A 57,367-nucleotide genomic window follows, 5' to 3' on the forward strand; every position below is an offset into this window, starting at 1 on the left:
GAAATGGAATTTAGACAAGATTAAGAGTAGAGAACGGTAGAACGAATCGTCTTCTTTCTCTTATAATTTATTGAAACGGCAAAGCTTCTGCGCTTCGGGTGGGGGGGGGGACAACTGAAGTCAGACTAGGATTAAGAGTCGAGAACGGTACACCGAATCGTCTTCTTTCTCTAATAATTTAATGAAGTGTCAGAGCTTCCGCGCTTCGCGCGGTAGGGGAAAAACTGAATACAGACAAGAACATGATACAACGAATCGTTTTCTTTCTCCTAGAATTTAATAAAACGTGAAAGCTTCCGCGCTTTGCGCGGGATGGGCAAAAATGAATTCAGACAAGGATTAAGCATAATAATTTATTAAAACGTCAAATCTTCCGCGCTTCGCGCGGGAGAGACGAAGAACTGGATCAAGAAGAGGATTAAGAGCCAGGACCAGTACAATGAATCGTCTTCTTTCTCTAATAATTTAATGAAGTATCAAAGTTTTCGCGCTTCGCGCGGGAAGGGGAGGGGGGACTGAAAAATAACTTAGTTCCTGGCCCCGGTTTATAGGATTAAATTTGTAGACATTTGGACATTGGCATTAATATGTTTGTCGGTAATTGGTTGCTCGTTTTGTCGGTAATCGGTGGCCTCTACACCCTCCCCACTCCCCCACTAAAAAAAGATCTAGCGACGCCCCTGATAACGACACAGTTTATACACTCGAGATTTTTGCAAGTACTACCGATGAAGCACCGGACCACCGTCTTTGTGCATTGTGCGGCATCAAAGCATATACAACGTCTCAAGACGTGACAGATCACTTTTCTCTAACTTCTAACCAATCAGAAGGCCTCGTTTTTTTCCCAGGAAGTGCCGGTGGACATTAATGCGCCAAATATGGTTCTCAAATTGCAAAAGATTCCTACTCTTGGAAGGGGTATGAGAAAGCAATTTTACGTCATATTACTCCAGGAAGTGCCTGAAAGTGCGTCTAATTTGGTTCTAAAATTGCAAATTCTTCTTACTCTGGGAGGGGGCCAGAACCCCCTCCCATACCCACCCCGCTTGGTCGCTCCGCTTCCTCGCCTATAAAGCCTCGTTCTGTCACTTCATCGTTTTACATATATTTAACCCCATGCCATTTTGTGCCCCCCACCGGTAAGAAATTCCTAGATCCGCCACTGATCCATTCAGCGGGGCCTGCATGTGAGAGCGGGGTGATGCGGATTTTTTTTTTGTCAGCCCCCCACCCCCCCCCCAAAAAAAAAAAAACGTTTTTGCTCATTACGCCACTGCTCCCATACAAATATGGTACCCACAAATTAATACCAGTTTCAATTTCATTTATTGGCAAACACCTTCGCACTTTGAACGTTCGAAATAAATTAACATTTACAATTTCTGTAGCTCTATGTAATTCTTACCGCAATGTATTCACGTCATCAGGCGCGTACGCAGACGGGAGGGGGGGGTGGGGAGGTTACCCCCTCTATTTTCGTTTAATGTGTGGTTATAGGAGGATAAGCCCCCCCTCCCCTCATTTTCTTCAAAAAAATTAAAATTTAAAATTTAAAAAAATGTGTGTGATGAAGGGTTAAAACAAAACAGACCTAACATACTTACACTGTTGCTCATAACGGTGGAATATTTTTTTTTATCCCAATTTATGGAATTATTTAAAAAATTATTTAAAAATACTAGATCTAGATAATAGTATACAGTCTCAGATTTTATTGAATAATAATTTGCCAATATGTGTTTTGCGTGACTGCTAAAGCATGTATATTATGCTAATATGTTTATTAACTAGGGGACCTATGCCCTTAAGTCATAAATGACAGTAATGAGGATTAATGCCTCACAAAAGGGCACTAATATAGCACATCGACACGGTGTTGATCCTGGGGCCTCACAGTTACGAGGCCATTGCTTTGTCACTGAACCATGACTGTATGCAGCGGGGGCTATGGTAGGGGGCAGTTTCCATAAATTTAAAAAAACCAGAAAATGCAATAAATTTTCAATAATTTATTGCATTGTATCCCGGTCCCCAACATAAAAAAATCTTCTGTGTGCCCATGCCTTGAGCCATAATGCATGGCCGTCCAGAGGATTTTTTTATGTTGGGGACCGAGGTAGAATGCAATAAATTATTGAAAATTTATTGCATTTTCTGGGTTTTTTTTTAATTTATGGAAACTGCCCCCTACCATAGCCCCCGCTGCGTACAGTCATGGTTCAGTGACAAAGCAATGGCCTCGTAACTGTGAGGCCCCAGGATCAACACCGTGTCGATGTGCTATATCAGAGCCCTTTTGTGAGGCATTAATCCTCATTACTGTCCTTTATGACTTAAGGGCATAGGTCCCCTAGTTAATAAACATAGTAGCATAATATACATGCTTTAGCAGTCACGCAAAACACATATTGGCAAATTATTATTCAATAAAATCTGAGACTGTATACTATTATCTAGATCTAGTATTTTTAAATTATTTTTAAAATAATTCCATAAATTGGGATAAAAAAAAAATATTCCACCGTTATGAGCAACAGTGTATATACAAACAAAATTCAGTCTTTCTTCATTAGATTGTGCCTAATACTCATCAGGGTTTTTTGTGTGTCTTCTTTATAAGATGTAATGTCGGTCTAGCGGACTGTTTCTTTTTTTCCGGAAATGAGGAAATAAATCAATTCAATATCAAAGTAAAAAAGATGTATTGAAACTGAAATTGGATTGTACAGTAAAACAATGCAAATGAGCCACCCGAGCACACACAATGCACGACAGCTCGACGCAGTAATATCCGGGAGTATCATACAGTCGTGTCTCGCTTCAACAGCGATCTGGTTTCAGTTTGTCTTTCATTCAGTCGTTGGACTTCCTTAGATGAGAAAGGGGATTATTGAATGCTCTTGAACCCCGTCTCATTCTCCGTGATTATAAAGTGAGTAATATTTGAATTTCTATAATAATACGTTCATTTAAAGCGATTTCATTTTTTTTTTTTCGTTTCTTACCTTACCTTATTATATTACTTTAAAAAAAAAACTTTGGCAGATGTTTTTCTGAAATATATGCCTACCTCTGTAAATGAAACGACGAATTGAGGAAGAAAAACTGATTTTATACTGATTCTGATAACGCACAAGAAAAGTGTTCTTGACATTTCTTTTTATGTTGGCCCCATTTTGTCATGATTTATTCATTTTTCTTTGACCATCATTTTTTTTAAAATAAGTTTTTGATTGAAATGATGTCATCGTATTCAAATTCGGGAAGGGGGGGGGGGGGGGGGTACACACATTAAGACAGACGGGGGTGTGCCGCTCTAATGGGTTACTTTTTCACAAACAATCCCGAATTGTGAAAAATGGGCCAACATGACCCTTAAAATGGAAAGGGGTTTCGAGGCTTGAGCGCCAACCCCCGCCAAACGAAATCTGATTACCCCCCCCCCCCCCCCGGTTCAAAAGATTTTCGGTTGGTGATTCGAGGCTTTCGAGGCTTGAGCGGCACACCGGGCCCCATCCAAACCACATTGTTTATGCTAGCCCATATCCAATGGTGTATCAACTGGGACGAGGGGCAAATGCCCCAGTAGTACTTTAAAAAAAAGATAGGAGGCAAAAACGCAAAAGGAAGAAAGAGATAGGGAAGAAAAGTAAGACAAGTTATGATCATTAATAAGGGTTGTATGCGCCCTCAATACGCTGGGTAAATTGCATATGAAATTGGTTTTTTAAGGGTATATAAGATTATACATTTCCTAAAGCTCGGTAGCTTTTGCTCACTCGCATAGGTTGCTTCAAGATCTCGAAATTTCCCCCACCCCAAGACTCATGCTACTAAATATACTGTATAGTTTATAGAAAGTGTTTTAAAGAGTTCAAAACAGTGAACAAGAAAATGTAATTATCGTTGCTTTGCTCCCTAGTTGTTCTCCCGCGCAGATAATAGATCAATTTATCTGCAAACCATGGCGGACCAGACGGAAATTACAAACGTTACCTCTGATCAAACTGAAAATGGCCAAGGACCACCTTCCGAAGAAGACCCGGATACTGTTGAAGATATGCAGGTACCTAGGCCTTTCATAATATTTTTGTGCACTTGATATGCTCAAACAGTAGCTATATTTCGTTACAAATTACTATTCATAGTCTCGTTATGATCGATCTCATTCGTTCAAATTTACTCAACGAACCTTTTGTCGAATTCGTCTTTCTCATTATAGCATAAAGAATCTCAGTTTCTCCTGAATTATCTGTTTGAGGTATATTCTATTTATTTAATATTTGGCGATAGATTCTTTATTTTCTTCTTTATTTTATCTATTTTATCAAAACATGATGATTATTACTTTTACAAAAAGTTATTAAAGTACCTTATCAATTTTTTACATTTAGGATGGTTAGAGTACAAAATTTACATTCACCTTAATGTTTTATTTTTGAAACTCGTGATTTTTGTATTCCACAATTTTGCTTTTCTGACATAATAGGAAAAGTAAATTTCGATGGCAATTCTCTTAACGTACCACGAATATCCCTGGATTGAATCTTGTTATCTCACACGACTAACAAAATATGACTACATGTTGCCGAACATATGCAATTCATTTAATGTTATATTTCGTCGACATATTCTGTATCTTGAACATAACTTATATGTTTGCAGTGGCATATCGCGATTTCAGCCGGAAATCTGGGGCACTTTTAGCATAAGGGGAGGGAGGGGTACCGTTCAAACTAGGTGGAAGAAATGTGAGAGAACATTGCCATCGATTCGTGGGGATAGGGTGTGGAAGGGGTTGTACAATTGTCTATGTTCGTTCATTTTTTTTTAAATTTCTTCTCTATGATTTCTCTCTCTTTCTCTCTTCCCAAACCCCCTCTCTGCCTTTGTTTCTGTCTCGATCTGTAGCTTACTCTTTGTTTCTCTGATCTGTCTGTTTTTTTTTCTCTCTCTCCCTCTCTCTCTCTCTCTCTCTCTCTCTCCCTCTTACCATTTGATAGGAGGGGTACACGTGCCCACAATGCCTCCCAAATAGCTTAGGTTATTGTCACTGTATATAGAGTGGTGAAGTGTGACGTCATCATTTTTTTTTATTTTTTTAATTTTTTTAATTTTTTAGAGTTTCTCCATTTTTTTCCTTCATTTTCCGAAAGAGCATAAAAAATAAAGTCCAATGTCGAAAGCCAGTTAATCATTTTAATTATTGGCTGAGATATGACCATCTGAATAAAACGATATAGGAAGAAACTCAGTGTTATATTGCTCTGCATGGTTCATAACTTAACGAGCCAGAGCAATAGAACACTGAGCTCCTATAGGAAATTTATTTATTCAGATGGTCATATCTCAGCCAATACTTAAGATATTTTATTGGCTTTCAACATCTATTTTCCGAAAGAGCATAACAAATAATACGGTTGCCCGGCAAAACGTCGCGTAGCCGGTTTTACCGGTTGCCCGGTGAAAGGTCGCGTAGCGTGGGCGCTGGTAAAGATAGGGGGAACCGAGAAAAATGCTTTTGAACTTTTAACACCTACTTCAAGTGCTAAAAACAACAATGTTTCTCTGTTCCATGTAGCCAAAACTATTTTTAGAGAAAGATATTTACCTGATTTATTATGTTCTCAAGTTATTTTGCAAATATGTCTTTCTTTTGATTTTTTTTTATACCAATGGCTGACCTAAAAAAAGGTGACCTTACCCCCCCCCCCCCCAACGGAACAAAATGTCAAATTTCGAGACCAAAAAAAAAAAAAAAAGTGTCCTCTTACCCCCCCCCCCCCCTGAAAATAGATTTTGTTATGATGTCACAGCTTCGGTACTCTATATGGCTTCTGCCTGACTACTAGTATTGGTAAAGTTCCCTGCCAAAAGGGGTAAAATAAATACAAGTGGCTGTTTCTTGACTAAAATCTACATAAGATGATAAATGCTCAAGAAAAGAAACAATAAGAAGAAGAAGAAGAAAAAGAAGAAGAAGAAGAAGAAGAAGAAGAAGAAGAAGAAGAAGAAGAAGAAGAAGAAGAAGAAGAAGAAAAAGAAGAAGAAGAGAAAGAAGGAGAAGGATGTTGTTGTTGTTGTTGTTTAATGTTTTAATAGCGCTATCCATCGATTTCGATGATTTCTGCCAATGAGAGGAAAAAGAATCCTTTTAAGATGCACTCACTAAACAGTTTATTTGTTTTCTATTGCATTTTTAGGCGTACAGGGAGACGGAGTGCATATAATTACTATTAGCACATGCGATGAAGAATGAATGAATACGATATATAAATTCATACATTTTAATACATAGGCCTACATTCATAAATATGTATATTCATCATCGATTATCATTTTGTACATACATTTAGTTCTGAATCATTGTATTCTAAAGTATAATAATCTGTCAGTGCCATTTTGAATGAAGTTGTTAATCATGTAAAGAACACGGTGCAACGTGAAATAGGCCTATATTGAGAAATCATTGTGAACATGCGCAATCAAGCCTTTGGCTGCGAAGTATTGTCGGAATAAAACCATTATTGAATTGTATTAAAACGAATGAATCAGACCGTCGATTCAAAGAGCGAATCACGATTAGGCCTACATTCCAGAAATGTTAAAATGGATAATCAAAAAGTACATTATCAAGTTTTGGTGGAAGCTGATTTAACAAGTATAGTAAAGAAAGAGTAATAGTAATCATATATGCAGTGTCAAGAACATTTCTCCATTCTTATTTACAAGGGTGGAATCAATACTAATTGTCAAGTTCAAATCAAATTCTCAGTGGTCGGAATGGAATTGTGTATTGTTGCAATGTGAGATTAGGGGGGGGGGGCCAAAGTTAGTCTATGCCCCTTTCAAATGTTCCAAATTTTCAACCTCAACAGCTCTACTATATCCTTCTATATCTTACATTTTTCGTTTCCAATTTAACTCTCTCCATCTTACACAGAACGATGAGGAGGTGGTGACGCAACAACCGAAGAAGGACGACAAGAAATCTTCGTTTGAAAAGGAAGGTCCGAGCGCGGAGATCGAAATCGATCCGCTCAACAAAGAAAGCTGCGTGTCGGCAGCGGCAGGAGTCGGCTCCGTGTCCAAGGACTACATGGAAGGGACGGTCAACGCCGAGTACGTGGGCCCCAACGTGGCCTGCGTCATGTCTTGCGACGAATGCCCGACTATCGTCACCAACTGCACGTTCGAGCTATGCAGCGCCAACTACATGATCGGGGTCATCCTCTGCACGATTGGTCTCGCTTTCGACACGAAGCTGACGTGGACTGACGAAGGCGTGGAAGCCGAGGTGTTCGGTACTGGCCTGGACACATCGGAAGGGTTCTCCTTCTCCGCGTTGGGTTCGAAGATTGGTATCGCCAATAAGGAGAAGAGGGAGAAGAAGTGGGCTAAGAAAAAGCTGAGGTGGGAGAAGAAGGTGGGACCAGAGCAAGATAAAGATGAGAGTGGAGAAGTGAATGCCGGAGAAGTGAATGCCGGAGCAGATTAGCCTCATGATAATTTCGCACGCCTTATTATGAATTGGAAATCATTTGCCCCCATCGGTGAATTTGTTTTACAGATATTTTATGTGAGTTATTGAAGAATGTTCTCTTTCATATGAAACACATTTTAAAAGCTTAGTTCGGAAATTATATAAAGTCCTAATTTAGATTTTATATATTAATCGTTATAGTAATATTTTAACATTTTATACCTAACATATTAAAACGATTATGTTAGACCTTCACATCAAAGCCCTAAACTTTAGAACAACAACGCTTTTTAAGAAAAACAACGCTGGCTATGAATACATTTGACAAACCTGAAAAAGGCTTAAAGCTGAAAATTCGTATATTTCATATCTTCTACGGTTGTCTCATTATTTCTTTGTTTATATATATTTATATATATATAAAAGAGATAGGATTAGGAAAGTTAACAATACCCTGACTAAAAAGAAAAAAGCAAGATCAAGAACAAACAAATAATCTTCTCTTTTTCTAATTGTTTCCTAGTTGAAAACAGTGAAGACACTAACCTTCTCATTTTAATCTTATATTTCTATTCATTTTCATTAATTTTTTGAGTGGAGGGGGCGAGGGTGGGAGGATCTGGGGCCCATCTTATCAAGAGCTGCGATTGATCCAAACCAATCCCAATGCGGCCCCCAATTAATTGCAAGTTTGCAGTCTCCTATCTTTTATGTACATAGTTGCGATTGATATCAAACGTAAATAAGTTGCGATTAATAACAATAACTCTTTATAAGATACATGTATATGCGTTTTGTGGTGACGTGTGTGAGGCTTTTTTGGGGTGTTCTTGCTCGTTTTTGTTGTTTATTTATGTTTGTTTTTGGCTACATGTATTTTTGTATTTGTTGTGGCAAACTATATTTGTGAGTTTCCACATTCCGTGTGACATCATACCCATGATTAAGGACTTGGTAAGAGAAAATTTGTTTTTAATGATAATGATTTGACAATTGTAAGTGAAGTCTAGATTGTCTAGATTTTGTTTGCATACTTTCAAAATTTGCTTAATGATATTCATAAATATAAAATGACTGTAATATTAAGTTTAGAATAACCATGTTTTGATTGTGTATATTATTTTGTTGAGAAGATTCAAATCTTGTTTTCAATCACGTGCTATTTACAAGGGAAAGTCATTCGACTTCTTTTTTTTAACTTGTTCAGGTTATGTTTGCATGTATAAATTTGCTATAGAAAGTTCGAAATCACTGTGTTATTTTTAGGGGAATTCTCTTTTTTTAAATATTTTTTTTTGTAAAAATAAATTGAGATTGCTCAGGTTTTAATTGTTTGTAAAAAAAGGGAAAGAAAGAAAAAAATAATAATAATTTATTATCTACAGTACCGGTAACTTAAAATCTGATCTGCATATAGTTTGATTGGGAAGAGATTTTTTTGTTTAGAGCTGTCTGGCTATAGGTACATGAGTGGGTACATGTATACTTTTGTACTTCCGACAATATATTATAATTTTGATACTTATATCTCATAATTTGTACATGTACATATCTATTTTAGAAGTACAAGTGTACATGTATTTTCGTCTATACATAATAATATAGGATGCCTATTGTAAATATCATTTTATTGCCGTATAGAACAAGTTGTTTTTCTGTATTTTTGTTAAATTTAAAAGCCTTTTGTAATATTGCAATAATATGAGTTAATATCATATTGTATTTCCTTTTGTCATTTACTTGAAAAGTGATTAATTTCATCTCATGAGCTGCATGTAATATTGTATGATATGTTTCTAAACCGAAATAAACTATTGCAATGATTGCAAGACAATAATGACAATAGATGAATGGAAGTTCTTTACATCGCTATATTATAGTTGAACACGTGACTTTGACTGCTATATACAGATAGAAATTGGTAGGGCGTATCGTATAACATTTTCTAGAGTCTAGACCACCGTGGGGTGCTGCGGATTAATATGATCATGGGGGAAAAATTATAAGTCCCTTGCAGTCCAATAAAGGGCAATTGTGAACTCACATCAACGCTTTTTTTTTTACAGCCGTCCAGCCTTCCACATCATATGCACTCGGCCAAGAAAATTGGATGCAGTATGACCGGGAGTCAAATATGGTAATTACACTCCCCGCAATTGAAACCACGTGACAAACTGTGGACCAATCACATGTTTGTTTCTGTAAGGGCTATTTAATAAAAGATCATAGCTGCAATTCCTTTAAACATGAGTATCATCAAAGTTTTTAATCTAATACAAGATTTGTATAGTTGAATGTACTGTGCGGAGTGCGAACACACCCATATATATATATATATATATATATATATGTATGCTAAAGGCTGCCCCCTCTCCCCCAGACAAAGAATAATTGATAAAGGTTAAAGGTTCGTCAAATCGTTGAATCTGGCTTATCTCAATGGTCAAGCGGTTAATGTAATGGCGTTCTATTAAAGCGAGGGACCTTGGTTAGATTCCAGGCGAAATTGCAAATAGAAAAAAAGGGAGGACAGCGGTGGGAAATTTGAACGAGGTATGCACTCTTATCAACTCATTTTCATTTCATACTGAATTGTTCAATTTCTGGCACTTTCTCTTCTCTTTTGTCATCCTTTAAAACTGTTTGTTTTGTTTTGATATCCTGTGGTATTCTTGAGAAGCGACAGGAAATGATGAGCAATGAAACAAAAAATATGCATTTCAGTATTTTAATGCAAAGAAAAAGTAGGTTTCACATCTGTTAAGTTGATATTCTTTATTCAAACAAAGTTACAGGAAGTACTTATAGCAGCAATAAATGTTTAATACATGTACAAAAGGCTTAGGAGGATATGGATGAAGTGTAAATTTAAATTCATGTACCGGTATATGTATCTGAAATGATCAAGTAAAAGGAATTGAATGAATTAATCTACACATGTACATCTATTGAAACCTAATTGATTCATCAATGTACATTCATGTATACACTTTTCCAAATATGCAAAAAAACTAAATAAAAAATTTTAAAAGCAAAGAATAAAAGAGAAAAGTTACTATTCATTCCATATTTTACTTATTGGGATCAGCAAACTGACAGCCCACAAGACTGACATTCACAAAAGGTTCGCTAGACTGCCAGCCCACAAGACTGATCAAGCAAAAAAAAATCCATAAGAAAATATAGAGAAGAAAGTCTAAAAAGTTCCACAAAACCAAAAGCCAATAACACCATGTATTTAGAGCCTATTTGTGTAGCTTTACAAAAGAAACTCAAACAGGGCTCATATTTTGTAGAAAATATACTTGATAGTATGCAGGATTGGGGGGGGGGGGAGAAAGGGGTCATGTTCGATGTTTGACCCTGCTAACGATCATGTATTAGTAATTGAAGTCTTTGAATATGAGGTGACACAACCGGGGCAACACCCTATCCCCAAATATTTGGTTATGTAACAATTAACATAATGCTATTATATGTTATGTATATAGTGCCTCACATTGGACATGTCAATGCACTTTACATCAGGTACAATAACAATCAATGCAAATTGGGCAAAAGCATTCCAAGGCAATTTCCCTGTAATAAACTAATAATTACTACATTTCTGAGTAAGACATGATGATATATAACAAACTTATTTTATGTATTTCCTGATTGTAGTTCCCCCAAGCTATATTGTGGATAGTTTCACTTCTAACCATTTGTATACACATCAAATGCGGATGGATAGAACTTGAAATACAGATTTGAAAACCCTTCTTTCATTATTAGAAACGTTTAACAATTCAAAATAAACAAGGAAGTCATAAAATCAGGTTTCACATCCCCTTCGACCCCTTGTTACGTGTGAAGTTGGGAAATCCTGGACGAAATTCCACTTTTCTCTGAAGCTGACCAATTTTTGATTGTTAGCATAAAACTTTAACCCATTACCAAAGGTAACTGGGTGACTCATGTGGTTAAGCCTATGGGAATTAGAGAAATCAGAATTCAAGGGGTTAAGACCCGAACATAGGTAAATAGGGCAACTACTTTCATATCCAACCAACTCCAATACTGCTTTCATAAAACATCAATACAATGCCTTTATCTTCATATTGTATTGTTCTTTTAAACCATGTTCACAATAAACTGCCAGAAATGCACACTTATCTTGTGACTTATTTTTAAAGGGAAAGTCCACCCATATATCAAGTTGGTTTTAATAAAAGCAGAAAAATGAGAGAAATAACCCTCAACTTTAATACTTAATCATACTTTCATCCAAAATATTAATTCATACTTATACATGTAATAAGAAATGGAGAGGCAATACAATGCCAAAGGAAGATCTTTTGAACTTCTTGGCTGAATTCAACTTTTTCAAAGCAACCTTCCTGTTTCACTAATTTATGAAGATATTGAGAATAACACCTTCACAAAAATTGCTTGTATTCTATTGAGAGAAACCTCAATGAATTGGTTGAGATATAAACAGCTGTCAATTTGAAAAAGAAGGAATTGACAGTGTGAATTTGATTTGGAACGTGTATTAATAATTTCAAATTAACAGGCAGCAAGGTGTGCTATTTTGTAACCATCCTGTCAACACAATGAGCACAAAAGGAGGGTTTAAAGACCCTTCATACTCCAGGCAGACATAAATGCTGTTCTTCAAAACGTGGCTAGAATTAGAAATATCAAGCAGAAGAAGTTCTAGTAGTACTTGTGCCACATCGTATTTGTATCTCATGTTTGTAGAGAAACAGACAGGAAGATAGAAACAGAGAGACACAGAGAGAGAGAGATAACAAGAGAGAAAGAGAAAGAGAAAAACAGACAGAGAGAGAAAGAGAGAGAGAGAGAGTGAGATCCAGAAAGACAGAATGAAAGGGAAAAAAGAAGAAGAGAGAGACCGAACAACATCCATACTACTCAAGTATCACTTGGATGTATACAATGTACATTATACCTATCTACAATCATCATGGTCTACTATCGCAGAAGTAAAATGGCGCTGACTACCTCTTGGTTATAACAAGACATCTTTTATTCAACATATCTACTACTTCTTCTTGGCTGTTGTTAATCCAGCGCCTGCATTGAATTTGAAGAAAATGATTTCACCGTCCTCCACTGTGTACCCCCTTCCTTGCTGCCTGTACTTCCCAGCGGCCTGTTGATGGACAGGAAACGATGATTTACAAAGACGGAAAGAAAGAGAGAGAGAGAGAGAGAGAGAGAGGAGAAACAATATGAAAATTAATGGACTGGAGATCCATTTATCCGACAGACGATCAATTTATCCATTCATCCAACCATCTCAAAATCTATCCATCCACCCACGCATCCTTTTTTCCTTTAATCTCTGATCCATCGACCCTTCTATCCATCAATCCCTCCAGCCATCCACCCATTCTGTCATCCATCCATCCTACCATCCCTCCCTCCATCCATTCTTCCATCCATCCCACCATCTCTCCCTCCATCCATTCTTCCATCCATCCATCCCTCCGTCCATCCATTCTTCCATCCATCCCACCATCTCTCCCTCCATCCATTCTTCCATCCTACCATCCCTCCCTCCATCCATTCTTCCATCCATCCCATCTCTCCCTCCATCCATTCTTCCATCCATCCATCCCTCCGTCCATCCATTTTTCCATCCAACCACCCCTCTATCCATCCATCCATCCCACCCTCCATCCATTCTTCCATCCATCCATCCATTCTTCCGTCCATCCATCCATCCATTTTTCTGTCCCTCCATCCATTCTTCCATCCATCCATCCCACCATTCCTCTATCCATCTATTCTTCCATTCAACCATCCCTCTATCCACCAATCCATCCATCCATCCATCCATCCATCCATCCATCAATCCATCTATCCCAATACCAGTTACATGTACCAATCTGTCCATCAGTGCCTACCCTCCATTTACCTCCTCATCTAACTACCCATCTATCAATCCATCCATCCTACATCTATTCCAATGCCATGTACCAATCTGCCCATCTACCCATCCATGTCTACTATCCATTACCTTCTCATCCATCTGTCCATCCATCTATCCATCCATCCACCCTACATCTATTCCAATGCCATATATCAATCTGCCCAATCTCCATCCATGTCTACCCCTCCATTTACATTGTACCTCCTCATCCATCTATCTTTTCTTCCATCCATCATTATCAGCCCATCTACGGATGTCTTACCTTCACATTATGTTCACTTCCTAGTTCCTTGAAGTCATCAAACTTCATCACCTCTGCCATGATGAAACCTTTCTCAAAGTCTGTGTGAATCCTTCCGGCAGCCTGTGGCGCCTTGGAACCTTTCTGTAATCAATTATAATGCATTCATGCACAAATTAAAGATAAAGTGGAGTACTGGTCCCTCGATTACTGTGTGAGAAAAACTGACAAGGCAATGAGGCAACGAGGCAATGAGGAGAGGTTGAGTATGCAGTGCATAAGAAGTGGAGGTATTGGAATGATCAAATTGAAATTAAAGTTAATAAATCTTCCTGAAAATCACAGGAGCTGCACACAGAAATGGGTGTATGGGACTACACACACATGAAGCATGAAATTTTGGTCAGGGATTTCCTTTATATTTACCCATTTTGTTTGATATTCCACCAGAGTAAAAAAAAAATCACAAAAGCTTAGAATTGTTGGTATCTTGCTATTTATCATCTAAAATCAAAGAAGTGTAATGAAACTTGTTGAAGGCTTATTGAAACTGATCAAGGCCTTTACTATAACAAACAAATCTAAATATGCTATGTCCAGGGACCTGTTTCACAAAGCCTTTTTTTAATGACAGACGACAAAAATCAGTGACAAATCTGCTGATAACCAATCAGAAGCAAGGATTTCAGTTTCACTAGCTTATAACAAAAACTGTCATTTGTCACTGATGACAAGTTTTGTGAAATGGGGCCCTGGACATCCTTCGTGCAAGTGTCACAAGTCATCTCAGAATCATGCTGAATGTGGACTTTCAAAGTTTCGATTTGGAAAAAGGTATAAAAACAAAACTGCCAGAGCCATTTTTAATTGTGCTTTATGAGAAAAACTACAATGAAACTAGAAAGCCTATTGAACACTTCACAGCCACTGTCGTACATAGAATATCACTCAAGTAGAAATGTCAAGTATGCTTTCATATCATTTTCTAGTCTTCTTGCCATTTGTCATTTAAACATCAATGACAGGGTGGAATGGGGTGGGGGGGGGGGGGGGGATTCACAACCAGCCTGCGCTACCTCCTGAGGTAATTCGATTCTATTTCTTGAAAAACTGCTTTAAAGGGGTTCTGAATTTGATTGTTTAACATGCAGAAAGGGGGTCCTTTATTCTAGGAACATAACTCCCATTTATATGTTAGGCCATGTGTTATGCACATATGTCAACTGTATACAGTGCGTCCCATAATTTGATTAAACGAGTACGTTTTCACTGGATGCCTGCCGTAGCAACAAACAGAGTTGACAAAAGACTCAACTCAGCCTCGTTGACAATCAGCCGTAGATGAAAGATTTCATGCATGGCTGATTGTCAATGCAACGGAGTTAAGTCTGTTATCAATTCTGCTTGTTGCTACGGCAGGTAGCCAGTGAAAACGAGTTCGTTTGATAAAATCATGGAAATGCAAGCACTACTTTAAACAAACAGAACTTTGTCATTCCTTGCTCATCTTTCCTGATTGAGGTGTCATATGAAAGGGCAGAAACTCAACTTTCTAGAAATGTGATTTTCTCTTTGAATTCAGATACCGTCCGCCAAATGACTTTTTGGTTTCCTTCCCTCAAATTGATTTTAATCACTCATGCATAAAGTATGCATCATATGAGTTGCATCAAATGAAAGAGGAGGATCTAAGCTTTCCAAATCTGTGAACTTTATTAATTATAAATGTGACTAAGTTATGAGAAAACATCGATTATTCTCGGTTTCGTTTTTTCTGGGACGCACTGTATAGTTGAAAAGTAGTAAAGTCAGATTAACAATACAAAGTCATAGAGGCAACTATTTGAGACTCCACCTAATGACTGACCAATTGAGAATGACCTCAAGAGCCGCAACTGTCCCTCTCATCAAGCTACGATGCAAACTAACCTGAATGGTCCACGCCCGGACCTCGTCTTTCCCCGCCGTGAAGAAGTACTCAAGCTGAAGTGCCTTGTATCCAGTCTTGATCACCTTTTCCAGTATACTGATAAACACAAACACAATACAACACATTTGTCTGTATACACTCAATCAATAGACCATTTTCGTTTTGTAATCAAATTTAATGCACAAATCTTTAGGTGCCACGTTACAAATTATTTCTTTCACCCGTTACAAATAATTAGATTCTTAAAACATGCTCCCAATTTTGTTTTAACCCTTGGTTTTAGTTTAACAGTTGCTCTATTGCAGGTTAACAGGTATGTTGTTATTACCAAACAGGGCTTCATGAAAGACCACCACTATAGTCCGGCAGCCATCTCGATATACCTTGTTTTAGGGTCTATAGTTTTTTTTTTTTTGGATTATAGTTCCTTAGACCATCAATTTGAAGAATCCGATTGCTGACACTCTGTCAGCCTTGAGCAATTTGAGATATGTGACGTCACACAAAATGGCCGCCAAAATACCCTTTTTTACCAAAATTAATGATAACAAAATTGTTTACAGTATTTTTCTACATTAAATGTCAGTCAAATATCTTAATTTTTTCTAGGATCATCACTAAGTAAAAATTGACGATGTTGTATGATAACAAATGGCATGTAAATTTGCATAATTCAGATTGGCGCCCTCTATAGACACGTTAACTTGCAAATTTTAAATGATGACCAAATGCCAATTTCTAACATGAAATTAACATTTTTTATAAGTCAGACGCACTGAATACAATTAGAAAAAATTGTGCACCACATTTTGGTGTGATTTTTTTGTTATTTTGTACTTTAAATGTAAAGATCAGTTTTGGAAACGCCCCCCTCTCAAAAAATGAAATGGAAGCTCTTATCACCAATCATGTGAAAGAATATGTTTTGACTAATACGTGATAATACACATTTTGCCGAGAAACCGCCTACTAATTGATATATTTGGTAAATTATTATATCTATTTAGACCTGGTAGATATCGCGCACGTGTCGCGTAGTCCCATATACATCCTTCTGTGTACATTGCTTGTAACTTTACATAGACTGGGCCAAATTTCTAATCGTTTTGACGATTCCAGAACCTTGCAGTACACACCAATACTTATAAGCTAGATGATCAACCTTTTTCTGATCGATTCCACAACGTTTCTTTCACAATGCAATCGCATGACCATTACTGGTCTTTATCTTTAATACTTGAAGAAAACAAGCTAGAATTTCATGCTCTCTGTCCCATAGATATGAGGTGCCATATGGTTATAAATGCCCGTTTTCAGTGACAGCATTCCGAAATTTTATTTGTATTTTGAGGTAATACATTCTTTTATATGAACCTATCATAAAAAGGTTCCTCTCTTACAACGGAATTTATATCCACCCAAAATGACCAAACATGGTTACCTTCCAATGGCTATCATTTGCTGCTTTAGTTTGATCGTTTTAACACTCGACAGGGGCGCGAAAACCACAGAAAATTGTGAATGCTAGTTTTGCTTTGTTGCATTGGCACCGTGATGATTTACATAGGCTTCCACTCGCACAAGTGCACCGTATTAACCTTAATATGTTGTCAGGTGCGAGTTGTACATTTGTAAGTACGTGACAGGGATCAGGGATTTGGTTTCCTCTTCTTTTGCATAGCCATACTTTGTAGGATCCAATGATGTGGGTCGTGACTGCAAGGCGTGCTTCCACACACATGTTTGCAGATGAGCTCTCTTGCCAACTGAGTCCAAAGGGAGTCAAATCTTCTGCTTCATCACTTTCAGCAATGCATGTACCCTTTTCAATCCCAAAGTATGCCCCAATAGTGTCGCATCCCCTCAACGCATGTCCTGCCAACATCGATGGAATGATATCTCCTAACTTGTGTACAGTGGCAGGAATGTCAATAACAGTTCGCTCTTTGATGAATCCATGATCATTTGCGTTCTAAGTTATTCATGTAGATAATGATGGACCCTAACCCTAACAGCCAGGACCCTAACATACCTTTTTTCATTAGCAGCAATTTGAATCGCTTGCTGTACTATGATGTTGTCTGCTTCTTCATGTGTTATGGAAAGATCTTCCCTTGGCATGACATCGCTGCCTGGTATAACTTCAACAGATACATCATCTTGACCGGTAATGACCAGCTTGTGCTCTTGCCTATTTCTGAACACCTCATCATTCTGCAGAATCACGCATACCGGTATATGATGTCGATCAACTGTAGTTTATTGTCAGTAGTTTCTGGGAGGGAAGCAGTGAGGTGGGAAAACTCTTTTGGATGACTCTCGATTCGTCATGACTTCTAGAAACCCTGGTGGCACACCAACCAAAGATCATCAGATTTTAATCCAGAGTAGAGCACAACCATCAAACGGGCTGTACAAGGTTGTTCAAGTGACACGTCAACCTTTGTCAAATTCTTCAAGTTCGCCTTTGACCTGGTGAAAGCTTCCATGACAAAATATTCTTGATATTGACATATCTTCAACTTGCCTGCAGTCCTATTACTCTAGAGTAGATCAACTTGGTGTCATAGACTTTCGAATCCTCCAATGTTAATTAAACTACACCCTCCAAGTGGTTGAAAACTTCACCTACCTCGGCTCCATGTATTAAGCACCTCTCCCTTGATCTCGAGATCAACGTTCACATTGGCAAGGCAGCAACCAAGATGGCTAGACACTCAAAGCAGGCCTGGAAGAACACTTTACTATAAACCACCAACACGAAAATGAAGATCTACCAGGCCTATATGCTCAGCACTCTCCTGTATGGCAGTGAGTCGTGAACCCTGTATGCAAGTCAGGAGCGCCGTTTGAATGTTTTCCATTTCCGCTACTTGAGGCGAATCCTAGGCATCAAATGGCAGGACCACATTCCAAACAAGGATGTCCTCAAAAAGGAGGGATGATGACCATCTACGCTCTTCTATCACAACGACGGCTGAGATGGCTCGGTCATGTCAGTCGAATGGAAGAAGGCCGCATTTCAAAAGACATCTTGTACGGAAAGTTAGCGACCAGAACCAGGACTGTTAGAAGACCTGGCCTTCGCTTCATGGATGTGTGCAAGAGGGATATGGAGGCCAGTGAAATCAACCCTACAAAATGGGAAGCCTATGCTTCAGACTGCCCCAAATGGAGATGCGCTGTGAAGACATGTATACAGAGGAGTGATCAGAAGAGAGTAGAACAGTGGGAGGAGAAAATACAACAAAGACGGCAGCTAGCCACGGCTTCAACAGCACAGCCACACATGAAATTTGTCTGCAGCAACTGCAACAGGACCTGCCTCTCTAGGATTTGACTGTTTAGTCATAGCAGGAGCTGCACAGCAAGAAACTCTTGCTTGAAGCTGTTAAACAGATGTACAATTGACGGTGTTCAAAGGGAGGGAGTTCCAGAGTCTTATTGTTTCCGGGAAGAAGCTCCTCTTTTAGACAAGCATTCAGGCAAAATGAACAATTATCTTCTTGGAATGCCCTCTGTGCACGGATGTTGATGGAGTGAGGAAAGTATGTGGAAAGTCTTTCAGCGGGTTGTTGATACGAAAGAACATCACCACCTGAGCCTGTACCCTGCGTTCTTGTAATGTTGGCCACTTCAGCTGGTTCAGGATGGCTTCTACTTTGCTTGTCCTGCAGTGGTCATTGCAGTAGGAGCGGACATAACGCCGTTGACCCATTTCAAGCTTCTTGATGATTGCTAATTGTTTGAGTGTTAGGGTCCCATATAATTATGATGATGGCATACTCCATGATTGGTTGAAGGCGAGTATCGTAGCACAATTATTTAACTTTTCTAGGACATGGTTGGATATTTCTTTGAAGAAAGGCACGGGTGGAGTTGGAGTATTTGCTGATAATGTTGATATGTGGGTTCCAGCTGAGGTTTTTCTGCGACTCAACACCTCGATACTTTGCTATATTTTTGTCATCTAGGGTCTGTTCGTGAATTTGATGATGGATTTGCGTTTATTGATGACATGTAGAACCTGACATTTATGTGGTATGAATTCCATCAGCCAATCACGCTCCCAGCGTTGCAGTGAGTCAAGATCCTCTTGGAAACGTTAGGCGTCTTCCTATGTCTTGGTGTTGCTGTATAGCATACCGTCGTCAGCAAAGAGCCTGACTGTTGGTTTTGGGGAGAGGTCCGGTGGCAGATCATTGAGGAAGAGGAGAAACAGCATCTGGCCGATAACGCTGCCTTGCGGGATGCCAGATGTTACTTGGCTGGTGTTGGAGATGGGTCCTTCCAGTAACACCTGCTGGGTCCTGTAACTCAGGAAGCCAAAAAAACCAAGCATGTGTGGGTTCCCGGATTCCATAGAATTGGGGCTTGTGTAACAGCTATAGCCTTCCATGGGGAACCTTGTCAAATGCTTTGGAGAAACCAAGGAGTGTCATGTCCAATTGGTCTCTGGCATCGATGCCTTTGGCAAGGTCCAGGACAGCAAGGACAAGCTGTGAGACGCAGGATCGCTTCTTTCGAAAGCCATGTTGTGCATCAGACAAGATCTTGTGGCTTTCAAGGTGGTTCTTGTTGCTGCTAAGAACGATGTGATCCAGTACTTCACAGGTTACTGACGTCCGAGAGAGAGCTTTGTAGTTCTCTGGCTTGCTACGGTCAGCTTTCTTGAAGATGGGATCAATATATATAGCCATCTTCCATTTATCAGGTATGCACGCTCTGGTTAAGGGAGGCTTGGAAGAATAGAGGGAACACAGGTGTCAGTTTGGTGGTCAGAAGTCTGGCTGGGATTTGGTCAGGACCAGTGGCTTTATGAACATCAAGCTCAGACAGGATCTTCAGAACCCCTGGTGGCGAGATATTAATTTGATCCATGGTTGGGTAGGGGCTTCGTCCTTTGTCTCTCAGACTAGTCATATCTTCATTGCAGTTGAAGATGGGTGAAAACTGATTACTTAGAATGTTCGCCTTTGAGAGGCTATCTGAGTAAGTCATTCCATTAGATTATTTCAATGGAGCCAACCCTGAAGCATCGCATCGCTTGCCGTTTATGAAACTCCACAAACACTTTGGTTTACAGTTGGTGTCTGGGCTGACAATTTTTGTCAGGTACCCGTTGTAGACTTTCTTGGAAATTGTGTCATAGAATCCACCAGGTAACTTCTGTTAAAACTCATGCATCTGTCTGGTACCGATGCCAAATGCTTTATCATCATTCACTAACGCTGGATCAATGCTGATCTAAATAAAGCCTATGAATGGAACAATAATGTACCGTAAAATCACTTCTCACTGATTCTCTTGTAGATCTTGGTTTCTTTACATGTATCTTAATTTAGACCAAAAAATATGTAAGGTTAAAGCTGCACAATCGTAATTATTTCATGCATACGAAGCATATAATATGTGTTTAACGTGACGTAGATCTAAGACATTGGCATTTGGCAGGCACACCTATTTTTATGCAAAATTAATATATTTATAGAGGGCGCTATTTCAAAATATGCAAATTAGCTTGTCATCTATGGCCGTGCATCATCACGAAACAATTTTTAGTGATGGTCCTAAAGAGATACAGACATTTGGCAGCCCAAAATTGTAGAAAAATCCTTGTTTTATATTTATTAAACATTTTTAGAGAAAAATCATGTACCTTGGCGGCCATTTTGTATGACGTCACATATCTTAAATTGCTCAAGGCTGACTGAGTGTCAGCAATCGGATTCTTCAAATAGAAGGTTTAGGCAATCATAATCCATTGAGAAAAAAGAAATTGGCACACCTATTTTTTATGCAAAATTAATATATTTATAGAGGGCGCTATTTCAAAATATGCAAATTAGCTTGTCATCTATGGCCGTGCAACATCACGAAACAATTTTTAGTGATGGTCGTAGAGAGATACAGACATTTGGCTGCCCAAAATTGTAGAAAAGGCCCTATTATATATTTATTATACATTTTTAGTGAAAAATCATGTACTTTGGCGGCCATTTTGTATGACGTCACATATCTTAAATTGCTCAAGGCTGACAGAGTGTCAGCAATCGGATTCTTCAAACAGAAGGTTTAGGCAATCATAATCCATTGAAAAAAAAACTATAGACCCTAAAACAAGGTTAGGCCAATAATCTGGATTTGGCTGCCGGACTACTAATGGTGAAAATGTCATTGATAATATCGCAAATACATGAAAAATTAACTACATGGAACTTCGACTGCGCGCAGTCGAAAATGATGCCTCCGCCAAAGAGCAATTTCGTGAACGAAAACAGAAGCAATTTTTTCAAATTCAAGTTTAACTGTAATCCATTTATAACAGGTCTAATCACTTCATTGGCTCTGCAAGATACATGCATGATTCAAGTTTGGTGGTAATCCATCAATCGGTTCTTGAGATAATGAGATCACGAGAACGGGACGTACGGACGGACGGACAACCAGAAAACATAATGCCTCCGGCTACTTCGTAACAGAGGCATAAAAACGTTTGAGTTAACTGCATCGTATCTGAACGAGGCCTTAGCCGGTCATTCTCATTTTGGTCTTTATAGAGAGGTTTACCTGGCTGTCTTGACTTCTGCGAGATACTTCGCTTTGTCTTCGTCTCCCATATCAAAGAGCTTTGATTCCAGAGCGGCACTGATGGGTATGACGGTAGCTCCAGGATCACTCGCATCTACCCATTCCTTGATCTTCACCAACCTGTTTGTTCATCAGGATTCAAAGAATTTATACGATATTATACAAGAATGGTCAACAAGCACAAACTAGCGACAGGCTTGAGTTTCTATTATACATGACTGAAAATAATCTACAGGCTTAAACTTTGGTTGTAGAGGTTTGAAAGTCAGCAACAAGTTAATATTTCATTCTCAATTAGAATTGTAAGAACAATTAGAATAATTATATCTAGGGTGAATGTATGATTGCAATTTATTAAGTTAAGTTTTCTAGCAGAGTTGCCAATTTGTATTTGATTGATCGCACCTTCAAAAATGCAAAACTTTGTTTTAATTTTTAATCAATTTTTGCTCAAACTTTCACTGGCCTGTTTCTCTCATTTTTCTTCTTATATAAAAACCCATCTGAATATCAGGGTGGACTTCCCCTTCAAGAAATGTCATATAATACCCATAATTTTCACATGAAATATGGAAATATATGACCTTGAGTCACTCACCACTTGTTCTTCTTGCGGATGTAGTCTTTCTCTGATAGGTTGACTAGATAGATAATGGGCTTTGCAGTCAAGAGCAAATGCTTGTTCAAGATTTCAATCTGTGGAGACAAAAACAAATTATATTACCAGAAATTCATCATTCAATATAACAATTATAATGCCATATATATGTACTGTATAAAACTGTAATACATGTTCAACTTCTTCTCCTTTCATCTTCATCTTCATTTTCTTTCTTCTTTCTTCCCCCCCCCCCCTTCTCTCTCTCCTCCTTCCCTACCTCCCTCCCTCCTCCCTCCTCCTCCTCCTTTTCATTTGTTCCCTCTCTCATCTCACCCAATCTCTCTTCCTCTCTCATATTCTCCAAATGATAACCACAAAAGAACAGTTTTTCTCATAACCAGTATAAAATTTTGATCCAAACATCATGAAACCAAGGTGCAATAGGAATACTCAATTGTGATCAAATTAGAATATTTAATCAATGGAACAAACAAAATAGACCAATTCCCATGGAAACACTTACGTCATTCGTACCCCATTCTGCATGTCGTATAGGCTTCTTCTCCTCTTCTAGGTACTTCAAGACTCTATGTAAACATTCCTGTGAGGGATACAAAGCAATACTGACATCATTGATACTAACATTGACAATAATAACGTAGACTTCTTATAAAGCACTCATTTCTATCACGCCGACACACTCATGGTGCTTAAGCATTATTACCCCACTTATGTAACTGAGTCTTCAGAGTAATCAGCAACCCATTTACTTCACCTGGATGGAAAGTGGCAAACATAGATGAATGTCTTGCCTAATGAAAATGGCGTCAGACTGGGAGTCGAACCCTCAAAATCAAAATCTCTGCAATCAGAATTAATTCAATTTATTCTTGGACATACAATTGTTGATTGGACCTTGGTTTACATCAAAACTCATTGTATTTGTAGTTTTGTGAATCATCTCAGTGATTTCATCGTCTTTTTATCGCCATGGAGCAACATGATTGTGATTTTATGTAGCAAAATGTGAAGAAGATATAATAAATAAAATATATTGTGCTTATATTCAAGTATCTAGTTCAATTACTGAACCCTCTTGGACGTCAGAATGACCATTTTAGGGGCTGGGCCCCTCATGAAAATAGATACCAATACATTACCTCAAGGACTATAGTTTGCACGAGATGCTCTCAAGGCAGTATATATTTCATTGTGCCATTGACAGAAGGACGTAATGCGATACCTGAAGTACCATAGAGCAGATTTTTTTAACCAAACTTGGATCGCGTGTGCATACCTGCCAACCTGAGACAAGAGAAATTAGGAGTAAATTTTTCTGGATGGACTACGAGGTCGCGAACCACCGAAGGATTGGGGTAGTAGCCCGTAGATTGGGGGGGGGGGGGGGGGGGGGGGGGGTACACAGGACTTTAGGGTCTATTTTTTTTTTCCATGTCGCTGTGTATATCTTCTATGAGCGCGAGCGCGGATGTCGGTGTGATCTGGTTATCAGTGCTGTGTTATGCTTTAGTCTTATACATACATACATACATATTGGTATTTATTGAGCGCCTTTACATGAACATGCTCAAGGCGCTTTACATTTCAAAATACAAACATAATAGTTATATACTCTCCAAGTGCATTACACTCTAAAAAAAAAAAAAAAAAAAAAAAAAAAAAATTAAATTAAAAAAAAAATCAGAGTTTTGAGGCATGCACTCGGAATTCGGAGTTGGTATGAAAAATGCGGAGGAACTCCACCTAAATCGGGGTGGTTGGCAGGTATGCGTGTGTATAAGCATCCAAGGATAAACGGATCAGACTTTGGGTTGAAGAGGTCAAAGGTCATAGGTTCATAAAAGTGTTGAAAACATGGAAGCCTGCTATCGCGTTAAGTGACCAATAAAGAGAGAAATTTGCTTTATGGCAAGTGCGCACACTAATGACCTTCTTCCAGACATTGATTTGTATACTACCATTCATGCAGACTTACATGTTCTGCTGCTGCCTTGTTATCTGCACCCCTAAGGGGTTTCTTGTCCACATCAGTCAGGTACTCAATGTCCTTTAACCTCAGCTCGTTGAAGATGGTGTCCAGATCTCGGACTGGGTTGATATCACCGTCGACATGGGTCACCTCCTCATCCTCAAAGGCTCCTGAATAATAACAACAACAACATCAACCCCCAAAAAAGATAAGTTGAGTTCTGGTCATGCAATTGCATTGTGAAAGAAAAGGTGTGGAATGGATCAGAAAAAGTTGATCATGTAGCATGTACATGTAAGTATTGGTGTGTACTGCAAGGTTCTGGAGTCATCAAAATCATAATAAAATTGGCCCAGTCTTGGTAAAGTAACAAGCACTTTACACAGAAAAATGTATATGGGACTACACAAAAATGGTGTCGGGCCTACTTATCTTTCTATGCTCATTACTCAGCCAGTATACATTTTCTACCAAAATTGTTTGGCAAATGACATTTATTTGTAATCTTGAAAATACAGTGTAAGTTTTGTTTGATTTTGTGAGAATTCATTTTCTTTTTTTTTACCAGAACTCAAGTTTATCTTTAATGTTATAGCGCACATATCCACCATGCAAGGTGCTCAAGGCACTCCAATCTAACCAGGCTCTGACCCAAGAATCAAAAGTGTTTTGAATTGATGCAAAATTCTTATCATTGCAAAGGGGAAGCCTTACTGATCAAATATAACAACTTCCCTCTTCATATATGTTTGGAGCTCCAGATTTTCTGCCTTCAGCGGTCCTCCGTAGAGCCTCAAGATTTGTGACGTCATATGCGAGACGCAGCTAACCACAAAATTGCATTTTATGCCTTTCCATGATATCTATATGATTTTTCAGCAAATTTTTCGTGTTTTTCAAGAGAAAATCTTTCCATCCATATATAATTTGTCCATAGTTTTCAGTTCTCGTGAATTTTCTTTGGGTGACTACTTTAAGAAAACTTACTGCAGACATGGAAAATAGCATCGCAGGCCTTAATGTGCGAGAGGAAAGCATTGCCAAGACCCTGACCCTCATGAGCCCCTGCTACCAGACCTGCGATGTCGGTCACGTTCAAGAAAGCAGGAACTTTGCTGAATACAAAAGAAAAGAAAATGACAACGAAAAACAATTATTACATCTTCATCTTTATCAAAGACAAATAATTGTCAGTTCTAATGGGAGATTTGAGACAATCTGGTTGTTCGCCCTATTACAGATGTTACCAGTGGCAGAGAGTGGAATGTAGTTTTGCGACCGACAGGACTTTAAAAATGTGCCCAACCTCCATAGACTTTAGGAGACCCTCCTTAAAAATTCATTACTATAAATACCTTACCCAAACCATGACCGATCTCTCTCAGCAAGTTCCGAGTAATTTCCAAGTGGACTGAGTTTTGCTGGATGCAAGATTTGTACACACGATTCTACCAAGTTCAGAGTAACCAAGCTGTGATGCATTGCATATGGAAACTCCTGAGAGAGTATGTCTTCAAGTTAGCTTTCAGTATTTATAATAAGCTCTAAATTATGACCGTGATTTCAAACTTTTGAAAGGTTACCTGGAACTTGAATTAATCAAATTACTGACCTGTTGATAACCATAGTCAAAGTACAAAGAACAGGTTTAAAACTTTCAATTGCTTTCTTTATGTTACAATTTTTTCAAGACTGGTGGTAATAAAAAATTCAGAGGGTGTCCCGAGACATAAGGCAATTGATTTTGTAGCATCCTACCATTCTACAATACAGACTGAAATAAATAAAGGAACAAAAAGAACAATCTCATTTCCATAGTGGGTAACTCTTGACTCATATTTATATAGGAGAAATAGACATGAATACTTTTATGAAAACACTCACATCTGACAAAATTGGGGGCTTTTCAAGCAAGAGAATTTTGCTCAGCATTCTTGAAGCCCCTTCGCTATGTCAGACATGGGAGTTCAGAGTAGTCATACCTGATTGATACATATTGTGCCTCCTATTAAGGCTGCGACGGGTAGTCGAATGCTCGAGTACCCGCACGGTTGACAACTACTCGGGTACGATTTCTCGTACCCGAATATTCGGCCGCAAAAAAACAAAAATGTCCAGGCCCACGCTTACCCGTGCCAGGGAGAGCAGCAGCCGCTGGCATGGTACCGTCGGTAAAAATGTTTCCCAACTCAAGCACTGTCAAACTCACCTTTCAGAAACTGGGACCAAATGTCCAGATTTCTGTTTGGACTTGGAGGAAAATGGATTATTCTGCCATCTTTGGTTTTTAAAACAGCATTGTTTACTGTTATTATTCTTATTAAATTGGCGCCTTCAACTGCAACTCAAAGTAAAATTGCATGCGTTTTCGGCGAGGGACCTGGGAAACTGCCGAGTGGTATGGTAGTGGCAAAAAAAGAAAAAAAAGAAAAAAAAATCAAAAAATTAAAAAAAAATCAAAAAAAATTAAATTTTTTTTAAAAAAATTAAAAAAATTATAAAAAAACATGGCATCCGCATATTCAAGTATTCGCTTGTGAGCCTGGGAGTGTACTCGGGTACCTCATAACACTGTTGTGCACAGCCTTATCTCCTGAGATAATTGCCTTGCAGTCGATATCCTACACTAACCCTATACGCAACCCTAACCCTAACCCTAACATTACCCTAAAACCCAAATCTCCAACCTAACCCAAGGCTACCAGTTGGCTTCAGTGAGCGTTGTAGAGAGACTCAAACATGTTGGCCAAGTTGTCAAGGTAACTGGTTCTAAACGATTGTGTGGTGATCACACCAGCCTCAAATACTGAAATTTGCTCTGCTCAAGCCAGTTGCTTAAATGATTTCTTAATGAACCTCATGCGCGAGCTCTGCTGGTTAGTACCAGTAACCTGGACGAGCGAATATGATGTTAGCACGTCGGTACTCTATACCTATGGAGAAAAGCCCAAAGCAAATGTCGCCAGAGCATATATTTCAGTTCAGGGCACCGCCTCACCTTAAAGGCTTGTGGAACTCGCAGAGAAAGTCAAATCGGTCATCTGGGACAGGTACCCTACGTATCTACAGAGAAGAACAAAGAAGAACAAAGAAGAACAAATTCCATTAGACCGAAAGAGTACATCCAACATGAATACTTTAAAGGTTGTTCAATATAAGTAGTTTGATGTCAAGATATAATATCAAAACAAGCAAAATACATTTATAATGTATGTACCTTCTCCTGAACTAAGGCTGAAGACGAAATTTAATGCTCTCCATAAACGTAACAATTTCATCTAGTTACCATTATCGTAACGGTACTTAATAATAATCCTAATGGTGGCTTCTAATATACAGCGCACATGTCCGTCAACTAGCGACGCTCCTGGTGTTCCCAAATTATTACCCCTGCCAAAGCTGGGGGCCAAATATGTAGTGCTCCGGCATATATGGGTACCCACTTACACCTGGGTGGAGAGTGGCAAAAGTGGATTAGCATCTTGCCTAAGGACGTAAGTGCTGTGCCCGGATGCCAACCCCCGACCCTTGTATTGCAAGTCACGTGAATGAAATTAATGAACCGTGACACCTCCACTTTCACACAGAATGGATCTTTTTTTGTTTACACCCAATAATTTTCTCATTTCAAGTGATATTATTTGAACAACAGTGTTAAACCTCGAACACTAATGAAAATCGTTTCTTTCCTATATAAAGTTTATCAACACAATAATTATTTTTGCAAAAATCACTCCGCAGAGACAATGTATCAATTTATACAGAACTTAAATTTTTTATACTTCCAATTGTATTTGCAACAATTTAAAGTTGTAAATTATTAATTATTTTTCCATCAGGTTCCATGGCAACATTTACATGACAATTTTTGCTTTGATCTTTGATATGATCAGCATTTTATATAGCAAAATGTAAATAAGTATACTTATTTTCATTAGGATCTGTTGATGACATTCAGCAGACAATCCAGCATGGCAAGAAGAAGAATGAAAAGAAAAGGACTAAAGTTATAATTTTAAGATTTTAACAACAACAACAATAAATAATTATAATAATAATGATGATGATGATGATAATGTTGATGATGAAAATATTAATCATATGATATACATGTATGTTATATATGTTTATAAACAGAATATTGAAGTACATCTATGAAGTTTAATAAATACAATGCAATATATGTCGGTATATATTTACTCTCGATGGGTTAAGTACTAAAAATCTCACAAAATTCCTCTAGGACACTTGTCAATTTACTTGACCTACCTGAACAAAATTCTTGAAAGAATTTTCCTGCAAAGTATACTTTACTAATTGAATGAATACTCTGAAATTCTATATATCATCCAGTCCAGATGTCAAGTCAAGATGAACACATATATGTGCCTACGAGGCAAATAATTACTTACAATCACTTACCGATTGTACAGAAAGGGAAGTTCTCTGCTGCAGCCTGGCTCTTTGTCAAAACATTGAAGAAAGTGGATTTCCTGCAAGTGGTTAAGAATACAAATACATTATAAATAGTGAATTACCTTTGATCTTAAATGACCAGCTGAGTACAGCTGAGAGAGAAGAAAAATTCACAGATTCATCAAGTTATTTCAATTGGCAAAGAGCAGAGGAATCTACTTACCATGTCGTTGTACAGTGAAATATTACAATGTGTGGTTGGCTAATCTTCATTTCAGACCTAATTAATAGTTCATTCCATTTTAATTTTTTTTAAATCTCCATTTCTCTTCAACCTCTCTTTTTTCTTCCGTTACAGTAAGTTCTCAACTCTTCACATTTTCACTAAAGTTTACAAATGTAGATTGCCATTACTAAACAATGGGGCAAGCAAAGTGTGAAGCAAAAGAAAGTGAGATCAGAGAATTATTTACATAGACCTAAGCATAATTTTCATAAAACTATAATGGAGAGATCACAAACTAATTCTGACTCACCCAACATTTGGTAAACCAACAATACCAATCTTGAGGGAGGTTCCAACACGTCCAAACAAAACCTTCTTTGGCGGAGCTTCTTTTCCCTTCTTGGGAGGCATGATGATTAATATCTGTAGAATTAGAAATATAGCAACCAAACAGAAAACAAAATAAGTCTACAGCATATTATAAGCAGATCTTGAGGGATTTTCACCAAACCAGTGGCAGTAGGGGCACTGGTCCGAGAATGAGGATCGTCCTCATCAACGTGGACAAAATGCATCCTCAAAAATAAGAATCGTCTGCATTTTCGCGGACGTTTTTTTCATCAGCGCTCTGCAGGTTTCAGGTTACAAACCGCCCGCTGGCGATGCTAAAAATGGATTCTGCGTAAGAAAGTAACCCTACTTTACCGTTTGCTTTCATGGGTTGTCCGTCTCCCAGAGGATTTATCGCTCATAATGTGAAAGTCTCTGTACAAAGTCAATGTAAAATGCATCAAAGAAAATAATTGCAGAATCTGTTTTTCGCATTGCCAATGCGCCGATCAAAATATAAAATGTCTGCAAAAATATGGACAATCCTTATTTTTGAGGATGCATCGGTCTGCTTTTATGCAAACCCTCACACATTTCTCATCCAGTCCCTGGTAGAGTCTAGAGCAGCTGTATAATTATATAAACTGTCCTGCTCACAAAAAAATGACATGATCATTATTCTGTCTTGGATATAACATTTTAAGCTCTGGAAGAGAAGCCTTGCCTGCGTGTGAGACGTGGCAAATGAGCAAGTGGCGGGAGATGAGGGCCGAGCGACAGAGCCGGAATAGAAATGATTTTTTATTTATTAAGACTAGAGTCTAGACCCTAAACTTAATCATTAATGTTAGACCTACATTTAAATAAAGATTTAATGATTGTTATAAATATGGAATAGTCTAATATAGACCTATATCACTTTAGTCATTCAAATTGCCTCATGATTCATTCGTGTATTATCAGCTGTAATGTAGATCTAGATGATAGATCTAGACTCTAACTTGTATTGTTAAACCCATGATGTACCCACACACGTTCCTCCTGACAGTCATCAGTATCACACTCAATCATCACTGCACTATCACACTGTATCAATCTGAATTTCTACTCGAGTTTTGTGTACTACGAGCAGCTTGCTCACTTTCTCAAGTTATTTGGGTACGCCTACTCATCATTCACTTGCACAAAGAAATAAATGTTAATAATCAAAATGTGATCGAGCTCAATTGTATACTTTTAAGTCTTGCAATACCTGTGTTTTGCCAAACAAAATTCTCGTTAGGTTGCAACAGTCAGATTTCGACACGCATGGCAATGTATAGCATTCGTCCCTGGCCTAGCCCTAAACGTACAACAGTTCGGTACCTGAAGTTAGTTAGCCTAAAATATCTTGATCTTGTTTCAATCAGTGGACGTTGCCAATTTGCAGAGCCAAAATTCAATGTTACGCTAATCCTATATATATATATATATATATATATATATATGCTTGAGAGTTTTTAAATAGAGAGTGCTGCGCTGAGGTTGAGCAGTTGAGAGGCTAGGGGGGTAAGAGGACTTTTTTTTTGTCCCGAAATTTGACCGATCGACATTTTGTTCCGTTGGGGGGGGGGGGGGGGGTAAGGTCGCCTTGATTAGATCCCCCATTAGCATAATTATAAATTTAAAAAAAATTGTTAATAAAAAAAAAATAATAATAAATAAAGAGGGAGTGGTGGGGGGGGGGGGGGGGGGTAAGAGGACACTTTTCTTCTTTTTTTTGAAGTCCAAAAAAAATTGCAAAAACTCAGTCACCTTTTTTAGGTCAGCCATGGGCATAATTATTTTTTCTTTTTTAAAATTTTTTTATAATTAAAAAAAAATAATTATAAAAAACAAATCCAAAGGAGGGGTTTTATGGGGTTTACACACATAATAATACCAAAGGGGGGGGGGGGTTCAACCCCAAACCTCCCACCCCTATGTACGCGCCTGCTTCTGGTAATGTGAATGTAATAATGATGCGTCTATTTCTGATCGCCTGATTTGGCTTGCTTTTTCTCTCTTTTGTGTTTTATTTTCTCTATCTTTTTTTCCCCCTCTACCCCGCCCTCCTTTACGTCATAATCAAAATGTATAGTTCTCTTCCTCCTGGCTTTCCTCCTTCTCCGTCCCCTTTCTTTTTTTCTTTTCCTTCTTTTCCTTTCATTTTCCTTCTCCTTTTCCTCTTTCTCCTTCCCTTCCTTTTCCTTTTTTTTTGAAAACGATAGGGCTGGCCGCCCCTGCCCCCCTGTCGCACCACCCCTGAAATACATGTACAAATTAATGAGGCTTCCCCATGTCCCCCTAGGGCCCCTACTCTTTTATATACCTTCAAGTCTACAATGTGTGCATTTCTCCTGGCATTTCTATAACATCACTGTAAAAGAATCTGCAATTTGGCCCTCTGGCCGATAATGATTTATTGGTGATTTACCAAAACCATTTTGAAAAAGCATTAATTGTTTTGCTTTTGTTACTGTATCACTATAGTAAATTGTTTTATTTTACTCACTATATGAAATAAACATCTTTAACGCTGCAATAAAACTAATTTTTGGATATTCCAAATTGGCAACGTCATGAGATCGACACAAAAATTATTGGACTAACTTCAGGTCCCGGACTGTTGTACATTTTAGCCACTACCGACCGTGGCAAAGGCATGTACGATTAGTTTTACGTGCCAGGAGTTTTCTTATCTTGACCATTTTTGGTAAAGCGCGATCATCATGAATGGGCGTGGCAGGTATTATTGAGTCTGAGAACATGAAGGCGGAAGGCCTTTATCAAAAGGAGCAGTTTTTAACACTATTTTAGGTACATTTTTTCCTTCATGCAGTATTGTATCTATACATAGGCCTTTCGATGAGGGGGGGGGGGCAAACATCGGGCCAATGCCTAGCTTGAATCCTGCGACAAAATAATGTTACCATGCAGGGCCTATAGGTTGGATCGGGGGGGGGGGGGGGGGGTCAGGGCAACGGACGTTCCTTTCATTCCTCTTTATTTTTTCATCTTTTTAATTTTGATCCCTCCCCCTAATTTTTTTTAAAAATAAAAAAAAGTTATTTATTTCCAAATAATGTATTCAATCTAAAATCATTAGCAACAACACAACCAAATATTATCTAGTTTAGGTTTCATTTTGAGTGAATTTAATTTGGAAAGGTTTATTGTTAATATTTCATCTTTAAATATATAACATTATTAAGCTATCGAATTGAATGTTGAATGTATTTCAATTGTAATGTTATTCATAATGTATAGGACATAAGAATGACATTCAGATTTGTTGTTTGGCGTGACACGCGCCCTCAATATCTCATCGGCTTCCCTTTATTGATGACAAAATTGCATCGCTTTTATCTATGTGTCAAAATTCTGCAAAAATTATAAGTTGAGATGTTAATCATGATTCGGGCGAGATACGTGAGTCAGCCACCTTTAATATAGATGGCAAAGGTGTGTCCTTAAACGTATGATTATTAAAAACACGATAATACAAAACAACTAAAACAAACAAACAGACATGATGAACACATGTTTGTTTAGTCATGGACATGGTTCAGGGCCATTGGCCCATCAATGGACTTCACCATCTCTCACTAGCTTTGTTGTATAGCGCCATCTCCTCGGGGAGAATATTATCGTTTTTATGTTTCAATATGAGCAAAACATTACAAGAATCAGTGGCGGATCCAGCCGGCGGGAAGAGGGGGGGGGGGGGGGGGGGGGGAGGGGGGCCAATCCGTGAGAAAATATTAGTTGCGACTCAACCACCGGTGAATAAGCGGGGGGGGGGAGGGGGTAGGAGGCACTTTTTTTGTCCAATTTTTCAGGAAATATTTTACCCCGACTGAGCCAGCCGGTAAATAAGCGGGGGGGGGGGGGGAGTGGGTAAGACCACTTTTGCTGTTGTTGACCCGGCAGCCCCCCCCCCCCCTGTGGATCCGCGCCTGCAGAGGATCCAGCCGGCGACAAGGGGGGGGGGGGGGGAGCCAAATCTTAATACAAAATTTAGCGTCGACTCAGCCGGCCGGCGAATAAGTCGGGGGGGGGGGGCCGGGCCGGGAAAATCGCTACGTGGATCCGCCCCTGACAAAAATAGCACAAAATCTGAAAGAAACCATAAAGAGAATAAAAAAACGAACATCATGATTAACAAACAAACAGAACACTCGTCAGTCGTAAGAAGCAAAAAGGTTGAACTGGAATTTCAAGCAGATGGTTCTCCGGTTTGATCTTTGGTTAAAAGAAGAGATAAGATAAGATTTGTCTTTCTTTCAAATGTCACATAGAGCCTTATTTAGATCTTTACACATTTACAATGCAAACACATTATGGCAATGATAAAAATCAAAATGAACTATAATAAAGACGAGGAGACCCTGGTAAAAGCAGAGCTTGTAAGTTTTAAGGTCCCCTCTGGAGTCTGGACCAAATAATAAGGTACATAAGCAACAAGATAAACATGATGGGAGTATAAAGTGCGTCCCAGAAGAAATAAAAACAAAACCGAGAATTATCGATGTTTTATCATAACTTAATCACAATTATAATTAAAGAATGACACATATTTTGTGAAGCTTAGATCCTCCTCTTTTATTTGATGCAACTGTCAACTGGTGCATATAATCACACATAAGTGATTAAAAACGATACGAAGAGAGGGTATCAAAAAGTCATTTGGCGGCGTTTTGTTGACGATCAGCCATGCGCAATGCATGCATGGCTGATCGTCAACGAAACGGATTTAAGTCTTGTTATCTCTGTTTGTTGCTACGGCAGGCAGCCAGTGAAAACGAATTCGTTTAATCAAATTATGGAAATGCTAGCATTTTAAACAAACAGAACTTTGTCATTCCTGGCTCATTTTTCCTGATTGAGGTGTCATGAAAGGGCAAAAAATGAACTTTCTATTGTGCTTTGAAATTCAGATACCGCCCACCAAATGAATGTTTGGTACCCACTCTAAAAAAATTGTTTTAATCAATCATGCGGGTAATAAGCACCATATGAGTTGCATCAAATGAAAGAGGAGGATTTAAGATTCACAAATATGCATTATTTGATAATTATTTTTGTGATTAGGTCAGGCGCGTACGCAGGGGGGGGGGGGGGTTAGGGGGTAAACCCCCCTTTGGTATTTTAATGTGTGTATTTTCGAGGACCCCCCCCCAACCCCCCCCCTTTAAAAAAAAATTATGCCCATGGCTGACCTAAAAAAGGTGACCTTACCCCCCCCCCCCCCCCCCCCCCCAACGAAGAAAAATGTCAAATTTTCAAATTTCGAGACCAACAAAAAAAGAAAAAAGTGTCCTCTTACCCCCGACTGAGCGACTTTTCGGCTGGCTGAGTCGTTTCGATTTTGTTTTGGACTCAAAAAAAAAAAAAAGTGTCCGCTTACCACTGTGTATTAATATTGCTGTTCGTTTAACATCCAGGCCCTTCAATCATTACTCCCGAATTACAAAGGTACTTATTTAGTTTGCCTCAGTCGTTAACGTGGAAAGTCACCTTGTTGTATAAGGCCTACTAGGCTACTTGTAGACATTGATCAAGGATCAATCGAACCCAGGACTCCTCGTACCGAGTCGAGAACGTCCACCAATATACCACGGCGCTCCCCCAATCAAGAAATCTATGCCAAATAAATCAGTATGTTCTTAATAAAAAGGATGGGCTCAACCGGGGGGGGGGGGGGGCTCAAGAACACAACGGGAACGTATAGGTCGTAAAATGAAGAAGAGGAACAAGAACGAGTACAAAAGGAAGAAGAAAAGAAGAAGTAGAGGAAGGGGGAGGAGGTGGAGGAAGTAAGGAGAAGGAGGAGAACGGGAGGAGTATGGGGCGTGTGGTGGGTGCGTCTCGGTGCGGGGGAAATTCCCTTAGTTGCACGTTATTAGATTTGTGACGTAAGCGGCGTATTCGAAAATCCATCATCTAAGATATTTCTGTACACTAGGTACGGTACTATACTAGGTACGTTGCAGTTGGGCCTGGATGTTGAAAGGAGCGACTCGGACTTACAAATTTCACCCGATTTTCACCGGTAAGACTTGTATTTAAACAAATTTAACCTGTCTTCGTATATCTAAATGACATGTTTATGCTGTTCTCTTGTCAGAAATTGAAGTGTGTACATGTATTTCATGAGTTTGGTGCTTGAAATTGATGGAATGCAATTTGAATGTGACGATAGCGGGAGAGCGAGAGCTTAGCGTTGGGCGTGTACTACGGAGGAGGAGAGCTGTGGGAATGCGATCTATGCACGCCGTCTGTGCCCCTTGGCCTTGCCCAGCGAAAGTGGCGCGTCGCTAGCGAACTATGCACATACTCGTATGTTCAATAAAGTAATGGGGATAGAGCCATTTTCGATGATAATTATGCCTTGTAAGGTGTAATCTTGAGCAAGTAATTCCTCTGAAATATCCTGTTGACTTGCCTGCATTTTGATTTTTACTTTAGATAGAGAGAGAGAGAGAGAGAGAGAGAGAGAATCGACATTAAAATAACCGGAACAGAAGAAACATGAGAATTGATAATGATAATATTGATATAGATTTTGTGGACTTTCCAAACAATACATAGTCTAGATCTATCTCTGACTCTGTTCATTCAGGCATTTGGTATGTTAGCTTGATCCTTACTTGAACCCCCTACCCTAAAACAAAATATATTATCTGTTTATTATACATTAATCTGTCTTGAAAAAGACAAAAAAGTGAATTTAATATTTTGTTGCATATATAACAAGTGTGCATCAACTTTCAGCATCCTCGGTGATTGAAAATGATCAAAATTATAATTTTGAACAAATTAGATCAAAATTGAAATAAAGTAAGTCTATGCTGCTTAACTAATTTTCACAAAATAATTCTTAAATTCATTGTGAGAAAGTTCAATAGAAATGCTGCTTGTATTGCGGTATTAATCATTATTCTGTTCCATTTAGACTTTAATTGCTAATGTAGACATACCCTTTGTGACATTATGAATTATTCATCAGCTGTTTTGATCATTGATTCTGTGACATCACATGGATTATTGTTGGTCAAAAACATTATAACAGATTGCAAAAGATTCATGATTTTGCTTGTACCTTGTTTCAGAATCTTCATTCCTAAAATCATATGGATTTGTGAATTGCTCAAGGTGTTACACTGTAGAATGTTTTTAGGGCCTTTCATTCAGATTTTAAAAATTATCCCTGTACACGTAGATGTACATGTAGGTGTGATTTGAGTTCAGGTTTGTGCAGTAGTCTCAGGGAAAGTTTGCATATCTGGTCTGTACTGTAGATTTTAATTAAGCATGCATCATGTGGGGAAATTTATTTAGACGCAAATTATTTCCAGATGATCATTTCCTGTCATGAAAAGGGAAGAGCTATGAAATGTCAGATTTTTAATTTTTTTGTTAAAGGAGGAAGAAATGTAATTAAGGACTACATACAGAGTATTTGTATGAACTCAAATCTGTCCGAAGAATTTCATCTACAAGTCTACGTAGTATGTGTACAGAATAACATCTCTGTGTACAGAGATGTAGTCGTCTAATCTTCATGCTGATCAAGCAGGAAATTCAGCTCAGCAGAGAGATAATTTTATACCATCAAAAGGAGAGCTCTGATAATATGTCATACAAAATGCAGTTATTATGGAATAACATGTGTATGTACACATGTATTAGACCTTTAGATAGTGTTTACAGCTCTAGGTGTTGGTGGTAGCCTTGCTCCATGCTGTCAAACAGGAAATTCAGTTTAGATTGTGGGATAGTCATGTCCTTCCCAGCCCACCTTTATTCAATGATCCAGAAACATCAGTCAACAAACTTAATTTAGAGGAATCAGGAATTTGTACTGCAGTGAACCTCTGTTTTTTTTATTTAGTTTGAGCGTAGAGTTCTGAGGGAAAGTCTTAAGAATAGAACTTAAGAAAAGATTACCGGTACAACCTTTAACATCCTTTTAACATGAATGTCAGAAAGAGAATTTAGTCTACAATCGTGTTACATTGCCTTTTAGCCAGGATTTCAAATGGGGGTGGGGGGTCCAATCTCTTCATTCACCCACACAGCAAAATATAAATGTACAATATAAAATACAAATGTGGATTTAGAAAAAAGGGCTTTTCTAGTAAATGGGCATATCAGCCATTGTACACTCTCATTATATATCGTGGGAAAGGTGATGAAAAAAATAAAGGCTTTTTAAAAAAAATTCTCTCTCCAACTCCAATCATTCATAGATGAAAAAAATTAGACATGTTTTCTTTTAGTGTATACCAATAAATTACAGTGTAAAAATAACAAGATATTCAATTCAATTTTATGTACCCTGTCCCTTCTTTTGGTTGATACTATGTTGTTTGTACATTCTTAGATTGTATTTCACACCAAAGCATGAGCAGTCATGCAAAACACTCAATCGGTTTGTTCAGTAATGTGGTATTTTTGTACCAATTGTAGCAATATTTCAATAACCTTGAATTTCAAGAATGAACGAGGATCAAAAGTTTTCTTAATAGGAGAAGGTGACAACGCTCATACTTGTAGCACTAGCCGATCATAAGCTTTGCGGGATACATTTAGAACATGTCAGAAAGTCATGCTGATTATAATGTTTGTGACACAGACAAAGTAAGATAAAACTTGATACCAGCCAGATTACATACATGTATGTAGACATCATTTAACATTCAAGACTATCATGCTTTTGAATGGTTGTGTTCATGTGCACAGGGGTGTACCGACTGCCGAGAATATTCTTCAGAATTCCACTCAGACTCAATTTGCAATTTGGGTTTCATTTTAGAGTAAAATTGGTTTAATACAATATTGGTGTCAACATGATTTTGATTTTCGATTAACCAAGGCATTAAACTCGACTTAGTTCAAATGATGAATTAAAGATTGAGTCCCAAATCCTTGGCCTTTTCAAATATGAGACTGGGAGAGATCACTAATGAACATGCCATTACATACATTACATGTATTTAAATTATACATGTACATGTACAGTATGGAAATTATGGTTTGTCTAATTAATCACCTAGAATCAAGCCAATAGGAAATCAAATATTTAAAAAAAAGAGCATGTACAGTACATGTAGAACAAAGAATACAGTATACAGTGTAGACTGGAAATGAAAACATTTGTCATATTCATATTTTGAAGGTTCTTTGTAGTTGAGATGATTTGGCTAAAAAGCCTATTTAATATTTGGTAAGGCAATTTAATGATGAACATGACTTATAGCTGTGCACACACATTTAGCTCTTTGCATGTTTTTAATAGAGAGCCTTCATGAATATGTTTACTTCTTGCCCGATGCTCTCTGATCATGCTGTACAAGAGTTTTACAAATTCCCATCATGAAGCTGTCACGCGCGATTATATCGTACAACACGTACATTAGTAGCCTACATGCGCATGCACGTGTGTGCGGAATACCAGCCAGTATTCCAAACTGCAGACGGGACCTGAAGTCATCTCGCTCCTTCGTCCCCTTGTACCCAATGGAATGTGAACTCTTTGCCAACCCCTGGGTCATCTTCCAGTGAGGAGAGTGAGCTCCATGGGACGGCAATCACTTGGCAAGGGGCGACCCTTCAGTCATGGGCTGCCAGAGACTGATTATCGCATGAGATCTTGGCCTTCCCGCCGAGTCCGGTGAGATGATGTCCTTCTTGTCGACTCTAGAGTCCCCCTCTGTCCTTCTGTTCCTTTGTGTAGTGGGGGTCCAGACCAGGGGAAAATGTTTTAAACATTTCAGGGGCTACTTTTCAAGCTTGCTTGCATGAAAATAACACTCTTTAATTTGTTTTGCATTGAATTCCATGCAAAAGTTTTGGGGCTCTTTTATGACTTTCGGGGGCTCTTTTTGGCATTTCGGGGGATAATTAGCCCGAGCCCCTTTGTATTTTTTCATTAGTCTAGACATTGAGGGGGCACCAACCAATGCATGGAGGACAATGTAAGAAATGACAAGGTCATTGACAAGGAGAAGCGTGTGATATCATCCTTTTTATAAGAGGGAGGGGGAGTATGTTCTTCCTAGTTTTACTGTACAGTCCCCATCAATCCTGTCCAGTGTGGGTCCAGACATTAATTAAGGGGGTACCAGCCCTTACTTAGGACGGAATATAAAATGACAAGGCCGTTGACAAGGAGAAGCGTTCGACATCCTTTAAAAAAATGGGGGCAGGGAGAGCATGTACATTCTGGTTTACTACTTTGGGAAGGGCTGTGGGAGGGGGTCGTGGTATGACAATATCATCTTTGTTTACCTCCTTCTTTTTTTTTCTTTTCTTTTCTAATTTTTCTAATCTTCTTTTTTGCCATGGGATAGGGGGGGGGGGGGAGCAGTTCCTCCTGTGTTATGCAAGTGCCTCTGTCTATCTACAAGAACTATTTGAGTACAGTGTACAGTGTAAAAAATGTCACAAATTTATGAGATGTTGGTCATAATTCAAAGTGCACTATAAGTGGTACGTTTTTATTTACAACTGCATTCAGTGTTGCAATGTGAATGTTTTGGAACTTAAATCAAGTTTCCCATTTGAGAAGATGCAGGAAACATGTGTTGTGGATTATGGTGTAAATCTCTTTTTTTTTTTTTTTTTTTAATTTTTTTTTACTTGTGTGTGAATGGCTCTTCTATCTCTTGTAGTGTCATCTTTCTTGCTGAGACTAAAACTAGAGATGTCCCATCGAATAAACTGTTCCTTAATAATAGTCATTTTTAAAAAGCCCTCTTTCTATTTCCAATGAACCAGTCCCTATCCCTCATCTTCTCTATGTGTGTTGGTTGTTAGATACTTCTGAGGAAACAGAATGGCTTGTATTTCAATTCCACTTTGTATGCATAGACAGTTACTTTCTTATTTCATACTGGATTCTAGATGTCTCACTTTTGATGGTTTTTATTAAACTTATGAGTAGTACATACATGTAAAGGCTTGAGCCTATTCTAAATCTATAGGTATCTGGCTGTATCAAGAGCAGCTACTATACAGAGAACATGGGAATCAGTGTCCATATAGGCTTACATATTTTAGACCCTTCTATGTGTTATGACTGGCAAAGGTTTGTGCGAGTAGTGAAAATTATAATGGTACAGTAGGATACATGTACATGTATCAGATAGGAAGAGCAGTGCAATGTATGTAGGGAATGTGGAAGTATTTTGCTGTGGTAAAGTCTCTCTTTAGGCCTGTCTTCACTAGCTCGAGATTGCCATATATATATCCCGCTATTTGAACTATCCCGATCGCAAACTATCCAGCTTATTTGTGTTTTCATCAGCCCGAAGTTGCAATTAGCTGGATATTTGGTCGGGATTGTCATCCCAAGATATCTTGGGATAGTTTGCAAAATATCCCACTATTTGGAAAAATATCCAGCTATTTGTCCGGTACTTCTTCACCAGACAAAAGACCCCCACTATGCGCAAATTTCTCAAGGTCGAGTTTCAAGTTTCGAGGCCGAATCTCGACCTGATGAAGACGCGATTTGTAACTTCGGATTATTACCCAAATCAGAAATAGCTGGCTATTTGGCAATCTCGAGATGATGAGGACGCGCCTTTTGACCATGGGACAAATTATGGTCTGGTGGGTCCATTACCTTGTCCGACAAAGTGGGGGGGGGAGGGGAGAATGGCCTGTGAGAGATGATGAGACACTCTCGGGAGACAGCCAGGCATCTATTATCTCCCGTTAACCTTCAGCTAGAGTAAAACATCTCTCGTCTTAAAGGGGAAGATCAAACAAACATTGAGGCTACACCTGATGTACAGTATGTACACAGAAGATTGTGTACAAGTGTTAGTAAATTGAATGGCTCTCTAGTAATTTCTCACAATATTTTGGATATGATTTTAGCGATTTTGATAACTCTAAACGGTTCAAATGTAGACTGTTCAAACTCATTTCAATAATTATAGAGTTTGATTTAAGACTTTTGAAATGTAAATTTAGCACAAAACAAATAACATTTAGATTTTAAATTGCAAGACTGTCTAATGACCCATTGCCTTGGTGCATTTAACTAGTATCCAGTGTTTATTATGCAAGGACCAGTCCTTAAAGTAACATAAGAAAACTATCATTATTAAAAGCATTTGATGTATATTTGAATTTTCATGAGAATAAACATGTCCTTTGATGCAAAAGAATTAACTGATGCAAAACAGAAAGAAGACAACAACGAACAAAAACAATATTTTTCTCACCTTGTCATTAAATCAAAAAAGATGTATGTACATCCCCCATTATTAGAAGATAATGCTTACCTTCATTAAAGTTCATGTGTACATTGTTTGTACTAATCTGTTTGCGAGTGATTCATACCTGTACCCTTGTGGACATGGGGTGGAGACCAGTTGAATACTACTTCAGTTTTTTCCTGATGTCATACCGTAATTGGCAAAAGGCACTCAGAAATGACAACATCAATAATCTTTTATGTCATCAAAAAATATGAGGACTGCACATAGGACTACATGTAGTTTCGTTATGAAAGGGCGTTGTTCCAAAGGTCACTGAAAATTAGGGCCCTCCCCCTACCGAGCCCCTTTCCCTGGGAAATTGATGATGTCATCTGGGAGGAAGAGGGCTTCTTGTGTAGTATCCTGTTTATGCTCCCATCTTTTTGAGACTCAAAAGGAACATTAAGATGAAATGAACTTGCCCCTCCCTCTCCCAGCAGTTGGCACACGTGCCAGTGTTCATAAGGATAGGGGCAGAAAAGGAATGGAAGATCTTACATGCACTACTTTTCAGAATGGATAACAGTTTCTTTCCCTGGAAAAAAAAAAATCAATTTATTGTGGGTTGGGGGGACTTGTATTTAATACCCAGTCCAGTAACTTTTGGAAAGCAAATAAAGCATGGGGGTGAATTTCTTAGACTGCAACCCACCTTTAAAAAAAAATGTATATATATTTTCTTTTTTTTCTTCTTCGATATATCACTAGAACATTGTGATACAAACTACAAAGTTTCAAGAACAATCTCCAATCATTACTCACAAACGCATACACCATTGGCATTATCTTTATTAGATTTGTTTTGTTATGTAAATGTATGCATTACACATAAAATATTGTCAATTAAATGGAACATGTATTTTTAAATAAAAATCAGTGTTAGTCACTACTATAGACCCAAGGTCATAAAAAGAGGGGTGTCATGGAAGCCTTAGTTATTATCTGTCATCTTGCCAATCCACTTTTCACCTGTATCTATGGCAACCATATCAATATCATACCTCATTTTCAGCTGTCCTACTGCACCTCATTTGATCCCTTTAAAAGTGAAATGAAAGCTGTTGCTGCTAACGATCTAGCTCCAGATGTTTCTCATATTTCATACCAGATGATGATGGGCCATATGATCAATGACTCTTATTGGAATCGAGCCTCTAACTCTTGTCAGTATGTGCTATCATGTTTTCCAACCATCCATCAAAATCACCACACAATTACCCTCGTTACGACACATATCATGTTTGTGATGTGTGTGCAAAGTTTTTAATTATGTAAACTTGTAAAGACTTGTTCGTACATGTACTGTATGTGATGCAGTGTTTTTTTATGATGAAGTAAAGTACACTTTACATTTCTCTATCAAATAAGGCATAGCTCAGTGAATGTGAGCAAATTCTTTGTTTTGCACAGTTGCCATTTTACAAATAAAAAATGTTGCAGCCTTTTATTGTGGGGGAGGGGGGGGGGGGTTACCACCATATCTATTTTTCTTACTACTCAAGTCTCAAAGGGGGTGTAGCATGACGAGAATACATGTTTTTCCCGTGGCCTGACTTGGACGACGCGACCGCAGTATTCACGTGCGTGCAACATACGTGAAACCGAAGTGTGAGGAGAACTTTGGTCTGTTTCACGAATGCTAGCCCGTGCTGACCGTTAATCAAGTCCATTCGTGCAGTTGTCCAAAAGAAGTTGTAGATGACGTTAACCAGTATTCGCCATGCTACACAATTGGAATGTCAAATGACAAATGAAGAGATAACCTCTTCTCCCATATCTGTGCAAATATAATAGACTAATCAAAACACAAATGTCAATGCACTATTTGAAATAACCCTCAAGGACCCAAACAAAACAATTTTTTGGCCTTGAGAAGTTGAGGTTTTCAGTTTATGGAACTTTTTGTTGGACATCAACTACTGTATTCCAGGATATAAAAAACTATTAAATTTAATTGTATACTAAGTAAGCAAATGATATCAATATTGTTTATGGTTCAGTGAAGGTGCGCACCAATATCATTTTCAGAGTTTTACAAGTATAAGTACATGTACACTGACTGTACTAAATTGAATATAAGTTGTTGTGATTTTAATTATCAATATTTTATCTTCTGCACTTCAAAAATGTCCCCTTTGATATGAACCTCTCTGCCACAAATTTCCTGTGACACAATTTTCACAGCTTTTAAAACAACAACTTTGAATGTACCTGCTACATTGTACAAGTACCTTCAATGAAAAGAATACAATTTTCTTTAATGGTAGGATTATTGTGTAAGAAATAAAGAATTATGTTTTTTCCAAGAATAATGCGAATTTCAATCCTATCACTTTGCAAACAACTGTAAAAGAGGAAAAATTTTACAAACATGAACAAAAATTCTCTGTATGGGCACAATCTGATGTAGGTATTTTCTTTCAGTAAAAATACATGATATGTAGTCAATTATCACATCTTTCAAAGATAGAACCTTTAAAAAGGGTTATTTATAGCTGAAGACTTGATGCACTGTCACTACATGTCCACATCAAGTTTCCATCGGGATGCTCGAAATGCCATCCCCAGAATCTGACCTTTGACCTCTCGTCTGAGTGCATGATGAGAGCCATAGTGAGAAGAGGTATCTTCTTTGTGTCTTGTCCATGCGTTTGTTATTAGCGTGACTTTGAGACCAAAGTCATATGAGCTTTTATCTCTTAGTGAATTCTGAAATATTGTATCTTTCTCACTCTTCTCGTTCCATTATAGCTTAAAGGAGGCAACATATGTTTAATTGACCCACAACAAAAATAAATAAATGAATAAAAAGATGAACCGATAAATGGGTAAATTGATAAATGAATGAATGAATGAATGCATACATTGTAGATAAATAAATGAATAAATAAATCAATATGTAAATAAATAATTCAAACAAAATTATTTTCAACAAAATAAATTTTCTTTGCGAAGGGAATATGTATAATGCAGTCTGCTTGGTCTCTTTTCTGGAGGTCAATAGCCCTATGATCCTGTACAGTGTTGAATGTTATTATGTGGGAGAGAGATACACATTGGAAATATTTAGATTAATCTATTTCTAATTTTCAACTTCAAATGTTCTATGATACTAGAATCGCATGATTTCTTTTTTAAATTGTAATTTATGAAGGAATTTTTTAAAAACTAATGGAGTAAACATTTTGCTTGTAATTTTGTGTTGAATGTGCATGTATGTCATGATTACTTACTTTTGCCATTTGCATCATTGCACTTTTATATACACAACTACACATGCACATCATTATGTGCATGTGTAGTTGTGCATATAAAATCATATAAATTCATGTAATAAATTACTAAAAGTGCAAGTCAAAAGCAGCCATTATTCATTTAAGACAGAAGCTGCTTATGAAATTTAGTTTTTATTTTGCTTTCAGTTTCTTTCTCTTACACTTCTTCCTGCAATCCTTTTTATAGGAACATGTTCACAGTACATGCTAAAAGGTAAACAGCATTGTGCAGGAAAACATAGTGCCTAATTTATGGCTATATTACTGGTAGTACTTGATAATGTGATCTTTGTACATGACTATAAAACATAGACTTATGAAGGAATTGGAAGAATTTATGAAGGAATAAATCAAGTCAAGTATGGCCATTGATAGTATTTTATTTTAGAAACTTTTTCAGTTTCTATTCTGCTTTATTTCTTCTTATTTGTTTATCCTACAAGCATTTTATTGATCTTGTAATTTCAAAAAGTTATTGATCAATCGAAACCAGTGATATAGTGTAAAGTGTGTTAATACTATATTCTTGTAATTTTACATACACATGTAATATGTAGCCCTGAGCAAAACAAAGCCCCCATTTTTGTCTTCCACTGCAGTGCACATGCATGTCTGCTGCAGCCCCCTCAAAACTATAGGTCTACCGGTATGGCCTAGTCAATCAAAGCTGTTTGATAATGCAATCATCTATGGGGGAATTGGTGAGATGTTTATTAGCCCAGACATCGTAAAGTCATTTGCACCTGCATTAGCAGTCGGGCGGGGTGTCCTCCTCTGCTGCCAACTGATCTGCCAGTTCGCAGGCACAAACCTACATGTAGTTAGTTGTAATGCATTTTCTAGCAAAGTGTCTGACCTATGAGACCATCCCGTGCACAGCTAGAGATTGTTGTTGTTGTTGTTGTTGTTTAGGTTTATAGGCGTTGATGATTCAGGAGTGAATATTTACATGAGAGAGTTAGGCTTGGTTCAACTCGTGAATATGTGTTGGGGTTGCTCAGCGCAAAAAATAAATCACGCAAACATAAAAGCGTAATTTACAGTACTTCTTGTCATTCTAAAACTACAAACTTCTATAAAAACATGAATATAACTGTACTATTTCCATAAATTCATTAGAGAAATACATGTAGCTTTCTTGGCATACCCATTCCAGTTTAGGAATCAATGTCATGTAGTGTCCTTACATGATGGAAACTGTCAAAAGATTTGATGTCAGTTTTGAACAGGAAAAGGAATTTCCTGGTTTTCATCGAGTATGTGTATTACTTCCTCACAGGATATTTCAGCTTTTAGCTTGAGACCTGTTAAAGGTAGTGTATCCCTTTTGCAACCAACATCAACTTCTGTAGAACTATATGCAGGAATTATGATTATGTATTAAACATAAACGTATGTCCTATCTGTGGAATTTAAACACTAGCATTGTCCAAGTATTCAAATTATGCATGGAAACTTGTTTACTTTCTAGACTTCAGAATCAATTGAGTGACTGACTGACTCCATTATTTCTTTGGTAAAAACATACATAAAGTGAGCTGTAAAGTGTACAACTGTACATGAGCATTTGTCCACATCAATAACATACTTCTTGTAATGGCCAAAATTAAGCTGATTGAATATTTGCGCAGCACAAAACGGTACAAGGGTCTGAAAATCAGACTCTTTAATTAAACGAGCACGCTTGGAGGAGTGGAAGATTTGATGAGGATATAGAGAGTAAAATGATGAATTCAAAAAACAAAACATGGATGAGTAAGAAATGAGTTTGGGAAGAATGTAGGAAGGAAGTTTTAAGAAATGAGAAAGTGAGAGATAAAGAGAGAAAGAAAGTGAGAAAGAGAGAGAGAGAGAGAGAGAGAGGGAGAGGGAGAGAGAACAGTCGATGTTCAGGAAAGAAGAGACTGAGCAAGATCAAGGAATGAAGATCACAAAATTATGTACAGTGGCTCTGGCTTCCACAATGAATGAAAACTAAAGATGGACATATATCATATGATCATATCATTTGTTTTTGTTTTTTGTTGTTCTTGTTTTGAATGAGGCAGAATTTAAATGAGAATAGTGGAAACATTAGTTAGAACAATTGTTTTGTGTTATTTTCTTGATTATCTTGCTATCCGTATCTCTTTCTTTTGATGGGCTTTCCAATATAATCCATATCAGTCCCTTCAATTTCATAACACTAATAAGTTACCGATTTAAGCTACCTCTTGTGTGTTATCTGTCTACTGTCTAGCACCCTCATCTTACTTTTTTTATACTACAAACTATCGTCCTTAACTTCGTAGCGCATAATTAGCAAATAGGTTACCCATTTTCTGCTTTAATAGGATGAGTAATTGTACAGTGACCTATTAATGCAATTTCCTCATTCACCTGAAAGGTGCCTGGTGACGGTGAATGCTGCGATGACAATGGCAGGATTAGAAGGTTAAACCAAACCACAACATTCAACCCGAAAACCTTGACGCATTCCACAAAACAAAACAAACCAAAGCAACACCAATGATGAAATAAAATGCATGGAACTTGCGGTCAAAATGAAGCACGGATATCCGGGCCACTGGGCCTCTCTAGTAGAAGTCGGTCCACTCTTTTGCTCTGTAACCTGCCAGAATATTGCTTGTTTCATACCAGTGTACTACAGACGTGAAACTGTTCAGTGTGAACAGGGTTATGGGTACAGTACATCATAACGCAAGTACATGTACCTCTCCAGACTAAATAGTAATTAGATCAATTTATATATCGCAGCTACTATACAAATATATACTCAACTGTGCTGTGATGAAAAACAAAACTTCCAATAGTGCTAGTACTTTACATATACACAAGAAAAAATATTTAATTTTCTTTTTTTAAAGAACTTACCAGCAAAAAAAATTGTACTTCACATCAGTCGCGTTACTCTAATAAATAAGTAAATGTGAATAGGGTGTTCAGAGTAGTAAAAGTGATGTTACTTCTGTTAAATATGGAATTCTGCTGTTTGTATCATTGAAGTACATCAATTATGTATCGGGATGCTGTTGTTGTTGTTTATGATAATGATGGTACATGTAGCTGAAAGTACAAAAGATACGGTATTATAATGAAAAGACAAGTTGAGAGACAGAAAGAAACAGAGAGAGAGAGAGAGAAAGAGAGAGGGGAGGGGGAGGGTATTTAAAAGAGAAAAACCAGTAGTCGCATCTCAGTCACACAACCCAAGGAGCTTGCGCACACAGATGTACCGTTGTATTGGTTACTATCCTCATAACATTACAAAATGTGTAAAATCTCATCATATTGTTTTAAACAATATTCATAACAATTTACACTCCCATCATTTATATGAATTATCAATTACCATCATACAATACACACATATATACCTTCATGCATGCATTGTGGGTGTAACTGATATGTACACTGGTACATGTATATAGCAAAGTTTGAAATTGCGTCACATATATTAATTGAATGTAGATTTTATCACAAACCTGTCAATCGTCATGGGGTTTGATTGATAAGAAATCTCGTAATAGGATTTGCATTGCAAATGCCAGCAAACGCCATCAGCAAATGCACATAGACAAAGCCATTCATCAAATAATTCTTGTTTATTTGTACACTTGACACTAGTAGTAGTAGGCCTATAATATAAATAGAAATGTGCATATTGTATGGGGAATAATTACAGCCTATTGTGTAAGTTGTGTATGTTCTTGTACAAATTCAGAAAAATTATTCAGAAAAAGAAAATGTGTAGGCCTGGATGATAGATGATAGAATGATAAAGTATAATTATTTAATGGTAATTGTATGAGCACACCAGAAAAATCCTGCCTAGAGAGAGAGAGAGAGAGAGAGAGAGACATGTTGCAGAAGGAAGATAGAATAGTTCACAGCACTATGATCTGCATTTTCCCCGTGATAATTTAGCAGGTCTCAGTTTTCTTTTGATCCAGCTTGTATTTCCAACTTATTTGAGAATATATAGTAGGCCTGCAAGTACAAATAACAAGAGAAATAGAAAAAAGATGAAGAAAAAACAAACATTGAAAATAGAATTGCTGCAAAACCTATCAGCCCATCTAAATCAGATTATCTGAAGATGTGCATGCTTGCTGCCAATGGTTCATTTGTAGATCTCAACGTCACCTAAATTATTCCAACTACATGTACATTCCTGATAACATTGGATAAGACAAGATAAAACTCTTTACCCACAGCTCCAATATTTATCTTGGGACTTTTAACAGCTCGTTGGCAATGGAGTATTGAGTGATTTAATTGAGCAATTAGCCTCCATACGCCCAATGGTGACAGAACAGTTCGCTATCTAATTATTGCTCACAAATTGGATGGAGCGTGGCAGTATTTACTCCCTTCAGAGGTCACAAGGTTATAGCGTCCATATGAACATGGGATATCAGTTACTTGGTTAATAGAAAAGCTCTGGATGTACCTGTATTGAAAACACAATCTTGTTTATAGTGCCATGTATACAGGTCAAAGCAACACATGAAATCTTGAGTTTGAATGATGGTACTGCATCTCATTCAGGTGTTCTAATCATTCCATACAAAAGTCACTTCCAAATCCTACAAGAGTATTAACTCTTTGCTCGCTGGGGATTGAAAAACAAGACTGCAACATCGTTTTGAACCACCATGGTCCATAAACATCATTATGGGACAAAAGTCATTGTAGCAGTCCACAGCTTTGTTCTGTTAGTTTACCAAAGCGAACAAAAAAGTTGAGAGGATTAAAAGATTTATGTCAATACTGGATAGCTTTTATTATTGGATCAGTTGGATGAGTCACTTTTGATGAGTTTTGATTTTGAAGACAACCCTTTCACAACTGCCCTACTCTCACTTCACACTTGTTACTTCCTTGTTGATAATCATACAGGTTAATGCCTATAAATAACAATCTTTAAAGAGAAGGTTGAGTTCTGGGAAGAGGTGAAAAATAATTTGTGAGCATTACTCATTCTTATTATGCAAGTGTGGAAGAACATCAGTTAAGACATGTTCCCTGAAAAGCATGGCTCTTCAAATGCCTTTATATTCTAAATATGCATGTAACAAGGTAAAAATCGGGGATTGTAGATGGAAAGATTTTCTCTTGAAAAACACGAAGAATTTGCTGAAAAATCATATAGATATCATGGACAGGTGTAAAATGCAATTTTGTGGCTAGCTGTGATGAATGATGAATGATGATCGGATGAAGAATTGTACTGATCGGATGAAGAATTGTACTGATCGGTTGGGCATTTCTGAGTACATCTGGGAGACCTGATGGATTCCTCTTCTTCTTCTGTGAATAATCTTAAGAGGGTTATGAAGCTTATCAAGAAAATGACTGAAAGATTGCAAACGATGTGAGGGAGATTAATGCAATTTAATCAGATAAATGCATTTTAATCCTCAGGAGAGGTCCCTGTGAGTGCTTTGCATTGAAATTCATACTACAGAGTGAAGAAGAAAAAAAAAAACGGAGTTGGGGGGGGGGGGGGGGGGGTGGGGGGGAATAGAGCTGTTAATTTTTTAACCCCTCCCTCTTCTGATGAAAGTCCCAGATCCACCCCTAGACGAAGAAGACCAGTGATGAATCATTATGCCCTGGTCACCTCAAGTACACGTTGAACCATATTATCTTTGCCTAGAACCAAGCCATGTATTCACTTCAGGTCAGTAGTGATTAGAGAAGGAAGTAAACAATAGAATACACATGCATTCTTTGTAACTTGTTAATTTTGGAGGAAGAACCCTACTTTCCTGTAAAGCCAGCCACCGGCCTTCACAGGGTTGATGTGCACTATCAGTTTGAACCATCTTCTTCTATAGATGCATGTAGACTGACAGCCTCTACCAGCAAGATTTTAAAGTGGTATGCTATTTGTTGTATGATATTTGTGACATTATATTTGTGGTATGTTATTTGTGGTATGATATTTAGGAGTATGTATTGAGCAGACGTTGTTTTTCAATGTTTATGTGAGGACTTTCATCTCTATTGTCTACAATTTCTTATGAACCGGGTATATTTCCCTGTGTAAATGCTCATGATGGTATATTTATGGAATGATATTCCATGATGATGAATGATGATGATGATGATGATAATAATGATAATGATAATGATACTTTTAACTACTACTACTACTACTACTACTACTACTACTACTACTACTACCATACTACTACTACTTCTACTACTACTACTACTACTACTACTACTACTACTACTACTACTACTATTACTGCTGCTACTACTACTACAACTACTATTACTACTACTACTACTACTAGTACTACCACTACTACTACTACTACATGTACTACTACAAATATTACTTCTACTATAAAGTAATACTACTACTAACAAACATTATAATAATGATAAAACATGTACCGGTAATTACAGGAATAATGATGACAGTATTTAATGATTATTATAGTATTGATAAAAAGTAATAATAGCAGTAATAGTCAATACTTGTGTAAGGCCATTGTAAAATATAATGGTATTTTTGAAGGTAAAGACCAGTTATGGTCATGCGATTGCATTGTGAAAGAAACGTTGTGGAATCGATCAGAAAAGGTTAATCATCTAGCATCTAGCATCTGCAAGGTTCTGGAATCATCAAAATGATAAGAAATTTGGCCCATTCTTCGTAAAGTTACAAGCACTATACACAGAAAGATGTATATGGGACTACCCTATATCTCTCACAGACCATGAGAGAAACAAATTTACCAAATATATAAATTAGTAGGCGGTTTCCAGGCAAATTTTTTATCATCATGTATTATTCAAAACATATTCTTTCACATGATTGGTAATGAGAGCTTCCATTTCATTTTTTGAAACTGGGGCGTTTCCAATACTGGTCTTTACCTTTAAATATTTTGCAAGCAGAAAGACAGGAATTTGTGTATCGATCAGCAATGCAATTTTAGACAGTACATCACATTATGCTTCTAGAAAATAGAAATCAATATTCTCTTCATCAAAGCATATCAATCAATCTTTCTTTCCAGAACCCCATGAACATATTTTAGGCATATCTTTGTCTTTCATTTGATAGTACATTAGTTTGATCAAGCACCGGTAGACATTTTATGATACACTGTTACATCTTTTCAGATTTTTAAAAAAACAATGTGTGCTATTTAAGCAACTGAAGTTTTCATATTTTCTGTTTACTTTAAAGGGTTAATTTGTTTAAATTATGCAATAATTCTGACTTATAAAGTTCTTGTGTGCAACTGTGCATGCTTCTTTCGCTTCTTATGTCATTCATAACAAAATATATATCAACATGAAATATGTATTAGCATGAACAATGTAGTTCTTAATTAAATTGCAAGCATCTGACCAGTCTAGTTTCTGTTCCACTTTCATCCTTAAAAATTAAGGGATAAAATGAATTAACACCATGTATAAGGTTAAACAAATTAATTAATTTAATGCTCAAAATATGATGTCAAATAATTGATTAAACACAAAGCTGAGTTGAGTGTTAGTTTCTGCTTGTATTTTGTTCGCACCTACAGTGTATGAACATTTAGGCCTATTTGTACAGGGTGGGCACATATATACAGCTTAATCACATTTGAAGTGAAGTGTATATGTATTTGTAATTAGTAGTCCAGCTTGTAGCTACATGTACATGTAGGCTAGAAAATGTTTAATATATTGAAGACAAAGTCCATGAACTACCTGAATACAGAAATTATTGCATGCATGGTTCTCACATATTTGAGGTCTTTGGTAATTTATGAATGACTTGTGGCCTTCGACCCACAAAATTAGCAGAGAGTGACTGATTCTACACAAAGATCAATGCAGCGAGGCGTGCTAATATCTCTTTCAGTCAGCACCTTTGTGCTGTGAAAACTGCAAAAGGAGTCGTATTTCATATTTGAATAGTGGAAGAGTATACACAAAATGTGTCAGAGGTAGCTTGTTATGTCAGCCCTATCAAATAGCTAGATCCTCCCAGTGAATGGATCGAGGCTTTATCATTTTGTCGCTCAAGTGAGTATAATTTTAATAATTTTGGCTTTTGCTCTTTGGTACATTTGACAAATCACTGAATTTGATCTATTCCAAGAACTTACAATTTTAACAATTTCGGATTTTGCTCTTTGGTACATTTGACAAATCACTGAATTCCAAGAAAACTTTTAACAATTTCGGCTTCTACTCTTTGGTACATTTAACAAATCACAGAATTTGATCTATTCCAAGAACATACAACTTTAAACAATTTCGGCTTTTACTCTTTGGTAAATTTGACAAATCACTGAATATGATCTATTCCAAGAACTAGTGCATCACATCAATTGACAAAAGCTTACAGGATAAACTTACAACGTGAACTTGTGTATGAAGTCTTCTCATCTCTTTGTATATTTCATGCAATTTTCCCTTACTGAACACGGCACAGACGTCATCTAATCTCTTACATGTACATTTGTGTAGTGCAAACAGTCATTTTGAAGTTCTGGTATGTTTGCTTTTGTTATTTGTTCAGCAGGTTAGTTTTACTTTTCATTTACAAAATGCTATTTGTAGAACATTGTACTTTGTTTCATGCCAGCACACATTTGGCATAATAGAAACAGATACATGTTTCCTTATCAGCCTGTGGTTTTGTTTATCATTGCTTTTCTACCACTAAGGAATACAGTATTTAGTATTCAGTAGTAGTAAATATTTACAGAATATGTTTCAATGCGTAACCACCCCCCCCCCCCCCCCCCTTTCCATGATTTGAAGATGACTGATGTATTTTGATTTTGTTGCTGGTAGTAATAAATGATACCATAATCATACACCACAGATTTATGATGCTGGCATTAAAGAATTCTTGAAAACCCGCAATCACACAGCAATGACAGCATCCATTAAAAATATGATGGTACCGGCAGACCTGTCAATACCAGAAAGGATCAATCTCACAGACCATTACCCTTTGTTGGTTCACAAGACTAAAGGCTCTTTAAGACCGATATATGCTTTTCTTGATCCTTAAATATAATCAGAAGTTCCATGAGAATGAAATAAAGTAAAATAGACCTTCAGTCAAGTGAGTAATGTTCTCCTATGTATTGTCTATGTTCTATACAGTATGAGTATCATGTACATGTATTGTACTTTGAAACATATATCACACAGATGGACATTATGTATGTTTAAAATATGTATGTTTGAAATATGATATAAAAATCAATCAATCAATCGATCAATAGAGATGTCTCTGATAGTACATCAATGTTATTTGCCTGAACTACTGGTGCAAGATATTGTTCATGAAAATGTACAAAAGGTGGTGAGTTTAAAGGTAAAGACCAGTTATGGTCATGTGATTGCATTGTGAAAGAAATGTTGTGGAATCGATCAGAAAAGGTTGATCATCTAGCATCTAGCATCTGCAAGGTTCTGGAATCATCAAAATGATAAGAAATTTGGCCCATTCTTCGTAAAGTTACAAGCACTATACACAGACAGAAAGATATATATGGGACTACCCTATATCTCTCACAGACCATGAGAGAAACAAATTTACCAAATATATGAATTAGTAGGCGGTTTCCCGGCAAATTTTTTATCATCATGTATTAGTCAAAACATATTCTTTCACATGATTGGTAATGAGAGCTTCCATTTAATTTTTTGAAATTGGGGCATTTCCAATACTGGTCTTTACCTTTAAGATTTTTATCTGATATCATCACCTGCTTTAACAAAAATGTTAAGCAACAAATGTGTGAGAGCCAGATAAATGTTTCATGTAACTGTATACAAAGTGATGCAAGCTAATGCCTTCATGAATTTTTCAACATTCAATATCCACAAGGCAAAGACATTTTGGATGCATACTGATATCCTGCATGACTTTGGCATGTTTGTGAAGGCATTCCCATCCATTCAAAAGTGCTTTCACACAGTCAGGGGTATACATGTACATACTTAGAGTCAGTGTGTTCAGACACACACACAAATTATAAGGTTTTTACTGGCTTCAGAAAATGGCTTTTTAATTACGTAGAAACGTTTATCATCAGCGATTAAGCTAAATTTGTTTCATAGAATAATGAAGCTTACAATGTATGTGTGACGGTCTAACCTTGGGCTCTAGCTGTAATGAGGTGGAGTGTAAATGAATTTTTATTTTTAATCATCCCTATTTAGATAAATTGCACAAACTTGTCAATCAAATTTGACTAATATGCGCTATTAACCTCCGCATTGCAAAATGAAAGAGCTTAAAGAGTAAAAGTGATTTCTCATCAATATAGTATGATGGCTACACTGATCTCAATTTTGCTTGTGTGAACGGTGTTTTGTGTACCTCGTTCCATCACAACTCATGAATGTACAGTATGGAATGCAGTAGGAATGCTGCGTCCTCTGCTCCAAACTCTTCATGCATCTTGTCAAACTGAACATTCTTAAAGGTTGTAGACATGTGCAGGTCATGGGTCAATTCTCACCGTTGTGTATGGGCTAAAAATACCAGTATTGGCTATTATAAGAGCCAGAAGGGTGTTAACTTGATTAAACTATTAAATGTACTTGGACACAGAGTTAACGCCCTTAGATCTAGCTAAACAGATGATATCTGACTCTCACTTCAAAACGCAACATAATGCCCCAAACAAAGTTTTGATAAATTGTCTTTTCCACTGATAGCCCAAGATGGGAATGGGAATTGAAAAGAGCGCCAGGCATGTAGGAGGTACCCATTATAACACTTGGGTGGAGGCAGAGGGTTGCAAATGTGGATTAATTTCTTTCCAAAGAACATTATCAATGCTGGGCCAGCTAGTATTCAAACCCTCAACCTTTTGATTTAAAGTCTTGAAAGTGAATCAGCCTCTCTACTATGACACCTCTACAGCTTTATTATTTTCAAAATCAAATGTAGCCAAGTTCAAGTTCAAATTTTATTTCCACATTCCATTACAAACATATCATTATACAAGAACATAAATAATATGAACAGTAGCATATGTATATATAAACAACATATTACAGTAAAGCAAAAATATGGAAGGGAACCGTATAGGCCATTGGCCTTTAGAGGCAGAGCCCTAACAAATATATAAATTAGACAATATGTACTACAAGCACAGAATATAAAATAATAAATCAACAAAATAAAGTCAAACAGAATATAAATGAACACCCTAATAGTGAGTGCAACACATTTTATAACAAGGAAAAATAATAATAGGCAATTCTATAGCGCCACATACATGGGTGTATCTAGAAATTATATTCGGAGGCGCACTAATTATTACCCGGCTTTAGCCTAGCTGCCAAGCCTGCCATTAAAGCGCTCTAGCATTTCAAGGAATTAATTCCTGCCAAGTACCCATATATGAATAAGTTAATCAATAGTCATGACAGTAGGATCTAATAATATATAATATATATGTCAGATACTTTTAGAATGTTAAGTTTTTGAAAAAGAGAATCTTTCGAGGCTAAAAAAGAGAGTTTGTAATAGCATGTATTGCATGTTTTTGTAATAAAATAAGTCTGTTCACTAACCAGTGAATCACTCATTCTATGATAGCATACTATTCTCTACATGTACTCGTATCTTGCCCATAAGAAACATGTGCTTGTTCTTGTACAAGAACTTTAGACGGCTGCCGTACTTCACCTCAAAGTTCAGTGACTCAGAAAGCACATGTTTCCCCCACAAATTCCCGGCAAGCTTAGCTGGATATCCAGTAGATCAAGGTTGGATTTGTGGGTAACTCCTACTCATCTTCATTACTGTGCTACCTCATACTTGCTCTCCCTCCCCTCTCCCCTTCCCCCTCCTTCCTCCCTAGCCTGCCCTGGACATTGAGGTCAAGGGTCATCCAGGGACCTATTACATGTTAATAGGTGTCAGCTAGGTGCTGTGAAGAGAGCAGAATGATTTACAAATGCACTGTTTGAAATGTGTCATGTGTATGGTTTACTTGTGTGTTTAGTTGGGTGATTCTGATTTCTGGTTAGTTTACATACCAGTACATGTT

At 37.5% G+C, this 57,367-nt stretch overlaps 3 protein-coding genes across 7 annotated transcripts in view; 2 read left to right on the top strand and 1 right to left on the bottom strand.

Annotated features, from left to right (window-relative positions):
- The first annotated feature begins 2,767 nt into the window (after nt 1-2,767).
- On the top strand, nt 2,768-8,773 carry LOC100887983. The gene is made up of 3 exons (XM_003725898.3): nt 2,768-2,935; nt 3,926-4,069; nt 6,947-8,773. Exons 2-3 carry the CDS (start codon nt 3,968-3,970, stop codon nt 7,499-7,501), a joined length of 657 nt encoding a protein of 218 aa, XP_003725946.2. The 5' UTR covers nt 2,768-2,935; nt 3,926-3,967; the 3' UTR covers nt 7,502-8,773.
- Nucleotides 8,774-10,200: 1,427 nt separating this feature from the next.
- On the bottom strand, nt 10,201-29,836 carry LOC754754 (obg-like ATPase 1). The gene is made up of 12 exons (XM_030973985.1): nt 29,733-29,836; nt 29,203-29,273; nt 28,710-28,721; nt 27,779-27,839; nt 25,768-25,895; nt 24,787-24,950; nt 23,314-23,391; nt 22,788-22,885; nt 22,169-22,309; nt 15,598-15,694; nt 13,690-13,812; nt 10,201-12,644 (listed from the first exon to the last, which is right to left on the bottom strand). The coding sequence occupies exons 1-12, from the start codon at nt 29,831-29,833 to the stop codon at nt 12,534-12,536; spliced, it is 1,185 nt and encodes a 394-aa protein (XP_030829845.1). The 5' UTR covers nt 29,834-29,836; the 3' UTR covers nt 10,201-12,533.
- A 5,906-nt stretch (nt 29,837-35,742) lies between these two features.
- The window catches only part of adv (advillin), a 54,014-nt gene continuing 32,389 nt past the window's right edge, over nt 35,743-57,367 (top strand). For 4 of the 5 annotated variants that reach the window (XM_030973668.1, XM_030973670.1, XM_030973672.1 and 1 more), the window contains exon 1: nt 35,743-35,825. The gene's annotated coding sequence lies outside the window, so the exon portion shown is untranslated. Of the gene's footprint in view, nt 35,826-51,035; nt 51,210-57,367 lie in introns of those variants that run through there. The other variant, XM_030973669.1, reaches the window with a different exon arrangement.

Source organism: Strongylocentrotus purpuratus, unplaced genomic scaffold (assembly GCF_000002235.5).
Source record: "Strongylocentrotus purpuratus isolate Spur 01 unplaced genomic scaffold, Spur_5.0 spur5_scaffold_7, whole genome shotgun sequence".
Lineage (NCBI taxonomy): Eukaryota > Metazoa > Echinodermata > Echinoidea > Camarodonta > Strongylocentrotidae > Strongylocentrotus > Strongylocentrotus purpuratus.

What these genes read in the sequence shown, in the direction of transcription:
- LOC100887983 (XM_003725898.3), top strand. Translation starts at nt 3,968, where the DNA reads ATGGCGGACCAGACGGAAATTACAAACGTTACCTCTGATCAAACTGAA. An exon ending in ATACTGTTGAAGATATGCAG is followed by an intron (nt 4,070 to 6,946) that starts GTACCTAGGCCT and finishes CATCTTACACAG; the next exon opens with AACGATGAGGAGGTGGTGAC.
- LOC754754 (XM_030973985.1), bottom strand. Translation starts at nt 29,833, where the DNA reads ATGCCTCCCAAGAAGGGAAAAGAAGCTCCGCCAAAGAAGGTTTTGTTT. An exon ending in ACAAGGCAGCAGCAGAACAT is followed by an intron (nt 23,392 to 24,786) that starts GTAAGTCTGCAT and finishes TATCCCTCACAG; the next exon opens with GAATGTTTACATAGAGTCTT. An exon ending in GCAGAAGTCAAGACAGCCAG is followed by an intron (nt 15,695 to 22,168) that starts GTAAACCTCTCT and finishes TGTGTTTATCAG; the next exon opens with TATACTGGAAAAGGTGATCA.